Source organism: Squalius cephalus (assembly GCF_949319135.1).
Source record: "Squalius cephalus genome assembly, chromosome: 12".
In the NCBI taxonomy this organism is placed as follows: domain Eukaryota; kingdom Metazoa; phylum Chordata; class Actinopteri; order Cypriniformes; family Leuciscidae; genus Squalius; species Squalius cephalus.
In genome coordinates, this window is record NC_137133.1 from 17,111,787 (window position 1) to 17,183,875 (window position 72,089).

The 72,089-nt window shown below is 38.0% G+C and overlaps 4 protein-coding genes and 1 long non-coding RNA gene across 8 annotated transcripts; 2 read left to right on the forward strand and 3 right to left on the reverse strand.

The window, feature by feature from the left end:
* Positions 1–10,993: 10,993 nt before the first annotated feature.
* On the reverse strand, positions 10,994–17,961 carry stxbp6l (syntaxin binding protein 6 (amisyn), like). Of its 3 annotated transcripts, none has more exons than XM_079887707.1 (7): positions 17,845–17,961; positions 16,956–17,123; positions 16,705–16,835; positions 16,387–16,630; positions 16,194–16,292; positions 13,811–14,007; positions 10,994–12,599 (listed from the first exon to the last, which is right to left on the reverse strand). In XM_079887707.1, exons 2-7 carry the CDS (start codon positions 17,110–17,112, stop codon positions 12,579–12,581), a joined length of 849 nt encoding a protein of 282 aa, XP_079743833.1. In that variant the 5' UTR covers positions 17,113–17,123; positions 17,845–17,961; the 3' UTR covers positions 10,994–12,578. The 3 variants fall into 3 exon arrangements, with proteins under 3 accessions (XP_079743833.1, XP_079743835.1, XP_079743834.1); XM_079887709.1 differs by having other exon boundaries at positions 13,811–14,001; positions 17,845–17,916; XM_079887708.1 differs by having other exon boundaries at positions 13,811–14,004; positions 17,845–17,916.
* Positions 17,962–20,410: 2,449 nt separating this feature from the next.
* ddhd1b (DDHD domain containing 1b) lies at positions 20,411–39,476 on the reverse strand. The gene is made up of 13 exons (XM_079887868.1): positions 38,401–39,476; positions 36,588–36,764; positions 36,117–36,245; positions 34,275–34,422; positions 34,088–34,197; positions 33,874–33,980; positions 33,377–33,624; positions 30,062–30,137; positions 29,824–29,973; positions 28,253–28,317; positions 27,917–28,095; positions 23,998–24,246; positions 20,411–22,460 (listed from the first exon to the last, which is right to left on the reverse strand). Exons 1-13 carry the CDS (start codon positions 39,167–39,169, stop codon positions 22,279–22,281), a joined length of 2,589 nt encoding a protein of 862 aa, XP_079743994.1. The 5' UTR covers positions 39,170–39,476; the 3' UTR covers positions 20,411–22,278.
* LOC307168191 lies at positions 24,791–26,938 on the forward strand. Its single transcript, XR_013822905.1, has 3 exons — positions 24,791–24,959; positions 25,153–25,197; positions 26,497–26,938. It is a non-coding gene; the product is annotated as an uncharacterized lncRNA (long non-coding RNA).
* A 1,031-nt stretch (positions 39,477–40,507) lies between the features above and the next one.
* Positions 40,508–45,761, forward strand: cgrrf1 (cell growth regulator with ring finger domain 1; the record flags this gene model as incomplete). 2 transcript variants are annotated; one of them, XM_079888407.1, is made up of 6 exons in its annotated part: positions 40,508–40,795; positions 40,974–41,110; positions 41,198–41,375; positions 42,831–42,978; positions 44,150–44,257; positions 45,028–45,761. In XM_079888407.1, the coding sequence occupies exons 1-6, from the start codon at positions 40,692–40,694 to the stop codon at positions 45,364–45,366; spliced, it is 1,014 nt and encodes a 337-aa protein (XP_079744533.1). In that variant the 5' UTR covers positions 40,508–40,691. The 2 variants fall into 2 exon arrangements, with proteins under 2 accessions (XP_079744533.1, XP_079744534.1); XM_079888408.1 differs by having other exon boundaries at positions 40,533–40,795; positions 41,007–41,110; positions 45,028–45,366.
* Positions 45,617–52,406, reverse strand: psmc6 (proteasome 26S subunit, ATPase 6). The gene is made up of 15 exons (XM_079888406.1): positions 52,236–52,406; positions 51,861–52,064; positions 51,398–51,477; positions 51,256–51,295; positions 51,113–51,165; positions 50,104–50,171; positions 49,891–50,005; positions 49,091–49,178; positions 48,903–48,964; positions 48,669–48,792; positions 48,532–48,593; positions 48,257–48,377; positions 48,090–48,170; positions 47,916–47,987; positions 45,617–46,155 (listed from the first exon to the last, which is right to left on the reverse strand). The coding sequence occupies exons 2-15, from the start codon at positions 51,943–51,945 to the stop codon at positions 46,037–46,039; spliced, it is 1,170 nt and encodes a 389-aa protein (XP_079744532.1). The 5' UTR covers positions 51,946–52,064; positions 52,236–52,406; the 3' UTR covers positions 45,617–46,036.
* Between the last annotated feature and the right edge of the window lie 19,683 nt (positions 52,407–72,089).

Genomic DNA, 72,089 nt, shown 5'->3' on the forward strand with positions numbered 1-72,089 from the left:
GTTGTGGTCAATAGTATCAAATGCAGCACTAAGATCGAGTAACAATAATAGCGAGATACAACCACGATCGGATGATAAGAGTAAATGATTTGTAGATTAGCAACTCTAATGAGAGCAGTCTCAGTACTATGGTACGGTCTAAATCCTGACTGAAAATCCTCGCGATATCATTTCTGTCTAAAAAGGAACATAGTTGTGAGGATACCGCCTTTTCTAGTATCTTTGACAGAAAAGGTAGATTCGAGATCGGCCTGTAATTGACTAATTCTGTATGTAGAGCATCTCCAAAGTCACGCCTCCTTCAAAACACATTAACCCACATTCAGAGCAGAGCGTCACGATAAACAGTGTTAAATTAACTAATGTCCCAAAGCACATAACATTACAACAATAATGAACGTAAACAACTTACAGAGCTCTGACCTGTACCACCTGACTGCTGCAGATTCATTTCACCGTTGACAGTGTTGCCATTGAAAGGCATGAATTCAAATCTGAGGATAAACCGCTCCAAGTAGAACCATCTATTTATTGCGGTAGTTATGGCGTGAACGCAGCATAAGCTTGTTGTTTTGGTTTAGGAGGAACTGTAAAATGTGGCTGATGTTTGTTTGCGGTGCTCTGTGACTGGTGTCTGTCTACAACTCTACATAGTCGCCTACCCTGCCTTTAATATCTGCTAACACTTTATTTTGATGGTACGCCAACAGACATTGTACTGACTTTAAGTAACTTTGCAACTACATGCCAACTTATTTTGCTAACCCCAACATTCTAACCCTAACCTGTTTAACAGTCTATACTAATACTTTAATGAGAGTAAGTTGAAATGTAGTGGCAGAGTTACTTGTAGTTAGTAGAATGTCTAAAGTGGACTATCGAAATAAAGCGTGATTTTTTATCTTTATATTTTTATACTCCTTAATCTTCTCTCTCAGTCTTCTTCTGTCCTCTCTGAGAGCATCATAGCCTGATCTGATGACGTGAGGACACAGGGGGGAAAGTTATGCTGAAACAGTGGCTGTATGTTGATGCCAACCATCTGCCCAGAGCTCCAGCCGCTCCAACGATGGATTCATGCCCAGACAAACACGGGACACCAGGAACCCTCGGCACTGATTTTACTGCAGATCATATCTTGGTGTTTTAGCTCAGTAGATGGCTGTAGGCACAACTAGGCTTTCATGATTAATAAATGACAAACACTCTGTTGTGAACAGACTTGCCATAGACTCTTTTTGTAATGACAGAACTATGCCTATTCCTAGCTGATACAGTAGCTATGCAGCAAGTCTACATCTTTATATTGAGGCCACAAAACAGACAATTGGATTTTATGTGAATTTAACATTTAAAAAGATTCACAAGATATGTATGTGTGCTAAAGCTGAGCATTGTTTTTGTTTGTTTTTTTTGGCTTTAATATGTTTGTGATGGCAGTGCTTCAAACTATAGCTCACCATAGCAATAAAAGCAAAGCTTGAGTAAATACTTCAATTCAACAACACATTTCTGTCATACTTCATCTACTCTAGCAGTATTCTTACTGTTACAATAAACATAATCTGAAGGCTATAACACTTTTGCATTATATAGTTTGTAGCTTTAGTACATTTTTATATAGCCTGTTAACTGTCAGTATCTCTGAAGCTTTTGTATTGCCTTTTCCCCCGTTACATATTTTAGTAATCATGTTCCAAAAGCATTAACACTCAAAATTCATCCCCTGAAAACCGTTTTGAAATTGGACATTGTGTTACCATGGAAAAAAAGATTTTATATTAAATTTTTTGTAATATCAACTTCAAATTTAAAACATAACTTGGACACATCATTGATATTCTAGCAATTACTAGCAAATTCTAGCAAAAACATGTTGAGAAGACTCCTGAGCACTTCCAAAGGATGAGGACTTGGGCTTGACTTGATATGGTAAAACCGACGCCATTGTTACTGTCCGTATCAATGTGTATCAAGTGCTGAGAAAGAACCTGTAGCTGAAATTCAGACATGGTAATAGGCGTTTTTTGTTAATGTACATGCGCTGTAATCATAGACCAATCAAAACAGACTGGGCTGTCTGACCAATCAGAGCAGAGTAGACAAATCACAACAGACTGAGCTATCTGACCAATCAGAAGAGAGTAGGCCAATCACAACAGACTAATGCCGCATTGCAGGCAACCTGTAACCCGTGTTTTTCCAACCTTATACCCGTGAAAGTGCACTGGAATGGCAGTCAAGCCCGTGATTTCCCACCCGTGAACTCGTACTAGATCGATGTACTCCCAGTTACGAGTTGGAAAAACACGGGTTACAGGTTGCCTGGAACGCGGCATAAGCCATCTGACCAATCAGAGTAGAGTAGACCAATCACAAAAGACTAAGTCATCTGACAAATCAGAGCAGAGTAGACTAATCACAACAGACTGGGCCATCTGACCAATCAAAGTAGATCAATCAGAACAGACTGAGCTATCTGGCCAATAAGAGCAGAGTAGACAAATCACAACAGACTAAGCTATCTGACCAATCAGAACAGAGCAGACCAATCACAACAGACTAAGCCATCTGACCAATCAGAGCAAAGTAGACCAATCACAACAGACTTAGCCATCTGACCAATCTGGGCTGTGTTTCCCAAAAGCATTGTAAGCCAAGTTGATCGTAGAACAATTGCCACAAATGGTCTCTACGATCAACTTAGGTTTACAGTGATTTTGGGGAATGCAGCCGTGAGCAGAATATCAATATGTTACTTTTAATCATTCATAACTGTAGGAAAGCTAACATATTTTCACAATAGTAAAATTGAGAATATGGTGTAGCCCTGGTAATCACATACAAACAAAACCTAACCAATCAATCACCTATGGCAACAGTGGAAAAGCCACTGCACACACACTCCAATCAGTGATTAGGGGTGACATAGCCCTCAAGACCTCCTTTAGTTAATAACATTAATGATGCAATCTGACCGAGAAGCACTTCGGGAAGTAAAGGAATGCTGCTTTAATTATACAATAGATTTTTATGAAATTTACACATCATCACAAGCAAATAGCAAAACAAACACTAAGTGCCTTAGCTAAGTAACTGTGCTAAGAATAGCAAACAACCTCAAATGATTGTCCGACAAAAATTACTGACCGAAAGTTACTCTTCAGAACATTCTGAGTAAAATAACAGTTGGTGTGATGCCGAGATATAAATTAACTTTTCCATTTCCAGTAAATTGGCTCCATTGCTCAATCAATTCAATTAGAATAATAAGACACTATAGTGCTTCTACTAGTCAAATGAAATATCAACTAAATCCATCTTTGCACAGAGGCTGCATCTGAAGTGGCATTTAGATGTATCTACACAACTCAGGTGGCATAACTGTATTTACACTGCAAATATGCATTTTGAATATAAAAATATGAAATGATGGAAAAAGTTTAATGAAAATTTTACATTTGAAACTAAAACTAACAGTAGGTGGCGGCAAGTCACTTTCTTAATGAGCGAGTCATCAATTTAAGCTATTTATTCAATAATAATGATGCATTCAGTAACAAAGCAAGTGGTTCATTGAATCATTCACTCAAAGTTCAAAAAACGAATTCATTCATGAGCTAAATACCACTGAGCTGCTCGGAAATGAGTAACGGTTCTGCTGTGGAACTGTGTGTAACTACTTACTAGCTATATTTATTTATATTTACTATTTAACAACTACATTTATTAGTAAATTAGAGTTAAAATCCCCCCAAAAAATGTCTCATGTAAATGGTTTGATATAGATGTGAAACCTATTTGACTTTTCACATTCAGCTGAAAGACTCTCCGAGTTTCAGCCATGCTTTTGATGAAATCAACACTGTTGACCTCGCGGTGAAGTCTCTACCTCTCAAAATCCGTGCAGCGTCCTGACCATGAACCCATATGCGCGCGTGCACACTTACCTCTCCCTTCATAAATCACCAGCCGAGGGATTAAGGATGTGATCTTCAAAGAAGCTTAGAACTGCCTGTTATTTACCTAAACTGTCCTCTCCCTGGCTCTAGTCCCATACATAAATGCACTCATTGTTTTAACCCACATAGGAAACTGATTTCAAAACCAGACCAAGCTGTCACAAAGGATAAACAAAAAGTTTTTGATATGACTGCCAGGAGAAAAAGAGAGTAATGATTTATACACCAACGATAACATCAGAACAGGTACGCGACTCCACCAGGGTATTCCTCAGTCCGAAGAGAGAGAGAGAGAGAGAGAGAGAGACAGTGACAGGTAAGAGAGACAGTAACACAGACAGTGATCTCTCAGAGGATGGAGGCTTGGCAGCACTTGAATTTTGAAGGTTACCAGAGGTTTGGCTGGGATGGAAGGTGGAGAGAAACATATGGCCCTACTGTGAGAGATATCGCAGAGTCACTGGCGAAAGGCCTGTGAGAAATCAACTGATAGCGCAAAACCCTACCTGCTCTGTCAGCTGTTCCACACTCTTTCCATGACTCTAAAAGTGTCCTAAATAGCACTTCACTATTAGATCAGTGACATTGGGGTCATTGTCACTCCATAATTTATTCAAAAACATATTCAAGTTGAGATGTACAGGATATGTTCTATCATTTGGTTGTTGATTGGATTGAGGCAGATCTGAATACGAGCTTGCTGTTGATTGTAAGAAAAAGGTGGGGTTTAAACGGACTAAATGATTGTAGAATCCGGTGTACTTCAACAGAGAGAAGTCTGTCGTTTCACCGGAGAATGTCTGGTCTGTCTATCATTAAAAAAACAAAAACAAGACACATTGGTCAAACTCAGGCGAGTATAACCAAAGAATCCTGACCAAATATTTCACATTCACATTCTATGACTTTTGTGGATATTTCATGTGGATATTTTAAACTAATAAAGCCCATTACTAGTAAGGAAATAACAACATCTCAGCAGAAGAATAACAGCTAATTTTAATAGCTATATAAAATCCAATTGTAAATTTAAATGTTCATGCATTTTCATGCCCAATATAAATTGACACAACCAGGTGGACATGTTATGTTTTACACCATTAGACAAGTCTTCTAAGAATAACGAAAAGAGAGAACGGTTTATAACTGATACTTTGTTCTTTAAGTTTCTTTCCCTCCAATGATATTATGTCACTTCTAGCAAGTCATGTGATTTAGATCATTTGCTTAAGATTTTAAAGGGCAAGTAGCACCAATGTAAAAGGGTGGACTGGAGTTTGAGGGACATAAACTAAAAAATAATGTACCACAATAAATTGCATTTTTTGTCAAAGAGTAATTAAAATTGCTTATTTTAAAATGTATGTGTAACCTTTATTTTTAAATTAAAATTAAATGAAAATTGCTCATTTTAAAATGTATGTGTAACCTTTATTTTAAAGTGAAGTAGAGAAAACATGACTGAGGACATGGGAATTAGCCTGTCAAGTGTTTCAAAATGTTTTATAGGGACATAAAATCCATTATATTTATACATTAATAATTCATGCTATTTGTGAAAAAGTTCTTAACTTTTAATACATTTTATTATGAAAACAATGTTTGTGGAAAGGAAATATGTTACTTGTTACTTGATGGTTGCATCACATTACAGTTTCGATTTTATTTATTTATTTATTTTTTATTATTATTGTTATTTTTCTTTTAATTTTTGGGAATGGTATAAACGTTTTTCAAAACTATATGAAAACAACATGAACCAATTTGAACTTCCAACATGGCCCATGAGATTTACACTGGATATTTAAAAAGCTTTTTCCTTTTCTTTATATTCTATTGGCTCTAAACCAATCTAAACAGATTTATTATTGGAATTTTTGCCTTATATTACGTTAAGACAGTAGACAAGAAGCGAAGTGGGAGAGAGAAAGATGGGGGACAGGACTGGGAAAGGTCCTTGAGCCATGACTCGAACTCGGTCGCCCGAAGCGCAATGGTGCTGTATATTGGCGCACTGCCCACGAGGCTATCAGTGCCAACTAATTTAGAACTTTTAACCCATCCTGAGATTATGGCTACATTATTTAACTCTACTCAATAAGCCCATGTCTAATGGCCACTTTAATTAATCTGTAATGTAAATCAATCAAATGGAGATTGAATAAGTGGGTTAGTCCTTTAACACTGATATCAGATTTCTATATAATAGGCCTAGTACAGATTATGTGTGCTCCCCATCCCAACCTGTTAGATCTATGAGGGCTAAACTTGTGTAGGTACAGACTGGAGATTAGAATATGAGTATGACCTGACTACTGCAAGAAGTCTGATGAAGTACCATCTCTTCTCTCTGCATGTCTGTCCTGAATGAGACTGTTGGTGGGTCTGACATCCCCTCAGAGAGGTTGAGAATTCATCTAATCCATTGGTGTGGGACCTGATGGGCTTCTGACACAGATAGAGAGAGAGAGAGAGAGAGAGAGAGAGAGAGAGAGAGAGAGAGAGAGAGAGAGAGAGAGAGAGAGAGAGAGAGAGAGAGAGAGAGAGAGAGAGAGAGAGAGAGAGAGAGAGAGAGAGAGAGAGAGAGAGAGAGAGAGAGAGAGAGAGAGAGAGAGAGAGAGAGAGAGCAAACACTCTCCTGTCCCACTTCTTCCGTTAACTAACATCTGGCCTAAATCTCTCTCAATATCTCTCTCTCTCCTGCTCTTCTACTCTCTGTTTTCTTATGAGCAACAAATTGAATTTTATTATTCCCCCATCCCTAACACAGCATTTGTCTGGAACAGAGAGAACTCTGGGTAAGAATGATGTTGTTTGTGTACTGGGTGTATGATCTCTCCATCCACTAATCGCTTTTTCTAGGTCTTCATTTTCACCAGTGACAAATACAATTTTCATCAGGAGGTGGAATTATGGGCTGTTTATGTTTAAACATATTTAAATGATTGTTTTGAAGCTAAGACGACAATGGACAGCGCTATTTTTGGTAACACAATGTACAATACTTCTACCTGTACATAATTTATTAACAGTGTTGGGGGTAACGCATTAAGGCCCGTTCACACCAAGGACAATAACTATAAAGATGTAGTTCTAAAAAAAATTCTCAATATTAAAAAATAGCAGAGTTCACATCACAGCTATAACGATAACAGCACAGAGAAACGATATAATTGGAATCACTTTCAGAATGATTTTATCCAGCTGATGAACAATAAAAACATTGACAGCCAATCAGAATCCATCCTGCTGTAACAAGCTCAAGCATTTAAAGTGACAGACAAGCACGTGCTTAGAATAAATTGAACGATATCGTCCGCTGGTGTGGACGCTAATATAGTTATCTTTATACAGCAGTTATCGTTCTTGGTGTGAACGGGCCTTTACGAATAACTTGAAGTATGTAATCAGATTACATTTTTCAAGTAATGAGTAAAGTAACGCATTACTTTTAAATTTACACCAACATTTTTTAAGTAACGAGTTTAAGTAATTCCTCAATAGTCTGGTGAAAGAACTTTTGTTAAGCGTGTCAGAGAGGTTCTGGGTTCTAATCCACCCTTGTATATATATATTTTTTTTCTCATAAAAAACAATTACCAACGGTGTTCATCAATGATTGTAGCTTATATCAAGAGCAGGGACACGTCTGAATGCATTTTGTTTTGTGATTTCACTGTAACGAACAGAGTCTCCGCAATGGTGTTAAGCTATTGATTGAAGCGCTCGTCTGTACACGAGCGCCAAGAGATAACTGATAACATTTATGGTTCCCCAAGAACGAGCATTGCGTTAGCTCACTAACACGTATGGGGAAAACTCCTGTTTTCTCAGAATCCTGAAGCCTGATTGTTTCACGTCTGTGCTTGTCACAGACAAATTGCTTTTCAGCCTGCCGAAAGGGGCAGGGTTGGCTGCCAATATAAGCCATGTAGAAATGCCGAATCGTCAGAATCTTTCAACTGTGGAGTGGCTAGCTTGACTCGCCTGACTACATAGTACACAAGCACTTAGACTGACAACAACCGTGCTTGAAGAGCAGGAACGTCCAGGTTGTAAAATCTGAAGAAAGTGGACGGCGAGGACCAGCTGGCCGCCGCACATATATCTGCAATAGAGATTCCACTGGACCACGCTCAAGAGGAGGCCATACCCGTAGTGGAGTGGGCCCTAACCCCTAGGGGACAGGTCAAGTCTACTGCCTTGTAAGCTAGCGCTATTACATCTACAATCCATCTGGAAATCCTTTGCTTTGAAACTAGCAGCCCTTTGGTGCGGCCTCCGAAGCTGACAAACAGCTGCTCTGATTGCCGGAACCGGCTAGAGCGCTCAGTATACACTCTAATGGCCCTGATGTGCCTGCTCGTCCTCCGTAAGCAGAAGAGCTGACAGCGCTTCCACCTGCGTTCTGAACAGGGTCGAAAACACTTCTGAACTCAATATAAGAAGGTTCCACAGACAGAGCCTGCAGATCTCCAACTCTAAACCAGATCTGCAGGCTCTGTCTGTGGAACCTTCCTGTCTTGAGTTCGGTCCTAACAACTTTAAAGTGGTCCTCGGGCAGAGAAAAGGTTACGTGCCGAAAGTGCTTTCGACCCCGTTCAGAACGCAGGTGGAAGCGTTGTCAGCCCCTCTGCTTACGGAGGACGAGCAGGCACATCAGGGCCCTTAGAGCTTAAGAGGCTTCAGGCTTCAGGATTCGAAAAAAAAAGAGTGTGTTTTCCCATAAGCTTTAGTGAACCAACGCAATGCGAGTGAACTGTATCGAAAAGGAACAGCGACAACGAGCACTCGCCATGATTTAAAAAACTTTCCATTTCCATTCCAGTGATAGGTCGCCACTTATTTACCCAGACAAATAAATTGCTAATCAAATGGAGATGTTTCTTTCTGTTTCATACATCCATGTCACGAGATGTTTCAAAAAGTGAGGGATAATATCGACCCTGGCAAAAAGTGGTGGGGACAATATCGACCCTAAGTAATGCAATTTGTTCCTGTTTCAGGGAGTATTGTAATTTTGCAATTCATAACTTTTAAAAGTAACTTTCCCCAACACTATTTATTAATCTAATTTGTTAATTTCAACATTTACTAGACCTAATATAATTTTAAGATTGCAAGTTGTTTATGTTAACATTAATTAATGCACTGTAAACTAACATGAACATTTTTAACATTAACAAAGGTCATACAAGTTTGGAACATGAGGTTGAGTAAATGATGTCCGAATATACGCTTTTTTTTGGTGAACTATCTGTTTAAGAAAAATCAAGTCCATTGTATTACATGCTCTCTGAAGTACCCAATTACAAAACAGTTCTGAGGTCAATTACCATTCAAAATTCATTAAAGGCCATTTGGTTGTCATTTGAAGATCCGGTCCAACATTAAAACTCAAGAGGGACAATCCTGTGCCAGTCGATACACGATTGATGTTCAATTCCCGTCTCACCGTCAGAAAGTCACGACCTGCACCTCTGGCTTCGTGCTTCTGGAAATATATCTTCCGGGTCAATATCACACCCCCAATGCACATCGAAAATGCTAAATCATATCGATTGATCACCATGATGCTTTTCAGAGGGGCAGATTATGGTATAATCTATAGCACATCAGATTATGAAATAAGAGAGAATTAAATCGTGCAGTGTCATGCATAGTCCTACAAGTCATCAATCCTGGAGTCAAACGGTGAGTCTTGACCTTCATTTGGTCACAGCATAAGCACATAATCCTGCAGGATGCTGCATGCAGTAGATGCTGATCCAGCAATGCAGCGCTTCAACCGTGCAGGTCACCGGCTGCACACTGTGCCTGTTCATCACGCACTTCACGCGCCAGCACTTGGCCAAAATGTAAATGCCAACACAAATGCATCAGTAAACAAAAAATCAATATGTGTATGTGTACATCTGGTATTAACTAGAAATATGAAAAAGTCCAAAAGACCACAGATGAATATTCGGAATAATTGGTGTATACATTTGCACACATAAATGTATCCCAAAATAATAATAATAATAATAATAATAATAATAAAAATGCTGTTTGGATTTTAATAGTCAAATGCTTAAGAGTCTATGATTGGATGCAGTGATTATTGTTTCTAGCATGTTAAATGTTTGGCAACAGTTCTTCTCATCATAATTTATGGAGTGTGTAGCTTTTCATTTCTTAAACAACCATATAGGAAGACATATCATGGCCATATTCCAGGATGACAATGTCAAGATTCATCAGGCTCAAATTTGTGAAAGAATGGTTGGGAGGGAGCATGAAGAATCACATAAGAATCACATTTTTACACATAAATTGGCACCTCTGAGTCCTTAAATTCATTGAAAGTCTTTAGGATGTGCTAGAGGAGACTTTACAGAGTGCTGGACTCTTGCATTGCCAATACAAGATATTGACCAAACATGTATGCACTTCTTGATGGAAATAACATCACAACATTTATTTCCATCAAGAAGTGCATGCATTTTTGGTCAAGATCTTGTGTTCACATACAAACATATTATAGTTAAATAAATGTTTTTTTTTTTAAATGTATTATCTTTTAAATATATTATATGAGTTTAAGTGAAATGCTTAATTAAAACAATATACAATGAAAAAATACATTCCAGAATGGCATTTTATTACATTTGAAATGTCCCTCTTTTGCTAAAAAACAGCACACAAGCTGGAATCTGTCCGTCAGAACATTCAACTGCTTCATAAAATTGCTTATTCCATTACTGCCATAGAAATATTGAAGAATCTTTGATTTTTCTTATATATTTTCCCCCCGTTATATATGCTTTGGTTTGAAAGTTTTAGATGAGTGAAACTTAGCATTTTACTAAAATTAATTCGAGGTTTTAGACTGAATGACAGATTCTCAGAGTACACACACACACGCGCGTCCACTGGAAGATGCTTGTCTGCAGCATGTTGAACTGGTTGTGTGTGAGCGCGCTCTAGTGGTGTGAAGGCACACAGACAACCACCACATATATTTTGTGTAATAATAGGCTTTTCCGAAGTTGGTCCCATTTCATTTATTGTGCAAATGATGGGCGTTTACATATTTAACATGTTCTTAAATGCAGACAAGAGCTGTCAAAGACAAGGACAGATAGAATTCTCTGTTACACACATATTATGGAATATAAAACCGAAGACAACACGAGGAGAACAGCAGAAAGCAGGATGCATCACACATACATGAAGGGTGTCCGACTCTGTGCGGAAAACACCCTCTGGCTTCTCATGACATGCTGCTCCTGCTACTGATGATCACAATCACAAACAAGGCAGACTGACTGTTATAACATTACACAGAATCAGGAGACAAAGACAGAAGAACAAAAATGTGTTATCCACACACATTCACATTCAAATAGATGAACATTGAGTTCATAGTGAATAGCTGTAATTATAAAACAGCTTGCAGCATCTCTAATGAACTTAAACCTAAAAAGCAGATAAAAGCAGGCTCCTCATGTGATCAGAGCAGAACTGAACATCAGAGGGACGGTACCGTCATTCATGAGGATATCATCTCAATGTGTTATACACATAACTAATGTTGCACAAATATTGAAGTAACATACCTCTGTTAAGGCAACCAGTATATCATCTGTAAGAATCTGTCTGAAACCCCCTTAAATGTCAAATATTAAATAATACCATTATACTTTCAGTGCTGAAAAATAAAAAATAATCAAATAAAAAACTACAAAGTCGTTAAAGCTTCAGAAAAGAAATAAAGTGCAAAACGTGCATTCAATTAGTACACATTACCAAAAGTGAACCTCAACCTCATAAGTGGCAATCTATGTGAGAAAAAAATAAAAAATAAATCACACTGTGTAGATACAAAAAGCAGCAGTGTTACAATATGAAACAGTAATATTAGGGTACAGCTGGAAGAATAAAAATGAATCCACTTAGACGAGACTACAGAGAATTTGAAATCATTATTAGTCAACACAAGTGCAGCATTTCTCCTTTCAGTTCATGAATGAGTTTCTTTCTTCTGCTGAACAAACAAGAGGATATTTTGAAAAATCTTGGTAACCAAACAGTTTCTGGTCCCCATTGACTTCCATAGTATTTTTGTTCTAAATGATGAAAGTCAATGGGGCTAGCAACTGTTTGGTTACCAACATTCATCTTCTGTTCAACAGAAGAAGGAACTTTATGGTGAGCAAATAATGACAGAATTTTCATTTTTGGGTGAACTATCCCTTTAAGACTCCTGTCACTGAAAAAAAAAAAAAAAAAAAAGACAAATCGTCTCGCGGAATAACGCATCTCAGCAGAAGAGAATCAGCCACCTGCTACTGTAGAAAAGGTAAAAAAATGAACAGATCTGCAGGTGAGACAGAACAGCATGATAGACCACATCACAGCTGCTTGAAATGCTCAGTGGCTTGCAAAAAATATAATACATTAATAAAATAAATTAAATAAAAAGTCCAGTCTGCAAGCGAGGAGAAACAATTGCCTTGCACTCAAAATCAAAATCTGAGTTAGATGAGAAAGCGGTATTGTAAAATATCCAGAGACCAGAGGATTAAAAGCTATGTTTAAAAAAAGTTTATTGGCAGGTCATCCAGAACACGTCTAAATCTGCTTCAGAGCCAGCTGAGGGAATAAAGGAAAATGTGATGCTTAATATTATTCATATTAAATATAATTCACTGAAATGGCTACTAGTTTATACAGAATGCTGTTTTTCTTCTTCTTCAAATGGTTCAACCCACTCATAATTGTTTCTGACTTGTTCTTTACACTACTGTTCAAAAGTTTAGGATCAGTAAGTTTTTTTTTTGAAGGAAGAGCAAGGATGCATTAAAATGATAAAAAGTAACTTGTACATTGATACAAAAACTGTTCTGATACATTGTAATAGTTTAAACATTAAATATTTTAATTAAAATTATTTATATATAAGTTTATATATATATATATAAACACAACTGTGTTTCACTGACTGGTTGTTCATATGACAGTGCGCAGTTTCATGAACTTAAAGCTACACTGTGTAACTTTTTAAGTTGATTCTTAGCAAACAACACTTTGTTCTATCAAAAGTATATGTGCTCATTCATGTGTAATTACTTCCACCAACTAATAAAGTATTCTCGTAAGCGTAAAATCTGCCATTTATAATACATACGAGCGAGTCGCTCAAATGGCGGCAGCCATGTTGCGCCTCCATCTTGAAAATACTTTTGCCAAAGAGGGACATACCTGGAAATTCGCCTTTCGCATTTTACACACAGTGACACCGTGACGAATGCGAGGGGGAGATTACTCGCGACTGCCGGCAGATTTGAAAGATTGCTGAAGATGGAGGATCATGACTATTTTCGAGGACATGTAGCAGAGTCGCCAAGGAAGCGAAAGTCGCCGAAGTTGCCTGCTTTCTTCTCGACAGGTAATTCAGCCTATTTGTGTAAATTCAAAGTTTTATAGTTGCTTGTCTAACCATAGCATGGTTGTGCATAACGCCAGAACGACCTCTAGTATAACTTGCTTGCGTTACTTTTCCTCACGTCAATGGTGAAAAAGTATTGTTTACCTTGTAACATAAATCTGTGCTGCAATGGATCACAGGTGATGAATAGTTTTAAAGGCGCAATTTTTGCGAAGTCGAACTGAAAGCCATGTTAATCTCGGAATAATACGGCCAAGATAATAATAAGGAGTTAAAACGCCCTCGGAATTGAAAGGAACAGAAACTAATATTCACTGGGTAGTCATACACAATTTCACCGCTAGATGGGGGAAAATATCACACAGTGTAGCTTTAAGCAGTGAATCAGAGTGAATGGGTCTTGTGATCAGCTCACCTTCTGAGCTGCTTCTGCGAACTGCTTGGCTCCGTGGAAGAAGTGTCCGGTCTTCTCCTCCGCCCTCATCAGACGCTCCCCGCGCTCACTCAGAACCTGACTGGCCCTCCGCATTGCATTCCCCATCTTCCTCCCGGCCCGAGGGGACGGGCTACTCCTACTCCTGCTCCTGGATGCTTTAACAGCCGCTGCTGCTGCTGAGGACACAAGCACAAACACATAAGAGCATTAAGTCAAGTTCCAAAAACTTCTCTTATTTTACACACTTACTGTATTAGATACTAAATAGACTTACATTTAATGTGGAAGACTTAAGTATTAGTGGAATTCTGCTCTGGAATTGTTTTTTGTTTTTGGAAAGAAATGAATACTTTTATTCAGCAAGGACACATTAAAAGTAAATATAAAATTTAAGATATTTATAATATTACAAAAGATTCATCAAATCCATTCATCAAAGAATCCTGAATGTGAGATCATAGCCAATAACTTTAATCAGTGTTGAGGGAAGTTCATTTTAAAAGTAATGCATTACAATATTGCGTTAATCCTTAAAAAAAAGTAACTAATTGTGTTACTTAGTTATGTTTTATGGAAAGTAACGTGTTATGTTACTCTTGCGTTACTTTTTCTCACCTGGGCTGGGCTTGCTTGTTTTTTAATAACAAAAAAAAGTATTTTTGACAAATATAAAGGCCCTTTCACACCAAAGGTGAAATGAATAAGCCTCAGGCTGAAGGAAATGCAAATGCACGCCCGTACAGCAGAGGGCACAGCTCTCTACTGATTCAAAGTTAGTCAAATACTGTGCAAATTTAAAAGTAATGCGTTACTTTACTAGTTATTTGAAAAAAAGTAATCTGATTATGTAACTCGTGATTAATCTGTGTGATTGGTATGGTGTGTGAAGTTATAAATAACACACTTATTTATTCTATATATATCGGAATCATCTACACTTGGAATGTAATTCTGCAATGCCATTAACTAATCATATTAACTGCAAAAAGAAACAGACATGGCAGTATATGATTATAGCTGAGGTGTGTGGACTGGGACGTTGCATTTTGTGCCTCCAGGGCAGCTTGGCACCTCTCCCATTCATTACACACCATTCATCCATGATCCGCTGTGAAGGCTGGTGCCACTATACTCATCTCCGCTCCTCTCCCCCTCCTCAACGCCTGTCTTTGTGTCCCTGTGCATGCCTTCATCTGAACAAAGTGGCCTCTGAACTAATCGGGCCCTCTTTGCAATGGAGCCATTCTCTGTCACTGCCGAGAGATCTATCACAACACTACAAACAACCAGCCGACAAAGCGCCCTCTCTTCCTGCCTGGACTCTGACTGATCTGACCCACACAACTCCACAGACAGGAACGGATGGAAACCAATGGAACTGCCTAAAAGATGCATTTGTGATACATTGTCTACCTTAGGGGTCAATGATGTTCTTTTTTTTTCTAGTAAATGAAAATGCTATTCATATATACACACAATGACTTGAATACACCTCTTCAATAATGACCATGTTGGTTTTCATTTCTGAATTTTACATTTTTAATAATGTCAGAAATGTCAAGGTGACAGCTATCCTGATCTCATAATGGAGAAAAAAAAGCCTCATTAAAAGGATGAAATGACTGAAAAAATCCATTTAATGACGACAATATTAATAATAATAAATGATTATAATTATAAAAAATAAGCATTCTTGAAAAAAATCTTGAGAAATCTAGAAATAATAATAGTTAAAAAATAATATTTTTTGAACATATTTGAAAAGGCTTTATTATTACTATTAAAAATAAGCATTCTTGAAAATAAATAATAATAATAATAATAATTATTATTATTATTATATAAAATAAACATTCTAGAAAAAAAATCTTGAAATAATATAAATAATAATTATTATAATTATTTAGAAAAAGAAGCATTCTTGAACACTTTGAAAAGGATTTATTATTATTATTAAAAAACAAGCACTCTTTAAATAATAATAATAATAATAACATTAGTAATAATAGAAATAATAACAACAACAAATATAATAAATGTTCTTGAAAAAATAAAAATAGATATTTAAATTAAAAATAACAATAATAATAATTATTATTATAAAAGTAAATATTTATTAATGTGTACCCATATTGTCCATGATTTAATGGTATTAAAATAATCTTTTTCCTTGATGGTTGCACCACCATCATTCAATTGGATTTTTTTTTTTTTTTTTTTTTATGTATAAATTATTTTCAAAACAATAAGACACTAACGTGATCTCAATGAATTTGGAAACATACACACACACACACACACACACACACACACACACACACACACACACACACACACACACACACACACAAATCCTACTAACCTTCACGCTGAAGCCGACCCTGGTTTGCAGTCATACTGTTCTTCATTCTATTCAAAAAAATCTTGCAGCGGTAGATGACCATATTAACAGAACAAGCATCTAAAATATGGAAATATACATTTTGTTCTGTTACATATCTCAGGCTTTCCATACAAAGGTCAATACAGTGATCTGGCTTCCTGTACACACTCACCTCCCATTAGCTTTTGCTGACAGTTGACAAAGTTAGTTTGGCATGGAGCATCAGGGCTCTTCTTGTTCTCCGGAGCTCCTGGTATCTTCTGTTCTCCAGGGGTCGATGGTTTGCCAAGCTTTGCCTCCCAGTAGTTCTGACAAGCATGATAAAGAACTTGCACAAACATGCATTTCTCTGCAGCTGAGCCGGCCACCCATTGATCAGAGGTGCGATCGAACACTAGGTCGAACTCAGGAGTGTCCTAAGAAATATTCAGAGGAGTCAGAATAATGGAATGCACTGGGAATAAAAAGCTGCGTTTAGAAGAATGGTCACCTTATCAGGGTTGATGCCATTGACCTGGCGAAGCTGCTCCACAGACCACTGAGATCTTTTAGCAAACTGTCGTGTGCCCGGATACCTCTTAACTTTAGTGATGAGAACTTGAGCTGGTTGACTGTTGGTAACTACATGGAAACATGAGTCAATGATGTCTCCATTAAACTTCAAGACTTCTGATGGCTCAAACTTATTTCTCAAACTCACTCGCTGAGATACTTAAAGACACAATATAAAAGACACATTACCTGACAAGCAGAGAAAAGTTGAGTAGTCCCTCTTGCGACTTGCATTGAGGAACGACAGTCCTTTCCTCTTCATCCTTCTCCTCACCTCAATGGCTACCAGTAGCTTTTCATCTTTTGGGACAAAGATCTCACGGCTGATTGCTGACTGAATGTTCATCTTCAAAATGCCTTGAAAATATTTCCACAATGTATGAACAATAGATGTATGTTTGCACCCAACAGGAAATGTTTTATTTTGATTGTTTTTATTTTTAAATTAGATATTTGAATGTATCATTTTGTATGATGTTTTTACTTAATAGCTTTTCATTAAACTCACAAACCCCAGTCTGGGAAACCATGTTGTAAAGTAATATATAATGCACTTCATGTTGTTGAAAATAATAATGGAAAATATTTCCTTTTTCTCTGTATTTTTATCAATATGGTACAAGATTATCCTATTCAAATTAACGTGATAATTAGTTACGTCAAAAGTAATCTAAAAAGTAATCCAAAAGTAGTCCAAAAGTAGTCAGAATACATTACCTAAAATGAGTAATCTAGATTGCATTCCTAAATTTGTGTCATGTAAATTGCAATCACTAACTGACTACAATATGAAAGTAATTTACCAGCACATATAACTGCTAAGGTAGCCTATACATATTTAAAAATATTCACAACATATTCATTAAAATACGGTCAAAATGTTATCTTATTATAGGCTACATTTTAATTGAGATTTTTAAAACTATTAACGTATGAATGTTAAATGTTTTTGTTAAAAATTTAATAATTGACAGACCTCTTGTTAGCTCACCTGTTGTTCTAAAAGGTTTCCAAACACAGAACTTTATCCATTAGTAAAACCACACAAATCCTTGAATAAACTGATAAAACAACAGACCTTCTGCTTGATCTTCCTGAGGCTTTCTTCCTCCCTCGAGCCTTAAAGAGCAGTGAGAAGTTTCCAGAAGCCCAGTCTGTTTCTGCTGTTCAAGCCATCTTTATCCCGCAAGTGTTCAACTGAGAGACTGCAGGGCGTGTGGGGAGTCCCGGAGAAAACCCACAGGCTGTGTCCTCTATCCCAGTGAGCTGCCTAGTGCCTACTGAGAGAGCGCTTCAGGGCGAACTCAGAAGAGTTTGAGTCAGCTGAGCTCAAACATGCAGACTAAGGAGTAACGGCTTGGATTTGAGACAGAGCCACTCAAACACACTGGAAACTCGCTAAGGGTCACGTGCAGCCCGGTTGGTAAGGATTGATTGGACCGATATTTTTTTATTAGAAAATATTTTTAATGGAAAAATGAATTTTAGTTTGTTTATGAAGTCAATATACATGTCTATATTGACTTTATAAAAAACTGTAAAAAAAAAAAAAAAAAAAAAAAATGTTTTAAGTAAACTGAACTCTTCATAAAATCATTATGCATTTGAATGAACTGTTAACAATGAACACTGTTCAATGAACATTGAATTGATTCTATATTCTTGTTTGATCTCAGTTGGTTCCTAATATAATATAATCAAATATTACCGTTCAAAATTGGCCTCGACACGATGTTTCATGAAAGTCTCTAATGCTCACCATACTTGATAAAAAATACAGTAAAAACCTTAATATTGCAAAATGTTATTACAATTTAAAACAGCTAGTTTTATTTTTTATATATTATTTATTCCTGTGATCAAAGCTGAATTTTCAGTGTCTTCAGTGTCACATGATCCTTCAGAAATCATTCTATATGATTTGATGCTCAGGAAACATTTCTTATCTGCTTAATATTCATGTGAAATTCACTTTGTCATATTTGTCACTTTGTCAATAGAAAGTTCATAATTTATGTCATACATGTTAACTTTCACCATGCTAGCTAGCGGGACTCGTGGCGCTCTTTTTTTGTTGCCCTTTTCCCCCCACATATTTTATTAATCATCATAAATGTGGTATCATTCGAAAGCTTACAGTATCAGTATTCATCACGTGAAAACCATTTTGAAATCAAACATTGCGTTTCCATTAAATTCTGGGTCTCCTCCCCCATTAGTGGCGATGTCATGTTTCATATGACAAAATTTTATAATCAAAACCTTTCCTAACCTTGACAAAACACATCCTTGGAGAGGTCTGAGACTCAAGGTTCCATGTTTGGTGATTGTTTTGTGACAGAAGTGATATTGTGACAGAATTGTATTAATTTGTGACTGAAAGAGTGCATCAAAAAAAAAAAAAAAAAAAAAAAAAAAATCAATGGAATGTGGCTGTCACCCGGTGGCTATTTTTGGTACAACACTTAAACACAATCTCATGGGAACTTAAATTTTTGTGATATCAACTTCAAATTTGGAACACAACTTGGTTAGACATATGGCTTTGGTTTTATAGCAATTGTAGATTAAATATTGTATACAATAAAATACAAATAAAAATAATAATAAAAATCTAATACAAAAGTAAAATGTAGCAATAATCTGCTGAGTGTCTTCTTTAAAAAGAGACCAACCCGTCTGTATTCCAAAGCATTCATGAATTAAAAACATTTCAGTTCGGACAGTGTATTTTCACGTCTATGATCAACAGTTAAGGGGTTCAATTTGATCATTTTCATCATTATCATAGCCCAGCTGTAAAGGCACAACAATATCTCAAATTATTAGCATGTCATTGGTGGAATAGAAAATAGAAATTTAAAAAGTATAAGCAATTTAGGCTACTATCTTAACACATATAACAAACACTGGCCCAAAATATTGTTAGCTGAAAAAACAAAAAACAAAAAAAAAAGACATGGATTTACATTAAAATACAGTTGAGTTTTATATTATGCACAGCATTTGACATTAACAAGATATATGTGAAGCATTGGTGATATGCTACTGGTGACCTGTGACACAACCCACCAGCTCTAGTGTCCATTGTGTATTGCTAAAACTAAATGACCCCTCAGAGATGAATACAGTTCTATTGCTTTCCATTTACTTCAAGGTCCACAGCAACACTAGTTGATCCTATATATTAACTATAGAGTCAGGATTTAAAAGTAATTCACAGAATGAGACAGAGCAGGCGGTCGATATCAACTTTAATGAAAATCACGAGGTTCGTAAAAGAGGAACAGCTCGGCGTTCACTGAAGCTAAACATGAACAGACACGCTGGAGTCCAGTTCTAATATATATGCACATAATGCAGACCGTACCCTCTGACCACAGACCTAATGAAGATCTCACAGTTCAGTTTATTGGCACATTCAAGGGTGAGGTAAGGAGAAATGTTAAGTGCTTTTCTCTTGTCATCGTAAAGGCATGGGGGTGTCAATTTTCAGGACTACTGTAAAACAAATCATACAAAATGAATACATAAAACATGAACTTAACACACACACAAAAAAAAAGATAGTCGTTTCAAAATGGCAATGTCTTTGTGACTGTGTGGTTCTTTAGTGCAGTAATACATTAGAAAACAGTAATGTGTTTGATATGCCGATTGCACATTGTTGGCATAAAAGAGTATGCTAAATATGAAAAAAGTGTTTCAACCTGGACAGAACTAAGAGGAGATCCAGTTTTAAGGATTTTTTTTTTCGTTTAAGCCTCTGTGGACTTTCTCTTTCATGCATGCCAAAGAATAAACTATAATTCGGTGGAGATAATCATAGCAAAGGGTGCAGTTCAAATATGCAGTAGATTTCAGTGTCTATCATGCGATTGTAGATGAGAAACTAATGTCTCGGTGTTTTAGAAAAAAGGTAGAGGGAACAAGACCGGAAATGTCTTTAAAGGAATAGTTCACCCAAAAATACCAATTCTGTCATAATCCTCCCCAATGAGATTCCAAACCCACGTGACTTCCTTTCTTCAATGTAAGACTAATGGATCATTTCTTAAAGGGATTGTTCACCCCCCAATTTTTTTTTTTTTTATTCTGTCATCATTTACTCACCCTTATGTTGTTCCAAACATGTACAAGTTTCTTTCTTCTGTTGAAATAAAAATAATACATTTTGAAGAATTTTGGTAACCAGACAGTTGATGGTAACCATTGACTTCCATAGTAGGAAAAAAAAAAAAAAAAAAAACTATGAAATTCAATGGTTATCATCAACTGTCTGGTTACCAACATTCTTCAAAATATATTTTTTTTGTGTTCAAAAGAAGAAAGAAACTCATACAGGTTTGTAACAACATAAGGGTGAGTGAATGATGACAGAATTGTCATTTGTGGGTGAACTATCCCTTTAAGAATGTACTGGATTAAGAATATACAGCATGTTTGGGGAATACCGAATTCAATTTTAGTCTGTTCACATTAAATTCAAAGGAATGGGAATATTTTCCCTTTTATGAAACTTCATGGTGCTTTTTGAAACATAAAAGCTTCAGTCTTCAAAGTTATTATCGTTAGCTAAAACTAAAACCATTAAATACTTAATAAAATAGGAGGCAACAGAAATAAAATAAAAAGGCAACATTTCTCATTTTCACTTTAAAAAAGCACTAAATTAACTAAAATGAACTGAAGTTTTAGTTTTAGTAAATTTGAAACGAAACAAAACCTGTATAGACATTAAAAAAATAAATAAAAGAAACTAATAAAAATGACAAAAACAAACAACAAAATTAAGTTTAACTAAAATTTAAATGAAACCAGAAAATATTACAAAAGTATATAATTTATGCCAAAATAACACTGGTCTCCATTCACTGTAATAGCATGAAAAAAAAGCGACTAGTAAAATTCTTCAAAATATCTCCTTTTGTAGTCACATGGATTTGGAACCACATGAGGGTGAATATATAATAATGTGGTTATATGCACTGCTTCCATCAACTATCAACTCAATATTTGGCCACTTTTAGGAGAGATGCAGATTATTTTTTATCATCTAAATAAAGTAAACATACAAGTAATGCTTAATTTATAAAAAAATCTTAAAAAGTATAATTGTTAGGCCAATAAATAGATCACATAAGATGCATTCCTCAAACCCTTCTGATTGTGAACCTCCAATTCAGCAGATTCTTGTCAGTCATACTATCCAACCACAAGTTAAGTTAATACACATCAGTCAATATGAAGAGTTTGCAACTTTGGGAAGATTCAAGGTGTGAATTGTCCAAGCTGAAACAAGTAGGATCATAGTCATCATTTCATCGATCGATGTTAAGAACAATCCTAGTTTGCGGATGTAGGGGAGAGAGTAAGTCTCTTCCATGGGTGTGCTTCTAAAATTAAGGAGAAACAAGGCAAGGATCCCTGACGCACAGTGAACAAGGTCTGCTAAACTAAATTAAGGGAGTGATCAAGGGTGCGAGAGTTCATATGTGTGTGTGTGTGTGTGTTATGATTCAGGGTTGTCCTCTGTCATGTCATTCGCTTCATTTGGCCTGTACATGAACGTTAGCAGAAACAGAGCCACATCGTGTGAGCACCAATAAGCCGTGTGTGACGTCACCGCTGACCAATAGCGGCTCTCCACCAGGCCCTCCCTCAGCTCAAAGTCGATGCGTTGCTCAAGCTCCACTGAAAAACAGTAAAAAGAAGGACAGGTGTTCGTGGTCTGATGAATTTCTCTGCACAAGCGAATTTACAAATCATCAAAGATCTTTATGGAAGCCGTTTCCGCCTCAGAGTAAAAAACTATTTCGTGCGACTGTGACTTTGTCGTAACTTTATATCAAACAATTTGACTTTATACCACAAATTGTAACTTTATAGTTAGCAAATTATAACTGTATCTCTTCAAATTGGAACTATGGGCCCTATCATACACCCGGTGCAATGCGACGCAAGTGTTTTTTGCTAGTTTCAGCCCGACATCGTTATCATTTTTTATCATTACGTCCATTGCCACGTTGTTTAAATAGCAAATGCATTTGCGCTCATTTGCGCGTCCACGGGCGTGCTGGTCTGAAAACGAGGAGTGTTCAGGTGCATTGTTGGCGTGTTGCTATTTTGAGGCAGCTGAAATAGATCTAGACTAGATCTTTTATGCCAACAATAGACTGGTCCATTGACCAACTGAAACCTGGTCTAAAGTCAATGGCGCAATTTTATTTATTTTTGTCATTTAAAGAGTGCGTTAGTAATGTACGCCTATAGGCGGGTCCACAACGCGCGTTCACTTTGTCCCGTAGATGGTCTACTCGCGCGCTTTAACCTCGTGCACAAGCTGATCTGTTTCCTTGCTAGAGAAGCGTTCAGTTTTTTTGCATACAAATTCCACCGTGTAAATAGCGAATCCGCCATGGTGCGATTGCAACTGGCTTTTAAAGGGAATGGGAGATGACACTCTGATTGGTTTATTGCACGTTACGCCCAAAACACACCCATTACTCAATAAGAGAATAGGAACAACCCTTTTAGACCATGCGTTGGGCGCGCCGACCATTTTTAAACTAGCAAACGTGGATTCGGACAAGCCCTAAGTGCATTTGCGCCGTACGCATTAGACAATGCGCTTAGATCGTTATAATAGGGCCCTATATCTTCCAGTGTGATGTTATAGCTAACAATTGCGATTTGGAAGTGCAACTTGCAATGTGACAGTAACTCCATAATGTACATTTTTGAACATGATTTGATATCTAGCAATTGTGATTTTGTTTTTGGCAACTGTGACTTTATATCCGCAACATAATTTCACATCTCGCAATTTTTCATAATTGCGACTTTATATCTCTCACTGTGTCTTTATATCTGCCAATTTGAATATATTTCATGACTTTGTTTCTTATGATTGCAACTTTATTTCTTGAAATTGTGAGTTTATTTTATAAAATGGGGCTATATATTTAAATTGACTTTATATCTCAATTTAGACTTTGTATCTTGCAACGAGATTTTAAATCTCGCAATGCACCTTTGTGTTACGTGATTGCAACTTTTTATCTGACAATTTGACTTTACTTCTTATTTTAAACTATCTCACAATTAGCCTTTTTTATTTTTTTATTTAGAGGCAGAAACAGGCTTCCATTATTATAAAAAGGTTATCAATAAAAACTATCGTTATCAGAAAGCTGTTAAATCAGCAGTGCACAATTTCGGAGCCACTTACAGGAGGAGTTATCCATAATGACAGAGGCTGATTGTGACATGCTGGTGTCTCCTGCCTTCTCCTCGATTTTCTCCTCAATCTTCTCCTCCGGTTTATCGTCTAACTCCACAGATCTGCCCTCTTCCCCTTTCTCACATGCCCCACCTTCTGAGTCTGATGGCTCCTCCTCCACACCCCCCACCTGTCCACTCGAGCGGGAAAATCTGGAGAACAGGATACCTCCGATGCCTTTACCTATACTTGCCGCTCCTGTGGAAAAATACACATGTATGTAGTTACTGTTACATTTTAAAGGCCTGTTCACACCAAAAGTGATAACTATAATTGAATTGAATATCTTTTTTGTCATCGTATACTATACAAAATTAATAATGATACTTTACTGTTGCATTGCCATCCAACTGCAAAAAACAAGTATGGAGTTTTTTTGGATGACAGAAAATGATTTCTTAGACACCCCATTCTGCAGGACTCGCTGATCAACTGTGAGCACAAAAGGGGGCAATACCAGCAACCTGTTCACCCACATCCTGCAGATTTCACCACTATACAGAGAGTAAGTTGCAATTATTTTGCTAGTCCAGAAACGGAAAATGTTACATTAACCTGTTAACTGATGACGCCTCTCTGTGTTTTGTTATATTTACATCCCTTGAGGCTTTTAGTCCAAAAGTGTGCTAATTCGGATAAAAACATACGGATTATCATATGTTTACTTCAAATAGCTTTAGAGAGGAATATTTTTATTGTATTTTTACCCAAAATGTCATGTGACATACAAAATGTGATGTCAGCATTATGGAATGCTAAACTCTCACATGTAATTTGTTTCATTCATACTCAACACTGGAGGGCACATTTGCGCAGAAAGTCCACAAGTGAGAAACACACTTTTGATGTTCCAGGAAATCTCTAATATGGACAAAGGCATCCAGCCATCGCTTTAGCTGAATAAAATGCAGGTAGAGACATTTTGACTGATTAAACATGAAGAGAATTAACACACCATTGTGACTATGGAATATGGTTTATCTGTGTTCTTCATGCCATCTTGGTTATTGTCATCAGAATAATCTATAATGCAATGCTAATAGACGGTTTTTATCACTGTATAAATACTATAAAATAATAATTTCTGCCTCATTCTGTGATAAGAAGCCACATCAGTTCAATGTGAAGGAAGAAGAAGAAACAACAGAAGTAAGTTATTTCAATCACTTGGCTGACGCTATAAAGTGATTTTGGAGTATAATATGCTGTTATTCTAATGAATTGTATTTTGATGCTGTGCTAAGCTGAAACGCTTAACATTTTAGTCTCCTCTGAATTAAATCATATAGCATTGTCTTAAAAATGTTCCATAAATCTCCGAATTGTATCAATTATTTAATTAATTCTGACGAAATGACAACAAGCTGCCAAATGTTTTCTTTCAAATGAGTTTACAATATTTGAAGTCCGAAGGCTTCATAAACTATGTATTTTAATTTGGGTATGCCATTTATTGGATTTGGGTTCCAAATGGAGACTCAAGTTAACAGGTTAAGGTATTAGTTGTGTTTAAAAACTATTAATAATGAACTTGTCTCTCTCCTGGTTATTTCTTAGGCAGCGTCAAAGAAGCCAGAGAAAGCCAGAGTCTCCATTGTTGTAAGTGTTGTATGCAATGGGCAATGCAACAGTAGAGTGTTGTATTCATTGGCTACAAAAAGAAAGCAAAACAAAAAATAAACAAAGTAAAGATTTGACTAATAACATAGTTTTTTTTTCTTTCTTTCTTTTTTTCTAAGGTTTCTATAGATATTGTTACCGTGAATTAGTTTGGCCTCTATAACCGTGGTGTGAAAAATCTGATAACGTGATAGCCCTAATTTCACTTAATGGATATTTCCCATTTGTAAATTCAAGACTTACTTTAAAGCTTTGCAGCATTTAGTGCAACTGTGGCTCTGGGGTAAAAACTATTTTTAAGTCTGTTTGTCCGTGATTTTACTGTCCTGTGGAGACCAGGGTTGGAGGAGTCCCTAAGGATGTTATAGGCTTTCCTGAGGCAGCGGGAACTGTACATATGTTCCAACGAGGGGAGAGGGCAGCCCATGATATTCTGGGCAGAGGTGACGACCCTCTGAATTGCTTTCCTCTCCGCTACAGTCCAGCTACTAAACCACTACTAAGCAGATTTTCAGTCAGATGGTTCTTCCAGAGTATCCTCAGGAGGTCAAATCTCTGCTGTGCCTTCTTTATTAGTGCTGTGGTATTGGCACTCCAATCAATGTGGACGCCCAGAAACGAGTAAGGGCTGAATGATTGTTTTATTCCTCCTGTAGTCTACGATCAGCTCTTTGGTCTTGGTGGTGTTAAGGACTCTAAAGTCAGTCGATCACGTGCAGAACTTTCCACTCCCATCTGTGCTGTTTTGGAATTGCGCTCTCACGCTCAATTTGCCCTGTTTAGTAAATCTGCCCATGGGCTTTTAACGGTAGGGTTTTTTTTTTGCAGTGGGTCTATAAGTGAGGACTTCAGACAGGGTGGAATGGTGGACCAGAACAGAGACTGGTTGAAGATCTTAGTAAAAAACCCTGCAAGCTGGTTTGCATAGTCCTTCAGAGCCCATCCAGTGATGCCATCGGGTCCTGCAGCCTTCTTTGGATTCACCGCCCTCAGTGTGCGCCTCACCTCTTGCTCCTCCACAATGAAGATGTGGCTACTGTGACCTGTTGGATGTAATGTGGCTGCCTAAGCAGACTCAAACTCAAAACAGGCAAATAAATGGTTCAACTCCTCCGCCATTGATGCATCACTGTAAGCAACTGAGAGGTTGCTGGATCTGTGGTCAACGTTAACACGTTAACTCGTGCAATTAATTCAAAATTGTTAACATGTTAAAATAATTTAACGCAAATAAATGACTGAAGCTCATGAAATTGCGTCATTTATGTAATTTACGCCACACAGTTAGATGATCTTAGAAGTCGGGGGTTTATCACACTCAGCGGAACCCTGGTAAGTGGAAATTTCTATCCTTACCTATTAATTCCGATTTCGCTTCTATGTTTGTGATCAGATCCTTTTAAGCCACTAAACTAGGGGAAAGTTTTCAGTCCAATGATCCAGTAAGCAAATTAATTCAAACAATCAGTCCAAAACATTTGGATGCCTGAAATGTATGAATTATATGTACTCCTTATATCACTTGGTTATTTGGTGTCCTTTTGGAGTCTCCAAAAAAACTTTTTTGGAAAGACTCCTAAACTTACCATGAAACAAAGCTTGAAGAAAACCCACTTTTGTAAGAATCACCCTTCAATCTGATAGTTTGCTTTGCTGGATATAACAAATGATGATAAAATGTATGTGTTAAACAAGATAAATGGTGTATGCTTAACTTTATAATAAGTGAACGCTAATCTTTATCAACATTCATTTTAGAGTGAACTATATTTGGAAATTATAAAGACATACTTTTTTATAAGAGAAGTTACAAAGAACTTTGCTTTTATGGTATCTACAAACAATAATCTACGGTCATAAAACTGAACACCATTCAATGATTATATATATATATATATATATATATATATATATATATATATATATATATATGTATATATATATATATATATATATATATATATATATATATATATATATATATAAAATATTTATAAGATTTATTATATTGACACTTCCTAATTGCTTTCTATTGATCCGATGCTTTGCTGAGTTGTTTCTGTTTATCGCTTTTACATTAAAATCAGATGCTTTAAACTGCAAATGCTCAGTAATTGAAGGCAGAACGCCATTATCTCGAAATTTGGGAACCATAATTCTACTCCTACATCACACACTATACATCCTGCACTCCCTGCAAGTGTTTTACACTTCCAGTCGTCTTTAACAATCTTCCTCTCCATCTCACCCATGATGCTGGCCTTGCCCAGGTTGGTGATAGACTCGCCATAGTGTCTGCGGGGCTGTGGAGGGGAGGTGCATGGGCTCGGGAGGCTCTCTGTATCGGACACATAAGCACTTTCCTTTGACGGATTCAGTAAAGTGGGACGGATCTGGTCATACGGTGTGGGGCTGGTGGTGTTGTACCTAAAAAATAAAATTGTAAAAAAAATTTTTTTTAAATTCACACTTACGTACTTTTTATTGATAAAAAAAAACATTTCTTATTGATTACTTTATCCTTTATGATTATTAGTGAAAAAAAGGAAGAATTTCAATTTAGCTAAAGCATCGCTTTACTCACCAGTGAATCTGGACAGGTGATATATTGCTGTAATGCTTCAGGATGAGAGGCTCCAATCTGTATGCCTGCAGGAAACCATTTGTTTTTATTTAGATGTTATTCATATTTTCATATTTAGAAGATATTCATATTTTCTGACTGATATTTGGATATTATACAACTTTAATTACAAAAAATAATAAACTGTTTATTCAAAATTATTTTCTCTTTTTTCTCTCTCCTTTATTTGTACTTGTGTGTGTGTATACAGTATATATATATATATATATATATATATATATTTATATTTATATATTTATATATATGCAATTCATTGGTCTCTTACTTAGTATAAAGCACCTATGTCTTGTTAATAAAAAATAAATAAATACACTAACATTTAAAAATCGTATAATTTCATACATAAACAATTATGAATAAAACAGCATCATGTATGTACAGAATAGTTTAATACAAAGAGCCGCACAAAGTCTCGAATCTCAAGACATGTTTTTTTTTATTTGAACTTCTTTTAGTTTTGAACATTACATGATAGCTTCATATGCTGAACAGATTTAGGCTTTTATTCACATTCATCACATTCACATTATAAACATTCATCGACTCAAGACATAAGTTATGATAAATGGAAGCCCAAGCATGTTCGCTTGACGTGCAAGAACCAATGAAGTTCATTCTTGTGTGTAACGCAGCACGTTTGAGCTTCAGCAAGAATCAATGAGGTTAATTTTCGTGTTACGTAGCGCATTTGAGCTTCAGCAAGGACTAATGAGGCTCATTATCGTGTGTTACGCAGCACGTTTGAGCTTCAGCAAGAACCAGTGACGCTCATTCTCGTGTGTAACGCAGTACGTTTGAGCTTCAGCAAGAACCAATGAGGTTCATTCTTGTGTTACGCAGTACGTTTGAGCTTCAGCAAGAACCAATGAGGTTCATTCTCATGTTACGCAGCACGTTTGAGCTTCCTCAAGAACCAATAAAGTTCATTCTCGTGTTACGCAGCACATTTGAGCTTCAGCAAGAACCAATGAGGTTCATGCTTGTGTTACGCAGCATGTTTGAGCTTCAGCAAGAACCAATGAGGTTCATTCTCGTGTTACGCAGCACGTTTGAGCTTCAACAAGAACCAATGAGGTTCATTCTTGTGTTACGCAGCACGTTTGAGCTTCAGCAAGAACCACTGAGGTTTGTTCTCAAGCAGGTTCAGTTTATCTTCTATTTATGTTTTATGCTGATCAATGTTTAAATGTGAATAAAAGCCTAAATTAAATCTATTCATCATATAAAGTGAATGAGTCTCTTCAGGATATTTTGACTTCTTGACAAAATCTCTTTTTGGGTGAACTAACCCTTTTGCATTAACCAAGATTAATAAATGCTGTAGAAGTATTGTTCATTGTTAGTTCACATTAACTAATGTTAAGAAATGAAACCTTATTGTAAAGTGTTACCAATCATTTTACTTCTAAGACTATTTTTTTATTTTTTTTAAATGGGCTCATAATTTATATGGACCTGTACTGAGAAATCTGATCCTAGGCTATCTTTATACTCCAAAAACCATCACTCACTACAGGATCAGTGGGATGGAAGATGTTGAAAAGCCGCTGGCAGATATATTTAGGTAGGATGTTGTCCTGCGTTCCGTCGGTTCCAGGACGGACACCTCGCAAAGCCAAGAACACAGCCAGAGGAGATCCCATGCAGAAGAAGTTCTCCACCTACAACCCCAAATCACATGGTTTATTTATGAAACTTACACAAACAGATGGTGGGAAGGAGAAGAGAAGGTTATTTATACTAACGTACCTTGAATTTCAGGGCTGGAGAGGGTCTTGAGGATGAGGTTTGGACATGCTGAAGCTTATCTTCCAAATCCCTCATTCTGCAAATTAATATTAAATTTGATTTTTGGAGAGGAAAAGTACACACACCAGATTAACAGAGGGATGGTCATTATGGAGTAGAGTGCACACAAAACTAAAAACCTTTAAATAATACATAACCCATTGATTGCATCGGAAACAACATGAGAACAGTAAAATCAATGCAACTGGCAACTGAACAAATGGATAATACATTAAGAACTAACAGATTGTAAAAGATAATCTTTAGAAATGTTAGTGTATCATAAAACCGAAATTAAAATAACAATAACAACGACTTTTACATTTTCTGAAGAAAACAAGAGTGGTCTTAGCCTGTGCAAAACCGACGGCCACAATGCAAGAGTGGATGGTTATTATACATTGTTAAACAGATCCTGAGGCAGGGCTGGGAAACTCTGGCCTATAACATTTACTTTCCAGTAGAGTTTAGCTCTAACCAACAAACACACCTGAACAAGCTAATCAAGGGCTTAAAAGCCTTCGGAGGATGCATCAAGGCACGTCCGAATCCAACGTTAGCTTCACTTCCTGTCTCCTGAGATACAATCATCTGATTGATTTTTAAGGCTGCCTTTGATATCCCAAAATCATGTGCGTTCCATTTCGTGACAGTTAAGCTAAAAAACAAAGATGGTGTCTGAACGTTGCATTTGCTTGTCAGTTTGTGTGTAAATGTACGTTTTTGATCAACATTTTGATCAATATCACTTTTGATGTTATTTCTAAGCAAAAAAATATTTGCTTAGTAATCATCAAAGCTCTCTCTGTTTAGCTCTAGATCATTAAACCATAAAGCTGTCTCAGAAGCCTGTCCGAAATCACTTTCGTGAGGTAGCTTCGTGTGCAAACGCTGCCTGCGAAGTCAGTGCCTGATAGGACAGAGAGGCAACAAGTCAGCTGCCTAAGCTTTCGGATGCAGCCAGGATCTTCAGAATTACTAGAAAGCTACAGGCAGGTGGGTTTGATCAGGGTTGGAGCAAAAACTGGATCTTGAGGGTCAGAGTTGCCCAGCCTTGTGCTCTGAATGGATGTTAGCATGTTGCTATGTAGTCGCTACAATGTTGGTAGTGATTGTTAGTGTGTTGCTAGTGTGTTCTGGGTGGATGTTAGCATATTGATACTGTGTTCTGAGTGGATATTGGGTTACTTGCTGGAGTGTTCTGGGTGAATGTTAGCATGTTGCTACTGTGTTCTGAGTGGTTGTTGGGTTACTTGCTAGAGCGTTCTGGGTGAATGTTAGCATGCTGATACTGTGTTCTGAGTGGTTGTTGGTTACTTGCTAGCATGTTGATAAGGTGTTATGAGTGGTTATTGGGTTACTTGCTAGTGTGTTCTGGGTGCATGTTAGCATGCTGATACTGTGTTCTGAGTGGTTGTTGGGTTACTTGCTAGTCTATTTTGGGTGGATGTAAGCATGTTGATACGATGTTCTGAATGGTTACTGGGTTACTTGCTAGTCTATTTTGGGTGGATGTAAGCACGTTGATACTTTGTTCTGAGTGATTGTTGGTTACTTGCTAGTGTGTTCTGGGTGGATGTTAGCATGTTGATACTGTTCTGAGTGGTTGTTGGGTTACTTGCTAGTGTATTTTGGGTGGATGTTAGCATGTTGATACGGTGTTCTGAGTGGTTATTGGGTTACTTGCTAGTGTGTTCTGGGTGCATGTTGATACTGTGTTCTGAGTGGTTGTTGGGTTACTTGCTAGTCTATTTTGGGTGGATGTTAGCATGTCGATACGATGTTCTGAGTGGTTATTGGGTTACTTGCTAGTGTGTTCTGGGTGGATGTTAGCATGTTGATACTGTTCTGAGTAATTGTTGGTTACTTGCTAGTGTGTTCTGGGTGGATGTTAGCATGTTGATACTGTTTTGAGTGGTTGTTGGGTTACTTGCTAGTGTGTTCTGGGTGGATGTTAGCATGTTGATGCTGTGTTTTGAGTGGTTGTTGGTTACTTGCTAGTGTGTTCTAGGTGGATGTTAGCATGTTGATAATGTCACGGTTCATGGATCCGTATGCTCATTTCTGTGTGTGTGTGTGTATGTCTGTGTGTAGGTCCACTCGTTGGGCTTGTTAGTGTTAACAACACTGCGCACCTGATGAGTTAATCAGATTGGGCACAGGTGTAACTCATCTGAACTGTCTTTATCTGGCTGGCGTTCTGTGTGTGTGTTATCGGATCGTTGTTGCTCATGTCTTGTCTTGCTCTCTGTCAGCTCTTCTAGTGACTCGAGTCTGTATTCATCTGCTTGCTATTCTCTGGATGGTGAGGACTGGATGAAGTTATTCCTTGTCTTTGCTGAAGACTTTACACGGCCGGATTTATTCTGCACTTCTACTGAGACTGTGTGTTTGGAGTTGTCTAATAAAGACTGTTAATTTGACTCGCAATTGGATCTTGAGTTTCTGTTTTGTGACAGATACTGTTCTGAGTGGTTGTTGGGTTACTTGCTAGTGTGTTCTGGGTGGATGTTAGCATGTTACTAGAGTGTTCTGGCTGATTGTGAACGTGTTGCTAGAGTGTTGTGAGAGGTGGTTAGCATGTCATCTGAATGGTTATTGTTAAACTGTTGCTTTGCGATTGCTGAGAGGTTGTTAGTGTCTTATAAGGGTGTTCTGAGTGCATTTTGCTATAATGCTACAGGCACCTACAGCTGTACATACTGTGAATACCAGAGAACTTTCTCCTTGCAGATTTTTCAGTATTTACATATGACGTATTTCTGGTGACTGACCAACCCAGCGATGCTAAACATTTGTGAATTAATCATTCATCTGAGTCGGTTCTCTCTTTCCAATAAGTTGGCCAAACAGGTTTGCAAAACAGTCTGAATTGATTCGCATCCACTGTCTCACTGAATCATCTAAAGTGGTTTCTCAGTCAGTAAAACCGACAGTATTGAGAACACAGAAAGCAAACAGCAATTGATAAAGTGGATGTTCACCTACAAAAAATTAATCTAAAGGCAACTTTTCACACCGAAAGTGTTTTTGTGTCCGCCCCGCACTGTTATTCTGAACATATGAACATGTACTAGATGGATGTCTGGGACCATTTTGTTGCTTTTTCCATTTCAAAATATTTAAAATGTGTCATTGATAATTTAGTCTGAAGAGTCTCAAGTCTTATAAAAGTGCACAATAGTTACATAAATACTAGACATTAGCAGAGTTGCATTTTTAATGAGCATATATTAAATTTTTGAACTTTTAAGTGTTTTTAGTGTAGTTGTAAACCTTAAGCATGTCATACGAAGATCCTCCAGTAGCTGACGCTCTTGTCTGCTTACATCAGCCTCCACAGCATCTGCCACGTCTTTGTGAACAAAGCGCACAGGGTCCCACCCTGTCATGATGTCAAAGGTGATGACACAGCCGAGTGAGTGGGAGACGATGGACACCTTTCCATTCTCTGCAAATTCTGGGTTGCGCTCGCAGAAGAGCATGTAGAGTCGGTTCAACTCTTTGGTCAGACCCCGGGTGATCTGAGGATGCAAGTGCAGAGAGCGTGAAACGAACAAGTGTGACACTTTATTTGTGCACTAGAAAAGAGTGGGACAGAGTGTGCGTCTGTGTATGAGTGGGACGTCTTTTGAGCTTTAAAGTATACTTTTTTTGATGTGCTTTCACATCAGGAGCCCAAATATGATGCTTTAAAAATCTTGTATGTGGGTTAGAGAGCTGAAAAAAGAGCAAAATGAATGAAAGAGTAGAGAACTATAGATGTAAATCACCTCATCCCTGTACAAAGGGCTTGTGTAGTACATAATGTCCATTGCACTGCTGTTCAGCATGTCTCTCAGACCTCGCACTTTGTCTGGAGTAATGGAGTCCACGGTGTCTGAAAAAGTAGACTTTATCAAAAATAGACCATAATCATGTCTATCACTGATAATAGTTTTCAAACATAATGCACTTTATATTTTTAGCATGATCCATAGGCAATACCTCCATCAAGGGCGAGTTTAGAACGCCATTCCACGGGAAGGAACTCAACGTGTTCATTTGTTCGGTCAGAAAAGTGCTTCTCCTCCATCTTGCGGGCAGCATCACGCATCCTAAACCGGCAATGAAATGCATCAGTTTCAGGACTAGATGTTTTTTGCAGACTCAGCTGTGTGATTTGTGGACTTACATGCTTGTATTTCTAATGATCCGCCCCTGATCCATCTTTTGGCCAATCCCATGTACCACAAAGACTATGTGCGTTGTTTCAGGGGGCGTGTCCTCTAGAGCCGCCTCCTCCACGTAACCTCGGTGGAGACGCGTCCCACTACTGGAGGCTAACCAGACATGCTAAATTGATACCATGCACTTTATTTTATCTTTAGTTTTAACAGTGACTTCCCTTGTGAAAAAGATGCGCACTTAACTGTATTGAATGTACAATCTTAAAAGTTTTTTTTTTTTTTAAACTATACTTAGAGATAATATAATATTAATTAATTCAAATAAAAGGCCGCTTAAGTGTACTTTAAAGAGATTTTTAAAATGTGCACTTTGTAATAATATTGAATTAAAAGTTTTGAAGTGTACTTCTTTTTCACAAGGGTTAGTTCACTCAAAATTGAAAATGCTGTCATCATTTACCTCATGTCGTTCCAAAACCGTTAAGGTGATGATACACAGGGCAACTTTTTGAGCAATGTTGCTGGGCAATGTTGCTGTCAACGGGCAACCAGATGAGACACAGGGCCCACGACCCATCTAAATTATCCAGATAGAAATGTATTGCCCATTTTCAACGTGAAAGTGCCCAAGGAACAATCGCTCGGCAAGATTGCCCATCAACGTTGCTCAAAAAGTTGCCCTGTGTATCATCACCTTTAGACTTTCGTTAATGTTCAGAACACACAAAAATAAGGATTTTTTAATGAAAGAGATTTCTGTCCCTCATTGACAGTCTATGCAACTACCACTTTGACGCTTCAGAAATTTCATAAAGAGATTGTAAAACTAATCCATATGAATCGTGAGGTTTAGTCCAAATTTTCTGAGGAGACAAGCTTTATATGATGAACAGATTTAATTTAGGCTTTTATTCACATATAAACATTGATCAGTGAACATAAAGAGAGGCTTAACCGAACCTGCTTGATGCGCAAAAACAAACCTCTTGCTGAAGCTCAAACGTGCTGCGTAACACGAGAATGAACCTCATTGGTTCTCGCTGAAGTTTAAACGTGCTGCGTAACACAAGAATGAACCTCATTGGTTCTTGCTGAAGCTCAAATGTGCTGCGTAACACGAGAATTAATCTGGTCATCACATAAAGTGATTGTGTCTCTTCAGAAAATTTGGACTAAACCGCTCAATTCATGTGGATTAGTTTTATAATCTCTTTATGAACTTTTTGAAGGGTCAAACTGCTAGTTGCGTAGCTATCAATGGAGGGACAGAAAGCTCTCAGATTTCATTAAAACGTCTTCGAAGAAGAACGAAAGTCTTACGGGTTTGGAAGGACATGAGGGTGAGTAATTAATGACATAATTTTCATTTTTGGGTGAACTAAACCTTTAAAGACCACATAAAATTTTAAATGTTTTTATTTTGGCTTTTAGTCCATGTCTATTTGTTTTGAAATCATGTGTATGCTAGTGTACTCCAATAATGTACTTTAAGCAGATCCATGAATTAAAAAGTTAATGTCTTTCTCTTCATTTCATGTGAGAAAAAAAGACTCAAAATATTGATGACTCATCTTGCACACAAATTTTGTGTCCAATCGAACTAGCAAGTAGTGAATCGCGCTGAATCTACACTTTTATATGGCAGAAATAGTAAGAGTAAATAGTATGCCAGTATGTTATTTCGAGTTTAGCCATTTGGCCTATTTAATAAATTGGGCCTTCAGTATGTCCTGCCCAAGAAAATACAAAACATAACATAGAACACTGAACTCATCAAGCCATTTCATGTGGTCTACAAGTAAACAACACCACTGAGAAAGTACTTACTAATCAAGGGTGTTACAAACCTTTTGAGAACCCCAGTTTCTGAGTGACTGTTCGTGCAATCTTAGAGGTGGTGGCATCGCTGTAAAGGTACACTTCATCCACGCTGTGCCAGTCCACATGGCTACGGCTCAGTTTCAAACTGTGAATGGCTGAGTGAATTAAGAGCAGAAGTCAAACAGGTCTGTTTCAAATTACCTGAGTGTTAAGTAATCTTAAGTGGTCTAACTAGATCAGTTCATTTCAATTAAGGGTCATTTTAAGTATTTGCAAACACAACTGAAAATCGATACCAGTATATACAAGTCAGTTTAACTTAGTTCAAATGTGTTATGGGACAAACATGTGTCTGGGTTTGGGATGTAGCACATTCATGACGGTGCCTCTGGGTCAGCTGAACTAAGCTTCAATGTTAAGTCGATCTTTTTTGTGTGCTTGACCCCTAGTACAAAGCCTCCCTAACCCTGAGTCCTATTGGTTCCATGGTCTGTTACCATCTTTGCTGTCCACCGTGATGGCCACCGCTTCCGTATCAAAGGTGTCTTTCATCTGCTGGCCTCGGAAACGGGCCAGGTGATCCAGTTCAATGAGGTCACTGTCCTCTTCCTCCAGAGGCAACCAGGTACCGTCCGTAAACCACTGGCCTCTCATGACCGGGATGTGGTCCTGTTCTGTAAAGACAAGCAGTCCGAATTGTTGTCCTAAAGCAACAATTCATCTGACTTAAGCACACTGTACGGTTTTGGTTTACAATTGTTTTTCCTAAAGAATTTCTGTTGTCGTGAGGTAAAATCACGAGTCTTTGCTCACCTAGCATGTCATGTTCACAGACGGCAATTTTAATGGTCTTTGGGATGAAGCTTAGCCTCAGACAAATTTCGGGCAGTGTCAGAAAATTTGGGTCACACTCCTACAGCTGTTTTACGGCTCATGTCCACTGAAGAACCAATATAAAGGTGTCTTTCACGGGTCGAGACGAGAAGCGAAGCGCCATGCTACGCCTGTCATATGGTTTAGGAATCATTTGGTAATTCCTATAGTAATTCCTGTTTATATAGAAGTGAGGTTTATTGTATTTGGTCTGTCTATAGTCTGTGGAGTAGCATTCAAGTAAGTTTATCATTTTACTTGGTAACTTGTAATGACAATAATAAATGACTTGACTTGACTTGAAGGTGCGGTCACATTTACCGGTACCCTTGTTCGGCGAATTTTACCTTTGTTTGAGGATTAGGATACATAACACATTTTTGCGTTTCACGGTTTCGCGTTTTTAGAATGTCGTGTCATGCGCTAGACGCTGCAAAAGACGCGAAAGCGAGCGCCTCGGATAAAGACGTCCGTCTAGTGCGTATTTACATTGAAAAACAATGGAAGAGTAACGCACTGGAATGTAAAAAACGCGTTCTGTGTGAACAGGACGTTAGATAATACCCGTAATGTGTTATTTGCTGAAAGCCACATTTGAACATTGACGTAAAATCTGGCACAATTCATCTTCCAGGGTCAAGTTTGGATATGGAGCTTATGCTTAAATATGATTTGAGAGCTACTGCAAAGATTTTTGGCAAAAAAAAAACAAAAAAACGTAAATTTCAGTTTTTGTTTCTCACCAGTGTTGGGTGTAATAAATTACTAATTAATCTAATTACTGTAAATTACTTTTCCCTTGAAAAGGTAAAGTAAGGAATTACTTTTTCAGTAATTTAATTACAGTTAGCCTACTTCTGTTCTGATGTAATCGCATTAAAAATACGGTGTTGACTAGAACAAGTCTATATAAAACAATAGTGGATTTAACATCAAAACGTAAGGTTAAAATTTATGTTTTTATGTAACCTTCTCCCTTTACACACTCTGGTCAGTTTAAGAATAATTTATGCAGTTGAATATTGTTTATTAGAAATAATCAAAAGTGCAGTTTCATGTCTATCCTTGCATTGTTTAACTAAAGTAGGCTAATTAGTGATACAATCCAATAGGCTACTTTATAGATAGAGTAATAAAACTGTTGATGATGTATAGCTATAGTATCAATTACTTTTTTAGAGTAACTTGCCCAACACTGTTTCTTATCGTATGGCTTCAGAGAAGATTTGGAATACAGTATTTACATTACTTTTAGGATACTTGTATGGCGCTTTGTCAGCCATACAACTTGTAACTTTGTATGTATGTATGTATAAGAAGAACTAGCCTCCATGAACATTCGGCAAAACCTCTCTTTGTTTTCCAAACACCACATAACAAATATGTTTGAATTAGGGTTTGTTTTCTTTAATGCAATAAGATTGTAAAAACACTCACGGTTCCAGTATACAGGATAACAGTCTTTCCCTTTAATGTCCACCTCGTAGAGTCCTCCACGGACACACACTGCCTCCACATTGATGCTGTCCGACTCCAACTCCGTCTCGTCCGTTGAGCAGCATCCCGCATCCGAGCTCTCGTGTCCCGGCGCCGATGCTGCTGCCGCCGCCGCGGACTGTCTCCGGACCGCCGGCTCTTCACATTCTGACGGAGACTCGAATAAATCCTCTGCTTCTTCACTGGCATCCCTCCGTTTGACCTCGTTCGGGTTAAGCTCGCAGAATTTGCGATAAGCCAACTCGATTTTCAGAGAATCGTGTCCAACAAACGGTTTCCAGGTCCTCTTGTCCTCTTTGTAGAACCAGCGCACCTCTTCGGGTCCGAGTTCCGTTACAACTTCCCCGCGGTGCCGCGAGCTGTTGGAGCGGTTGCGCTTTTTCGTGGTGACGTTCCCGTCGCTCTCGCTGTAGTTCGGGTCGCTGGGGATGTCGAGATAATCCGAGTCCGGATCAGAACCGAGACGGCCATGATAGACGGGGAAACCCTCTTCCACCAGGCCTAGCATCAGTTCGCGTTGGCCTAGGGGAAGCGGCAGATGCACTTCTATGCCCGACTGCACCGCATTCATCCCGTCGTGTATCACGTCGCCCGTGGGCTCGTCAAAGCAAGACGTATACGAATCATCCATCCTTCCCCATTCATTCCCGCTGACATTTTCCCTGCTTTCCGAAAAACTCAAAGACGTGTTGTCCTGACAAGCGCTCATCGCTGTCAACGCTTTCTGGAAAACAGCAAACGGAGCGATTTCAGCCGCGGTCAGCTGATTATGATAACAAATCTAACGATGTCAAAACCTCTCCTTCCTCCGGCGCGACCAAAGCGGCCAGCATCTGTACAGATGCGTCAATCACAGACGCCGAACCTGAAACGCCATTGATTAAAAGCGAATTCACGCTTACAGTCCTAAACTTATAGGGCGGACACGCCAACCTGTTCACTTTCCATTAATATGCCGCCTGTATTTCTCCCTGTAGTGGTGGAGCCCCTCTGCTCTGTAGCGACGTCCGATGAGTGAACGGATCTTTCTGTTGAGTCGGATCTTGCTGTTCACAGAATCAGTCTGAACGAGTCGTCAAACGATTCATCTAGTCCGAGCGGTTCTCGAATCCATCAACTGTTCAACCGTGAATGTTTTCGAAAAAAATAAATCATAGCTGAATGGAATATGCCTTGTGTTATATGGCTGATGAAATATGAGTATTATTAGGATGCTACTTAATGCAAACTGCATTCTAAATAACTGTTTTTATGTGCATGATACAAATTAAAACCTTATTAAACCTTAAGCGTAATATGCAATTTGTGTTTAAGTGTACAAATGTTAATTTAGAACACGTAAATGTACTTTCTGTAATAACTATCATGAAACCTTGTGTTTATTTTGCCATTATTCAGTTATACTGAGGTGTCAGATACAGACATATTTATTTATCAATGAAAATGTTCAATTTCAGTTTTATGGAAAAAAACACACTTTTTTCGGCTTCACCGAATATTTTAAGGGAATGAAAAGTGTTCTATTTAATTGTTTTACTGAAATATTTCTGAACAATTTTCACATTCATAAATGTAATTAGCATATACTAATATAAAGCCCAACTTATTGTTTTGTGGAATGTAAGGCTGTCCATAGACATTAGAGACTGTTGGATAAAGCTTTGTGAGTTTGTGAACTTTACTATTAAGTATTTATTTGAATATTGAATAAGTATTTACTTTGAATATATATATTTGAATAAAATTATTTGAATTGTATTTTATATACACCTTTATTCTGATTTTTAAATCACTGTTGTATATTTATTTTTATACAATTGTATGATGTTCAATATTTGAAGCTGTATATATAAAGTTAATGTACTGTTAATGTTTATTTAAAAAAACCATTTCCAGATGACGCCGCAATTACGCGATGACCTAAAAACGGAATCTGTTTTGAACCGATTCCATGCAACGATTTGTTTGAAAGAGCCGATTCACAGAATGAATCTGACTTCCCCTCACTATCTTGCTGTAACGCTCCTCCCTATGCGTGACGGTATTTGAGTCATGTGCGGATTTGGTCCTCTGGGCCACCGTAGTAGCGGCTGTCACAACCGGAAGTTTACGTTTATGAGTCTTGCAGGGTGACAGCCTGAACAGGACAACCGCATTATTATTATTATTTTTTATGATTTTATTATACGTGCAGGCATTTAATCGCATTGTATTAATGTAACACTTTGAGCATGGCCGCGGAGTTTTTAGTGATGTTGTATGAGTATTCTCCTCTCTTTTACATTAGTGTTATATCAGTATGTTTCATCATCACTGTGGCTGCCGTGTTGGGCTGGTAAGTCAATGTTGATAAGGATAAATGAGCATTTAAGGCCAGTGTTAAAGTGGTGAACAATGTGTGGTGTTGATTTCTCTTAGTCTGAATTGTGCATCTCCAGTGAGTTAGTTCCTCTTTCAAAGCAGAAGTTGCACTCTTAATCTTTGTCTCACTAACTTTAGTATCTCCTGTCAAGGTTTGGATTTGATGTTCCCGTCATTTTACGCAGTTCGGATGAGACCGACTCTTTAATTCCTGTGCCTGAGAGGAAGATGGTGCAGGTGACCAATCCCTTCGCTTTGGAGATGGACTCTCCGGCTGGGACAGTAACTGGTGAGAATCAACTCACCCAATGTTGAATCCATTTTAAATGAGTCAAGCGTAGTCTATAAGTGTGTGTGTGTGTGTGTGTTGTGTCAGACGGTGTGAGCTTGCGGCCGTATTGTCTTGAAGACTGTGTCCTCAGCTGTTTCTGGGGCTGTGGGGTCCCGGCGCTCCAGGCGGCCCTTCAGAGTCACCAGCGTGGGCTCCGGCTCGACACACCGGAGCGGTTTCAAGAGGCTCTGCAGTTAAGCTATCTTCACCACCAAAGCTTCAAGTATCCTTTTAATTGAACTCTTATAGTAGTAATAGCTCTGTAATAACATTCCACATCGTCCTTCCACCAGATCCATATGTAATTGAGGTAAGCTGTGCCACTTTTTACTTGAGCTGTACAGAAAATATCTAAATCTATTTCAGGATGCGTGTGCCATCAACTAAAAATGAACAAATTGCATCAAAGGGCTATAAAAATGACTTTTAGAGACAGAACTTGCCTCACATTAAGGGCAGACTTATGTCATCATGATCAATGCACATAACTGCATATAATATACAAAAATGAGTTAGCCTAAATGTGTATCATCATCATGATGATTTACTTAAAGATTAGCTCAATTATTTCCGTAGCAATATTATGGACTTGTTAAATATCACTGTAGAAAGATATGCCTGTATCATGAAACATATGTTGCCTTAGTAAAAAATGGTGTATTTTAAGTGGATTCATCAATGTTCCATTTAAAGGGATCGTTCACCCAAAAATGAATATTCTGTCATCATTTACTCACCCTAATGTTGCTCCAAACATGTATAAATGAACACAAGAGAAGATATTTTGAAGAATGTCGGTAATCAAACAGTTGATGGTAGCCATTGACTTCCATAGTATTTTGTCCTACTGTGGAAGTCAATGGGTGCCGTCAACTGTTTGATTACCGACATTCTTCAAAATGTCTTATTTTGTGTTCAGCAGAAGAAAGAAACTCATACAGGTTTAGAACAACATGAGGGTGAGTAAATGAAGACAAAATTGTAATTTTGGGGTGAACTATCCCTTTAAGTGGAACATTGAGTGATGATATTTCAAAGTGATTTCCATTATTTTCACAGACAATAATAATATTCTATTTACCTGCTTTAAAAAACGTTCCAGTAAACACTGCTATGGGTTAGAAGTGAAAAGGGATGCATTCTTACTGCATTCCAGTGATTATTCATGGAAAATATCAGGAATAAATCAGCATAGCATACCACAAATGTACAGTAGCCTATATGTTGTCTTTTTTCATACTGATTCAGCGAATATAAAGGGGAAAAAATTAATAGTCGGGAGGAAAATAATCCATTGACTGAAAAGTGTTATACCGTGTCACATTAAAATACCAAGCTTTACGCTATTCTCCTGACGTCTGAAAATAGAACATGAAGGAAATTTTACTGCTCATTGAGTCAAATTGATGGATAATTATTATTTGTAGAGCAGCAGTATGATTTGAAATGTGAATGAAGTGTTTTAGAATTTGTAGTAAGACCCTGTCCCAAATGGCACACTTCCACAGAAGACCAAGTGTTTAGGGTGCCATTTGGGACAGGGCCTAATAATGCATCTGTATAGTGTGCCTTCCTGAAGAAGAGTCATGTGACGTGACGAACAGATCTTACACCACTCCCACTTTTTAAATTCATAGATGGAACACAATGGCACGTTTTGTCCTTAACATAATACAAGTATACAGAAAGAAGAAAAAGTTGAATACTTCACCCAGATGCCACCAGATCTCGGAGTAACCGATTTTGGGTTGCTTCCCCGGGACCGATACCCCTTGGTAGCTGTGCTGACACTGGCCAATACGGAAACCAGGGACGACTACAATATCGTAAGCAGCTGAGAGTCTTTCATTATCAGATTTGTTTGATGGGAACAAGTGAAGTCTGTTAAAGGTCCCGTATTATGCCCCTTTTCACAAGATGTAAAATAAGTCTCTGATGTCCCCAGAGTGTGTATGTGAAGTTTCAGCTCAAAATACCCAACAGATCATTTTTTACAGCATGTTTAAATTGTCATTTTTTGGCAGTAGCACCTCAATGCAGTACACAAGATCCGAGGGGAGGAGTCGGATCTTATATAAGGGGTGGAGATTGGTAGGTTTAGGGGTGGAGATGGGTAGGTTTAGGGGTGGGTTTAGGGATCAGGGGGTGGAGATTGGTAGGTTTAGGTATGTAAGGTGGGAGGAGTTGGATTTTATCTGACTCCTCCCCCCGGATTTTATGCTCTGCAGTGAGGACCATCTCTTTTTTGGGGCTCAGAAAAACGAGCTGTTTTAGTGTGTGCCCTTTAAATGCAAATAAGCTGCTGCTGCACGGCACAGGGGGCGGAGCTTCATGAGCTCGTGCTCAGTCTCTCAGGACAATTTCATCTCACGGAATGATGATAATATCAGAAACTCTCAGTAACGGTGTTCATTTCGAGTCGGACAATAATGCCTACAGAGTCAGAGTGCTGTATAGAGATGAAACAGGTATGGTTTAGTAGTTTAATTATGGTTATTATAGCGTATTTGTCATCTGCTTGTATGTATCCATTATTTATTAATAGCCTACAAGTCTGCTGTTTCGGACCAGGTCCGAATGATGATCAAACATATACTGATGAGTTTAATAAAGTTTATTGTACATAACACAAAAGATGAAGCGTCAGTTTTACTTCAGAAAATCACCGTAAGAGCTGAGTAAACACAGTAAGTTATAAGAAGTGCGCAAGTACATAAACGAATTTCGGTAGAGTTGAGGGAGCATTCCTGTGGGCGGAGGTTAGTCAAAAAACGGTTCTAGTGACGTCATTAAAGAAGGAAGTAGAGGGATGTAGTCCAAACGAGCCGTTCGATGTAGGCGACTTCTGTTAAATAAAATATCTCGCTTGGCATTGAACTTTGAGCTTTATAATTTTACAGATATTATTTATGCTCTAACAGCAACATTACACACTAACTAAAGTTTGAAACATGGGATCACGAAGAACGGGACCTTTAATAGCCTGTTGTTTTCTAGGTGGCCAGTGTGACAGTCCTCCATGTTCCTGATGTCAAATACAGACTCTCTGCCAGAATCTTGTTCCAGTATCTTCTCACGGCGCATGGAAACTTTTACGATCTGAAGGTATCAAAATGTGCACTACCAGTCAAAAGTTATGGATAGGTAAGATTTTGAATGTTTTTAAAAGAGGTCTCTTCTGCTCACCAAGGCTACATTTATTTGATAATAATAATAATAATATTGTTAAATATTTTACCAATTTAAAATAACTGTTTTCTATTTTAATATATTTTAAAATGTAATTTATCCCTCAGATCAAAGCTGAATTTTCAGCATCATTACTCCAGTCTTCAGTGTCACATGATCCTTCAGAAATCATTCTAAAATGTGGATTTGATGCTCAAAAAACATTATTATTATCAATGTTGAAAACAGCTGTGATGAATAGAAAGTTTAAAAGAAAAGCATTTTTTTAAAATAGAATCTTTTGATCACAGGAATAAATTACATTTGACAATATATTCACATAGAAAACAGCTATTTTAAATTGGAATAATATTTCACAATATTACTATTGTTGTTTTTTTTTTTGTTTTTTTTTTTTAATCAAATAAATGTAGCCCTGGAGAACAGAAGAGACTTATTTTAAAAACATAAAAAATCTTACCCATCCAAAATTTTTGACTGGTAGTGTATATACAACATTTTGTCATTTTTTTTTTTTTTTTTTTTTTTTTACTGTTCTTGGTGCAGTCATGTTTTGTATGCTCATTTTGATCACATTTAACCTTCATCACCTAGTGTCCCTGAAGCAAAATGGCACAGTGCCTTTAATTAAGTTAGCGAGCGTTAATTTTGTCTCGTGTGGTTAAAACTTGTTCCTTTCTTCACAGCCTCTCTTCATGTCAGCAGACAACAGCAACATGTCTGGATCCACAGAGCCTTCGACTAGCACTCAAGATGCGGAGCCGCAACCTGAAACGCCATGTCCAAAGGGGGAGGAGTCTGATTCAGAGGGGGAGTGGCCTGATACTCAAGGCAAGGACTGTGTGGTGTGTCAAAATGCACCGACAAACAGAGTGCTTCTGCCATGCCGACATGCGTGCGTATGTGACGGCTGCGTGTGCCGCTTCCAGCACTGTCCGATCTGCAGAGCTTTTGTCCTTGAATCCTTTGCGCTGTCAAACCGGCCAGCTCATGATATTGAAGAGGAGGACTTAATGGAAGACTAAACCTATTTAAAGTCAGTATTAAAGGCAAGCCTTTGCTGGAAAGGCTAAACCTGAAAAGGAAACATTGTAGCATCTTCAAGGTTAAGAGATGCAGGCAGCTGACCTTTAACCCCACATATGGACACTTCTAGAATTATTTCAATTTTAGGCTTTTGAAGTTGGATGTGCTTGTAAAATGTGTTTAATATAGAGATTTTAAGTTGAATAGGATATTTATTTATTTTTCCAATATATTGGTTGAACTAACAAATACATGATTCAGAATGACTCATTGTGGAGTTTTTCTTGTGGAGATTGAGGTACAGCGATACTGTGGAAAAACCATGGGAGTATATTTTATTATTTCTTTCTTTTATCATGGACTTTAATGATGTTGAAGGAAGCAGGCCAGGCACACATTTTATATAACTGGTCACACAGAATTATAAAGAGCCGTATCATTTTTCAGGTCTACATACTCGGCCAACAGGTAAAGATTTGTATTAAATTGGGGTTAAACAATGCAATAACTGAACAACTGAAGTCACTTGATGGTAGCAATGGAAATGTTTTCAAATGTTGACACAAAATCTATTGCAGTAACTTTAACAAAAAAAAAAGTGTTGTGTCCATGGACAGTGTTGATATCCCACTAACCCCTCACGTTTACACTTTGCACAAAAATGTGGTTTTATACAGGTTTGTAGTCCAGTTTGGACTCCAGCTTCTTGGAGTCTGCCACCTTCCTCACAGCTTTCATGAAATCCTCCTGAGTCACATAATCATGGTCGGCACGAATGGCAAACATACCTGTGGGACAAAACGGAGGAGGAGGTCATACACTGGAGAGATTTAATCAAAAGTTCACCTCTCCACTAACAGCTGTTAAAAAACAAAAGTTGACAAGCAACATAAAATTCAAAATGGTCAAATTTTTTTTGGTCCACATTTCTATGGACAAAAGAATCTGAAAAGTATTGGAGGGCACAGACTGAGCTGCTGCTGCAGAAGTGCATGACCCAAGTTGTCATAAACATAAGATTGCTTCAAACTCATAAGCATTTAACACAGCTTGCCCAATCAGGTGCTCTAGCGTTTGACACATTTTCCCCAGCGCATAACTTGCATTAAACAGTTTCTCTGTGAATGCTAGAAAGTCAAGAAAGCTAATGTTAAAGGTGCTGTATGTAACTTTTTCACTCGCAGATATTTAGGAAACATGCTATTTTTACATACTCGTTTATCTGAAAAACACTTCTACAGCCAGTTATTTTACTTTGAAATGTGCGTTTCCAGGCTGGAATGTTTGTTATTATTTTGGTCTGTGATGCTGCACGTTGCCAATTTTCATTGTGCTCGTTCCTGTTGTGTGTGCTCAAACTGGCAACCCGAGTGAGTGACGTCGAGTCTGTGGAGCAGGTGGAGGGAGAAACAACGATCTCCGATATTTTGAATTTGACTGCCGATTTCGACCACTAGTTGTCATTCTTACATACTGCACCTTTAAACTTCACAGACTTCAGGCATTTAGTTGGTGCTTTTGTTTTTCTTTATTACGGTGGGCTTTAGAATGTAATGTTTATATTTTAACCTATTTCGCCCATAAATTACAGTCTACATATACATACAACCCTTTTTTATAGCCTTCGATTTAGACATTAGGGATTTTCACATTTATAATGGTTAATATGTAATAAATAGTTAACCCTGGGTCATTCTATAACCGGGTAAACAGAATCCTGGGTTACCTTGCTTCACATTGCTCATGATTTACCCGGAGTTAAATAATTCTGTGTTCATAAGATGACGTTTCACAATGTACATATTTGCGTTGTCACTGATTGGACAACGGCCACACGCAAATTGTTTTCATAAAGGCTCTAGCATTTGGCATCCTTGAATTATATATTGCAGACTGTCCTGTAAAGTTTATCCAGAATAGACTTTTCTGACTATCAAAGGTAATAATTAAACTGTCTTCTCTTCAATCTATTAATCACACTTTCGATCACCATTTGATGGTTTTTTTGGGGGTTTTTTTTTGTGGTACTGACCCTGGGTTTCATAACCCCGGGTAAAAGCGATGCAAACCCACTATTAAATTACAACGGTTAAAAGTGGGGTTTAGAATGACGATAACCCTGGGTTAAGCACAGGGTTAAGCTGTTTGGAGGGCAACTTTGGGCAGGATGTAGAAAAACATTTTAAAATTGAAAAAAAAATTAAATATAGAGGCATTTACACGACTCTAAAAAAACAGAAAACTTGTGCATTTTGGCCATTCATTTACACAACAAACGGCATTTAAACAGGTTTCAAAGTACAAGATTTTGAATGTGATACCATTATCGTCTCCGTGTAAACTACAAAAATAATTGTTCATTGCAGCTCTAATTATATTAGCATGGTGCACATTTTTTTTTAAATCACCAGATCTTTCCTGTTCCCAAATATGACTGGATTTTGTCTCCTCCTTAGTTTGTATATACATTCTAGAGCATGGCAAATAGAGTTCATTTTTCTTTAAAACAAAATCTTTGGTTTGCACTTTTCAATGTGATGTTTCCTACCAGCTTCAGTGCACACATTCCTCAGATCTGCTCCATTGAAACCGTCTGAAAGCTTGACAATGGCTTCATAATCTGAAGACAAAAGGAAATGTGATGAGAGGGGATAAGTAAATAGTCCCAAAGAAAAAGAGTCACAGCTGTAAAAATAGAGACCGGAAAGTCATGGAGGCGCACCTATATCTCCATGCTTGGTGATGGGCCCAGAGTGGATCTTCAGAATGTCCAGTCGAGCCTGTTCATTGGGCAACTCAATGTCTGTACGGTGGGGAAAGAAAAGTTACAAGTTTCCAAGTACAATCAATGAATGTGTAAAGTGGGAGGATACTGAAACACAAACGTACGGATCTTTCTGTCCAGTCGGCCAGGACGCAGTAGCGCAGGGTCTAAAGTGTCCGGCCGGTTAGTGGCCATGATCATCTTGACTCTATGCAGAGTATCAAATCCATCCATCTGATTCAACAGCTGATATAGAGACAAAAACATTTAATCATGCGATTAACATGGTTTTTGTCATGTACATTTTGATATGCAGGATGTCTTCAATTAAATTAGCCATTAATAGACAAGATAAATGTTAATTAAAAAAAGAAAAATTCAAATTGACAAATTTTGAAACCTCCATAAGTGTCCTTTGGATCTCTCTATCTGCAGACGTTCCTTCAGAAAACCGACGTCCACCTTCAAAAACAAAGCGTGTGTCAGAACAACTGCACAAATCCCATGGCTTGAATACAATGTGGAGAAGAGCATTACCAATAGCGTCGATCTCGTCCATGAAGATAATGCAGGGCTGATGGTCTCTGGCATAGTTGAACATCTCTCTGATGAGTCTGGCACTCTCACCAATGTACTTGTCAACAATAGAGCTGGACACGACCTGATAAACAACATGTTTTATTCAACACTATGACCTCAACCATAACAGTTGACTTGTGCCAAGTTAAACTCCAGCTAAATAGTTAATTTACTGCATCTAAACCAACATACCTTCAGGAAGTTGCAGTCCAGCTGACTGGCCACAGCTCTGGCAAGAAGGGTCTTTCCAGTGCCTTTAAAAAAATTTCAAATAAATAAAATATTTTTGTGAAAACAACACATTGGTTTCATATTTGCACATCACAACAACTAACTCAATAGCAAGTAAGTGTCCACCAAACCATAACAGGGTGACTGACCTGGAGGTCCGTACAGGAGGCAGCCCTTGGGAGGGATGATGCCCACTCTCTGGAACAGCTCAGGATTGGTCAGAGGAAGCTCTATTACCTACAACAGAGAATCCATTATTAAAACTGTTCAGCAAGTTCAGTATAGTCCAAAGCTGCATTTACGCTGCAATGCACAGATCCAGCCTTTAAACACTGTTTTACATTCAGGCATACGAGTGTTTAAACTCAGGTCAGATGACTGGGTATCAGATTTATACCTGATTTTGATGCATATGAAAATGGTCTAACAAAATTATTTGATATGTTCCTAAGAATATAAATGCTTAGTTCAAATGTTTGGTTTTGTTTTTAAAGAAATTATTACTTTTGTTCAGCAACGATCAAAATTGACAGTGAAAACTTTAGTAAAAAGAAATCTAATTCAAATAACTGTTCTTTTGAACTCTATTCAAAGAATATGTATAACACAGTATGATATAAAAATATATTTTTTGTGATGTCAATTGAAACATCACAACTGTTAAGATAATAATAATGTTTCTCGAGCACAAATCAGCATATAATATTATTTGAATGATCTCTGAAGGAGAATGTGACACTGAAGACTAGAATAATGATGCTGAAAATTCAGATTTGCCATCACAGGAATAAATTCTAAAAATTAAAATAGAAACAGTTATTTTAAAATGTACTAATATTTCACATTACCACTGTTTTTACTGTTTTGTTGATCAAATAAATGCAGCCTTGGTGAACATTTCATCAGATGACATTGATATACTGATATACAGACACAGTGTCTTTCTGACCTCTCTCAGCTCACGGATCTGCTCTGACAATCCACCGATCTCAGAGTAAGAAACGCTGCCAGGATCTTCATGGGACATGTTGTACACTAGAGGATCCACCTCCCGAGGCAAATACCTTTATAAAAAATGTATATTAAATATACCATTTTATATATGCACAAATGAAACTAGACTGGCAGCTAAGAGCACAAGCAGAGAGACTGAACCTCTTACCTCATGATAGTGAGAGTCGTCATGTCCAGAGCCACTCTAGTGCCTGGTTTAAGCTTGCTTTTATCCAGCTAAAACAACAACATATGACCAGATAACATAAAGGACATGAGTTTTGACCATTTAAATATCATCTTTCCTAAGACCTATTATTGGGAGATATAGATTGAAAACTATGCAAGTAGTCTGCTATACTGTTATAAGAGCTCATCATTTCAACTTTCTTTTTGGCTATATAAATGTTATCAATTGCAGTAAATTGCATATTTTTGGGACAGGAGTTTTTTCCTCCTTGAGTGTAAACTTCATATAGAGAACGAGAATGTGAAGTCAGCCACGCAATGCAGTCTGGGATTTTAAGACACAGACAAGAAGAGATATGAGGCATAGTGCAGGAAGATGTTAAAATTTACACTATACAGTTAAAACATTATAATGGTGAATGCTTGCTGTCTTATGAACTGCCATAGCATAATAGTTAATTGGCTTTATAATTTGTACTTATATATTTACTATGAATTACAGATTCATTAGAGAATGCCATGTGATTAAAGAGATTAGAGAAATTAATTTGATCTTGTCTGTGGCAGCCATATGACTTCTGTATGAAATGCGATGAATATGGGCAGTGTCTTGGCCGCACGACTGAGTGCTCGAATGTACGTAAGAGATTAAAATATTAGTCAGTTTATTTTGCGTTTAAAAAGTATTAACAGAAGTACAGTTGTTTTTCTATGGTGATTTGTAAGTTGTCCTCATTGTATGCCGCTAAATGGTTCCTAAAATATGACATACACTACCCAGAATGCAATGCAATGCACAATGACATAGACATAAATGTACTTGTGTGCATGTCCATATGTGTGTGTGTGTGTGTGTGTGTGTGTGTGTATATATATATATATATATATATATATACACACACACACACAAACACACCAAGGTTCAATTCTGTTTCATTTAAATAAAAAATAAAAATAAAAAATTGATTCATTAATGTCAATACAATCACCTGTCTGCGACATCCAACAACATAGCGTGGGCCATTGGTTGCTTTGACAATAACTGCAAAAAAAGAAGAAATTAAGGAATAGAGCAACATTAGACTGACTATCAACTAACAGTTACACCAGAATAAAGGTGTTCTGCACTTACATTTCTCCTCGGTCAGTTGTTTCAGTACCTCACCAACAATCTACAAAGACAATGAACTGATCAGACCATCAGAAAAGCAGATCTCCGGCTCATTTCATGTTGGTATAATAAAACACTGCAGCAGATTTAGCTTCGACCTTACCTGTCCCACACTCTGTAAAGCTTTCAGATCATTCTCAGACTTCTCATACTGTTTAGTGAGTTCCTTCAGCTGCTCTCTCACTGAAACGGGCCAATGAAGCGACATTATTTACATGGAAAAACATGTGATAAAAGTTTCATCTTCTTCATGTATCAGAGACGCTAAACGTCCATTGGTGAGTGTTTCCTCAAGGAGAATAACTGAGTGAGAAATGACTATTTTTCACTGTACAGGTTATTAAATATAGAAAGAACGCTTAAAAACATGCTGTGTACATTAATTTAATAATGTGAATGATATCTGTCGGTAATCTTAGCTGTTACCATTAGCCGCTAATTCATTTCAGCACTGCATGACAAAGCGACTTACAGCACAGACTGTCGAATTCAAACAAACAACAGCCGGAGACGGTGTCAAACTGGTAAATAACAGTCTGGCGTGGACAGAAAGACATCTTACTCACACTCTTTTAGGCGCCCGTCAATCTCTTTATGCTCCAGTAATTTTTTCCTGTAGTCTTGTAAACCTTTCTCCCTGGTATCCGCCATGTTCACTGCCGCTCCGCTCTGTCACTTCTTCTTCTTCTGGTGTTTAATGGCGGATTGGCAGACCAACATAAATGGTGCATTCCCGCCACCTACTGATCTGGAGTGTGGAGTATACTTGGCTTTGGAAGAAATGAGAAGAATAAATAAATAAATAAATAAAATAAAATAATAATAATTAAATTATATTTATTATTCCTGTTTTATTTAGATATTTAAATATTAATTCATGAATTCTTGATTGCCTTGACCCATTTCCTAACAATACTTTTATTGAAATTGTATCAACTCACATCCATCGTAACTCTTGACTTAACTGTTGTCTCTCCCTTTCATATGCAACACATTCTAAAAGAATATGCTGCACTGTTTCTAAATCCCCGCAATTATCACAGTTTCCTGTATCATGCTTCCCTATTTTAATTTCGCTCTGTCACTTCTTCTTCGTGCTATTTAATATCAGCGGTTGGCAAAAGCATGTGGCGCGCATTACCGTCCCCTACTGGAGGAACAGAGCGCTCGCACACGGACAAACACAAACAAACACGTTTGTTGTTGTTTTTTTTGTAAGGTCATTGGCGTCTATTATCGGCGTCTGTTGGTGTTGGTTGGGGTTTGTTTTGACCCGACTGACCATGTCCTCTTTTGGCAGTGTCTGTTGAGGACAGTGTGAACATGGCAGTTGTTTTTCATAAAATTCTAAATCCAACAGCCAACTTGTTTGACTGTGCGGTGTGAATTTATGGCCTTTAACCCTTTCATGCATAGAGGTCACTATAGGCAGCTTTTCAAAAAGCATTTTCTTGCAGTTGCATGGGTTTTGATGGCATAGTTGCACATCAACATCTACAGTGAACCCTGGTGCACCATCCTATTGCCATCAAGTTGCAAGCCTACTTGTGTAGCCTACATTTTTCCCCTTCAAACCAAGATGGCCAATGGCAGGTCAGAAATGCCAAGTTGCTCCAGAATATCCATCCATTCCTTCTAGGATACTCTTGTAGGTAAAAAATAATCAAGCAATATCTAATGAGTCATATCACAGTAAAATTTTCCAAGTATTGATTTTCGATTGGGAGAAAATTCTGATTAATCATCTGTCTACTATAGTGGACCTCATGCATCATTTCAGCTACAATTCATATTATTACTGTGACTGTTGTTTTTGAAAATATAATCTGCAGTAACTTTGTTTGACTGTAAATAAACATATTTTTTATTAGAATGTAATTTGCATTGACATCAAAAAAGTAATGTGATTACATAATGTTTGAGACTTGTAATGCATTACTTTACTCATTACATCAAAAAAGTAATCTGATTACGTAATGCACATTACTTTTAAAGGTGAACTAAGTAACTTTTTTACCTTAACCGAACAGCTTCGGAGTCATTGGAATGGTTATATGACATTTTTCGGGTTGAATGGTGGTCGTCTCGCACCCCCCGAGCGCCTGTGAGCGGAAAAACCACCCTTGCAACTTTGGGCCGTGGGCCGCCGGCCTCAGCATCAGGAAGTATCGCGTGATATCAGGTCTCGCGATGTAACGAATTGCTTTACGGCACTGCACACATACACTATCTAAACATTTATTTGCTAGCCTTCTGTGTATCATACATACCTCAGTGGACATGGCTCCGTGCGTTCGCCGGGTTCTTTGAAAACAAATGCACTTGGCCAGCGGGAGAAGATGGGAGGGGGGAGAGTCGCCAACGAGTTTTGAAGACAGTGTTGTCAAATATCTATTCCGAAGCTGTAGGGGGAGCTCTATAGATAAACCCGCGAGCAAAAAGCAAGAAAACAGCGAAGAAATCTGCAAAGCTGCATAGTGCTGCTTTAATGCATTACTTTACTCGTAACATCAAAAGTAATCTGATTACGTAATGCATGTTGCTTGTAGTGCATTACTTTACTCGTTAGATCAAAAAGTAATCTGATTACAAAATGCACATTACTTGTAATGAATTGCTTGTTGAATCAAAAAGTAATCTGATTATGTAATGCGTGTTACTTGTAATACATTACTCAAACATTAAAAAATATGATTACGTAATGCACGTTACTTGTAACGCATTACTTTACTCTTAACATCAAAAAAGTAATCTGATTGTGTTATGCATGTTACTTGTAATGTGTTACCCCCAACACTGTTAATTTCAGATGAGATTGAAAACACCTGATCCCTAGGTTTTCTAGTTATGTTAGAAATGTGTCCATCTTGAACATAATCAGAATTATCAGCTAATAAGGGTAAATTGACATACTCTGGTACACTGGAAGGAGCATCTGAGTTGGGTTTACACAGATGTACCTTGACAGGCTGTAGAGATCTCTGATGGAATCTCATCCTCATGTTCTGATATCAAAGATACGCGAAGTTCAACTTGCCTTTGCAATATTTCGCATTTATATTTTTTTGTAGCCTATATATGTTATAGTTTTCACATGATTTAAATCACTGTATTGATTGGTTTGAATCTTGTTTTTCATGCCCTAAGTATAACAACAACACATAGGGAAAAAATCCTGACTGAGTTTATCATAATTCATGAAAAGGTTAAAAGTGACCATGAAATCAATATTCACAATTCTCATTTTTATGGAATATTGCAGTAGGGCTATTTATTATAAATAAATAAATAATTCTTACACATCTTTTTTTTTTTTTTTTATTCATGTGCCCTCATGGTATTTAATCAAAATAGCCTAATTCCCCTCCCTTTTGCAGTGTCCACTTTTTTCTTCTCTGATGATGTGTTTACTGGCATGAGGGCGGGACAACCTGTCACTCACATGAGATCAACCAATAGCAAACCACAACCATCCAATCAATTCTCGACTGACAAAAATCAAGTCCCGCCCTTTACTCCAAACCGCAATCGATAAATTGTTGTGATCTAATTTTTGGAACCATTAAATGAGAAAATAATATAAAAATGAAAATATATAACTGTTTTACCCTATATGTTTTGTTACTTGAACCTTTATAAAGAACAGATTTGGCATTGGGACTGTGGCAATCTATTATCAGTCACATGCAATACTGAAAGTAAAAGCTATCTTAAGAACATTTTTTCCTTTTACATCTTCTCTTTTTTGGAGTTTGAGGAATAAGCATGAATGCTGTCAATTTCATCTGTTTTCATGAGTTATTATCCTCCACAAATCACATGGCATAACCATACATAATCATGTATAATCTGGTTGGTCTTCTCTGATGGATATATTGTTATAGTCCATAGGACTTTTAAAATTATTATTTTATTCTGTAACAAAGGACTTGATCAAGTCAAATCAATTGTTTTTGTATAGTGTTTTTCACAATACACACTGTTTCAAAGCTGCTTCACAGAAATGTATAACATAACTCATAGTCCACTTGTAACAGATGATAGTTTATTACATATGACAATATAATGATCAACAGACAAACTAATGATCAAATTTCCTATTTTATAGTTAGCAGGCATATGTAAAGTTGAATAATAGTTTTTTGGTGAACCCAAAGTGCAGATGTTTTATAAAGAAATCAAGAAAAAAAGTCTTTAAATTTGAATTCATGACCAAACAACGATAAAGGCTTCAATTGGAGCAAATACACTGATTAATGGGCAAAAAAGAACAGACCTTGACGTGCTTCATTTGTCTATAACTCATAATAGATGTATGTCCTTTTGTCCAGGGCGTACAGGCATTTAGTGCAACCAAAAAAAAATACATAAAATAAAATAAAAATGTGAATACCGACATCAACTCCTCTTTGTTCCTGTTAACGACAAATCTATCTGTCTGTCTGTCTGTCTGTCAGATGTATTACCATGCTCTCTCAGATCCGGTGCTGGTTTACTTTGTTCATCGTCACCATCCTCCTCATCATAATCAGTATTATCACCATCATCACCATCAGAATTATCATCTTTATCCAATTTTGGTTCACTTGGAGATAAGGAACTGAAAAAAATTTCATGAAAAATAAATTGAAATACTACTACTAAATAATAATAATAATAATAAACATTTAAAAGGTGCACAGATAGATTGACAATAAACAATAAAATAACACAAAAATAATAGTGCAAAATTAAGAAATTATACTTGTATGGACCTGACAAAAGTTAATGTGACTGAATGTATGGTTTACAAAGGGGTTCACAACATATGCTGAACATTTTTGTAAACGATGTGTTATTTGTAACACACACACAATGTGGGAAAAGGGATAAAAATGCCCCAGGCATCTCATCCACCACCAGAGGGAGCATTTGATCATCTGATGATTGATTTTATAGAACTAAATCCATGTGAAGGGAAGAAATATTTCTTGGTTATGGTGGACATGTGGTCTAAATGGGTGGAGGTTTTCCCAACATCAAAACAAGATGCAGCAGCAGTAGCAAAAGCACTGTGAAATAGTGCCGAGATGGGGAATCCCGAGAAAAATTTTAGGTATTGATATGAGACGACACTGTGCCTACAAACCAGCATCAGCAGGCGCTGTGGAACGTCAGAACGTGACAATAAAAAACAAATTTGCAAAATGCTGTGAGGAAGCTGGGCTCAATTGGGTAAAAGCCCTACCAATAGTCCTGATGTATATGAGGATGAGACAAAGGCCTATATCAAATCTAAGCCCTTATGAGATAATGTTTGGGAAGCCTCCACTTATGGGTATGGAAGGGGTTAAACAGTGAGTGCCATCAACTGAATTGTGTGAACATAACATGTTGAACTATTGTAAAGAAATGTCTTGTTTGTTATCAAACATTTGTGTGCAGGTAAAAGCAGCTCAAGGAAAAGCAGCTGATAGACAACTGCATGACCTCAAACCAGGAGACTTTGTGGTGATAAAGGATCTGAGGAGAAAGAGCTGGAAGGCAAAGAGGTGGCTTGGTCCGTTCCAAGTGCTGCTAACAACGCACACAGCGGTGAAAGTAGCAGAGAGTGCGACGTGGGTCCACGCCAGCCATTGCAGAAAGGTTCCAGCTACAGAGCCAGGAGAAGGATCGAAGGAGTGACAACCAACTGTTTCTGACGACGACTATCGTTATCTGAACGAGCGCAAAGATAACAACGAGAAACAATTCTGAAGTAACCAGTGTGCAAGAACAGGCACAAGTGGAGCGTGAAGCAGCATCGATTTATCAATGGAGAAAAGGAACTTCTAGGTACAGCTGGACAACAGTGGTTGATGTGCCTACCATGTGTAATGTAATGTATTTCTGCTTTGGTAATGAGACTGGTGACAAAAACAATCTCATACCAAATGCTTCGAATGTCTAATGGATCAATTTAATGATGTATGTCCAAAACAAACGAAATTTGATGATGACACAGACAGCGGAAGTTACAGTGAAATGTATTAATTGATTTAAGATGTTGTTTTTCTTTTTTATGTTGTTTTTCTTTTTTTTCTTTCCCTACTATGAAAATCTATACTATTTCTTGTTTATACTGAGGTGACTGAGGGTCTGATCTAGGTCAGGAGTGTAATAACAGTGCTTATTCATTTAGCCCGGCTTCAAATAAAGTTTTTACTTGCTTGCCAAATACTTAAGGGACTATCCCTATTTAAAAAAACAAAAAAAACAAAAAACAGCCTAAGCTTTCTTATTTTAAAAACCTTATTTCACAAGTTTAAGAGAATGATCATGTATACAAAAATCAGAGATGAAGAGTATAAGTGTGATGTAATGACTTACATTTGCTATATTATTATTTTGTTTATCAATGAATGATAAAAAGAGGGGAATTGTGGAAGAAATGTAATGTTCTATTTTGTTTGCATTTAATTATATTCATAGAATCTTAGAAATATGATGGTAATTAGATTAATGTGGTGACGTATTCTTAATATATGTATGTGCATGTTAATATATGTAAAGTTAATGTGACTGAATGTATGACCGAGACAGAGAGTCTCCATTCAAGGGTGTAATATGATTAAATATGATAGACAAATCTAAACAATGTGTTAGTTATGGCTAAGATGCATCTTGATTTAGCCTCGGGAAAACAATCTTGGGGGAGGGACGACTATAAAGAATGAAGGATACACCTCACTCGTTGTCACACTCTGCAGGCACTTTGTAATGACTGTATGACTGCTGACCTTTCCTTGCAAGGGAATAAATCATTGTTAAAGACAATTGATACATGTTTGTCTCTTATTCAGTATTAGAAAATTGTTTGCCACCACACCCTACCTTCAGAACGCTTCGAAAATACTGCACAAGTCGCATATTTACGATTACTTTTATTTTAGTCCCAATATAGGCTACACGTAAGCTAAATCAGCATCTTCACAGCAAGGGACATGTTTGGAATAACAGCAAATAGGTGATGACTGACCGGCACAGCCTTTATATTGTACAACATACAAATTAAATTAAGCAGAATAATTTTGTATATGTTTGGTTGACTGTGTTTTATTTTGATAATGAACAGGCTGTGATGTCAAGTTAGCAATGCAAGAAGTGAACTGATAATTTGTGAGCCCGCTATGCGCCGACGCATAGTTCCTCAGCAGGTAAATAACTTGATACTCAGTCATTTATAGTCATACAGATAATATGACATCATTCGAAACAGTAAAATGTATATTTTTATTTGTGTACATTCAAAATGACTACAAAATGTCATGCCTTTGAAAAATAAAGAAAACAACATGATGCACTGCTTTAGAACGTCTGCTTTAGCGCGTCTTAGGAAGCGAATAGCCTTCTTTGCACGCCTACTTGTTTTTAAAGTTATATATGGATTATACAGGCCTAGCTTAAGTCTCTTTGGAATAAATCACAGCGTGTTTTATGATAAAAAAAACGTCTAGGTTACGACTGTAACCTCTGTCCCCTGAGAACAGGGAACGAGACACTGCGTCGGTGACGCTTTAGGGAACGCCTCAGGAGTGACAGGTGTCTGAAATCACTATCAAATCACAGCAATTATATTGACCGGCGACAGGCGCTGACTTCATTAATATGCAACCCGGAAGTATAAAAGGGCGCCTTGCAAACATGATAATCACCTTTTCGTCTGAAGGGACTGTTTGGCAGGCAGGCCCCGAGGCATGGCGAAAAGACACAGTGTCTCATTCCCTTTTCTCAGGGAACAGAGGTTACAGTAGTAACCTAGACGTTCCCTTTCGAAAGGGAACTCGCACGGCGTCGATGGCGCTTTGGGGAACGATATACCAACGCCACCATGCTAAGGGGAGTGCATGTCCATTGACAGTGACAACTGTCAGAACCAGCAAAATTCAAATGAAATGCCAGAACCACTCACCCTCAGGTCACACTGGGCTGTCAGTGACAGCATTCCCTACGGTCATAGCCCAAGCTATATGTTTTACAGGAAAACCTCCATAAACTTTGTTTAATGAAAGGCCTCCCTGGGCCTGCTCAAGGGCCTAGGACTACAGCTTCAAATTAGAAGGGGTCCCTTCTAGGGAATGTGGCTAGGGAACCCGAAGGAGCCCCAGCCAATCACTATTCAGGGGAACATACTGATCCCGAAATGCCACCAGGAAGGCCTGACCTGGCGTCACTTACATTGGACACTTTAGTCTGGCCAACTTCCTGTCTGTCCAAAAAAGAAAGAGCCTCTGGACACGGGCGTTTAGATAGGGCATCCGACTCGAGGGACTGCGGGACTGCGAAGCTGACGGTGAACCACTCGGCCCGGATCTCAGAGACGGGGTATCCAGGAGAGCATCACTCAGCATATCACTTACAAACCTTGCCAGCGAGGGGAGTTTCTGTGCTCGATCCGCAGATCTACCCAGCACTTGTGTTTCAAAGCACCGAGGAGGCCTGAAAAGGCCAACCACCTGACAGTGGTCTTACTAGCTGGCAAAAATTACCCACACTGTTGGGGGGGTTGTCTTCTTGGAGGCCTAAACAGCCAACCATACAGTGGCAAATCTTATTTGGCTGATCATGATCGGGGCTTGCCTCCAGAGAGGCCCACTGAAGCCAATTGTCTGATTGGCCAGTGAATTTAACAGCCAAACACCCTATCTGCTGGTTGTGTACCCCGTCACTCGAAAACTCATGGGAAGCCTACTCGGCCTGAGGCACGCCAGTGCTGTCAGCCAACTACCCATACTGCTGGGGATTCGCTTTCAGGGAGGCATGGTAGGGCCTACTAGCTGATAGCAAGTCTATCCTGCTACGAACATAACACCGTTGGGAACCATATTACACCAACTCAAATACTGGGGCCACCCACAGGATACCTGGTCGCAGCTTTAATGTATGGCCCACAACGTTGGTACTCTCTTCCGAGGAGGCCTGTTAAGGCCTACTACCCGTCAGTGAGTCTACTGCCCGAACTACTAAGGCCAACCACCTGAGGCAAGCTGGCCTAAAGAGCCCTTTTTGGGGGCTGCCTGTCAAGGAGGCCTGCTGAGGCCTACTACTTGACAGTGCAGCCTTCGTTGGCAGATAAGCTGTTTACACAGCGCCCACAGTATCCAGGTACCTAACCACATTGCCCATGGCAGTTTACTCAGCAAAAACGCAACACCCTTTAAGCAAGGTAAGTACAACATACACCATCCTGCCTCAATGGAGGCCCCAGATTGAGGGGCCTATCATCTATACGCATTGGCGTCAGCTCATGGCAATGATCTGGCTTCAAGGGAGCGTACTTAAAGTGAAGGTTAGAACTTTCCGCTCAACCCGAGCCTTAGTGGTGTGAGGTAGAATGATACTCACCTCCCCCTGAGAATTTAACAGGGTGCGAGCCTGCCAGTGGCTCTAGAGATGACAGAATTTTTTCTGCACCCAGCCTAGGGGAGTGGGGCTTGCTTGCAAACCAACCACCTTCAACCCATCGCTTGAGCAGTGGCTCAGCGAGCTGAGTGGAGCCTACTCTGGAGGCCCAAATCCATATGCTAGCTCTGCACGACAGGGTCCGGCAAACCAAAAACAATCTCTTCGCAGAGCGAAAGATGGTCTAACCCTGCCCAGAAAGACCCATTGTACTAGGGAGGCATTATTGGAGGCCTAATCCTAGGTCTTTATCAATCATGCCTCTGCACCAACCTGCATTACTCTTCTCACCCTTCTCATTACTCTTTAGCATCTAGGGATGCTAAAACAGCCTAAACTCACATAGTGAAAGGCCAGAGGCAGAAATGCTTCAGCAGACCGCCTCCACTATCCCTAGTATAGCCTAGACCAGCTATTGAGGCGGCCCTGGTGAAGGCCAGCCTATAAGCATAGATCTACCTGAGGCTTGGAGGAGCAACAGCCTCAAGGGAAAGATTTATCCTATGAGAGGCTGTAAAAACCTCTAAGCCTGTATGAAAAACCCAAATAGAGCTCAAGGGAGCGATGTACTCAGGAAAATGTCAGACGGCCCCGTGGGCGGGACATAAGATCTATCTGAAGCTCCAGCATCAGTCTCTAGAAAGAAATCTATATACTCTCTTATACATTTTTTTATTATTATTTAAGAGAGGAGACAAACTACTCTACTCTGCGGTAGCTAATAGCCTGAGGGCTAAAAAAGATTTATTTAGACAATAAACCAAGCGGCAGCATTCAACGTTTCCATTCTTTTTTTAAATAGTGTTCTGCTATAGTGCTCCGCTAAAATTCCAGTAGAAATGAGCGGCAGCCTCAAAATGCTCTCATAATGAGAGGAAGCCTAGCTGTTAACATAGTTTACATCTAGAATGAGCGGTGGCACACCCTGTGAATTCACAAAAAGGGAAGGCCATCATATACTCACACATGAAGCCCATATAACTGGTGCTTCTCTCTATCATTCTAGTCACCTAACAGGGAGACTTCAGGACCCTAATAACTAGGGGTGCAACGGTACAGATAGCCCACGGTACGGTCCGTACCTCGGTTTTTGGGCCACGGTCTCGGTTCGGTTTCGGTACATGTTTTGTGCAGAAAGAGACTGCTATTTCATCCCAAAAATATGTTTTATTTTTCTTATGAGCATAAACAGAATGTCACAGTAGGAAGAACATCACTGTATGGAATAAATTAACACTCTAGTCTGTACTGAACAACACTAAGTAATACAAGCTCTTCAACTATCACTTATATGAAATACAAAATGTAAACAAACACACTTCAAAATATTCAAGTGGATCCCAATTCCAAACCTTGATAACTGGTATATGAAGTGATCAATGTGAAAGAAAAAGTGCACTTTTACCTTTAACAAACATAAATTAGCTTGTGCTTTGAATAAAAAAAAAAAAACAGAGCAAAATAATATAATAAAAAAATACTGCATTCAGGATACAAAGTGCAATGTTATTTACTCATCCACTATTGAGAGATTATTGTGCAAAAAGATGAGTCTATCAACACAGTCTGGTGCAAGGCAAGACCGGTTGGCACGATGTCCCCAGCAGAAAATTCTCAACTTTTCAGAATGCCGCAAGCGCACCGTAGGTCACGTGACAAGAACCAACCAGAGCGCAGCTGATGGTTGCTTTAGCAACGACAGACGCCTCCGGACTCCGGAGCGCAACCGCCCTAGCGCTTTGGAAAAAGGAGAACGCGCCGCGCCTAGCGTTTTCTACGCGTTTTTAGGCGCGATGTGTGAACGGCGCCTAAAGCAAAAACTAAAAGGATCAGCGCGAACTCAATGGCAAAACCGAAGTACCGCGGGACACGAGGGTAGATTGTCCCGTGCAGGGCTGACCGAACGGTCCGGTATTTTACCGTGTACCGTTGCATCCCTACTAATAACAGAACTGTCCCTAAAGATGAAAAAGGTGATTGTCATGTTTGCAAGGCTCCCTTTTATCCTTCCGGGTTGCACGTTAATGAAGTCAGCGGACAGCGGCTGTCGCCGGTCAATATGATTGCCGTGATTTGATAGTGAATTCAGACATCTGTCACACCTGAGGCGTTCCCCAAAGTGTCATCGCCGCAGTGCAAGTTCCCTTTCTAAAGGAAACGTGACTTTAATTACAGTCCGGAAAATACGGTAGGTTATAGCAAATTATTTCACGGAACCTCTGGCACTTGAGGACTGCTGGTCTACACAGAAGAAAGCCCTGTCTAGGCTTTTCCCCGGTACGGATTGTGTGAGTGAAATGTAGTTGCAATGAACGCTTTGAGAATCTGAATCCGTACAACTGCAGCAGCAGCCAGGACTATTATTCTGCTGTGTGAATCTGAGAAAGAACTGATGAGGGAACAGTTTGATCTTCGGCTGACAAATCAGAGGAAAGGGGTGTTACATTCCCATCAAGAGCTGAATTCTTGTTTTTCGTTTTTGTTTTTTGTTTTAATGAAAAAAAAAAGTGGGTTCTGTGTACTCTCTGCAGTCACACATTTTCCAGTAAAGGGCAATATTGGCCCCTTAAATCGATTTTTCCAGTGCATTTTTTATCTTTACAAATACCTTTTTAAATAAATAATGCTTTAAATAAAAATAAATAAATTGAGAAATATGCAATGATGGTAAAAAGTGATTCTTTTAAATATTAAAGCTGCCGTCGGCAACCTTTTTTTGATCATATTCAGTGAAATCGACACTATAATCTGACAGAACAACATAAATAAGTTGGTTTTAGAAAAAAAAAAACAGCGTGTTATTTGTTTTGCAAAAATCCACCGCTCCCGGATCATCCGGTCCAATCAGCGCAGGGCTGTGTGAGATCTGACTGTCAATCACAGGTCGTGCACACGCCACAGATCCCCCCTCCCTCGCGCACGTTACAATATCACATGCACACGACATGCCTGAAGTTCACCTGAAGATTGTATGAAGCATGATGGCGGAGAGAAAATCTACTAACAAGCTTCCAATTCCTCGGTTATTGCTATCTATGGATAGATTAGCCAGGGCAGCCTACCTCCGAGTCCATGGTGTTGATCAATGCTGAAGAGACAGACGCCTTCACAGAAAATCTGGTGCACACGCACTGACGAGCACGACCTCGATGGGAGGGTGCTCGCTGGTAGTGGGGGAGGGGCACGAGAGTTGTAAACATTCAAAATTTTGGCTAAGTCGACCCAATCTGCCAGACTTGTCGACTGCAGCTTTAAATTAAAACCGCCACTAGGTGGCAGTAAGTATCTGTCTTTATGAGTAAGACATTGAGTCATTCATTCATTCATTCATACAGCACCGAAGTGGCTGTCTTTATGAATGAATCGTTGACTATCACGATTCGTTCAAAGCTGCAGATTCGTTCATCAACACTGCGTGCTGCAGTTCTGCTGTGGCTTTCGTTGGAGCTATTATTTTGTTGCAAAAAATACTGACAATACTGTGTTAAAAGTGTACAACTGTGTACACACTGCTTGTGTTAATGCAGTACATTTTGACTGTAAAAGATGAGGTAATTTGATCGGATGTCAGGCATTTACGCCATTTTACCTGATAGAAATACATAGGCTACTCAGTATTAATGTTATTTTAAGGTGGGGTCAGTGTTCGAATTGAGGGGGGGCTGGGGGGGTCCGGGACCCCCCATAAGCATCAAGGGACCCCCCATAAGGCCCAAAAAAATTACCTCGGGGGGTCCCCTGGTTTTTCATTAAAACTAAAATAATAGAAACATAATTTATTAGGTAATATATTTATTTTTAATCAAAGTATTGCGCTGCCGCTCCCATTAGAAAGTAATTCAAATTAGATTTGCGTCTGAAAAGACGCTCAAATTTATAAACAGATACATTTTATTGATCGTGCCATTTATACGCCAAAAACAGTTTTTTTTTTTTTTGCGTGTAAATGATACGCACTGCAAACCCCTTGGGTAGGATTAGGGGTGTGTAGTACGTGTGTATTACACGCCATAAAGTGCGTATCATATGCACGCAAAAACTATTTTTTTGCGAATAAATGGTACGAGAAATAAATTTCGTGCTATAGATAAGCACTTTCACGAGAGTCTGGCAGAGTGAATCCTCATTTTCACCTCACGATGACAGTAAGATAATATTCTTTCTTTTATGATTGTTTGGTAATTTACAGATCTGAATAGAATTTCAGCATTAACGCTTGTCCGGGACACGTGTGTGTACGTGTTTTTTAAGGGACAAGTGAAAGAGAATTGTACTTGCCCAACCGGACAAATGCCCTGATTAAAACAATTTTCAATATCAAAAAAATAAAATAAGAAATAACGTAGGCCTACTCGGTTACTAACGTAACCTCAGTTCCCTGAGAGTAGGGAAAGAGTAGGCTATAGACATAGAGAGTAAAAATTAGGGAAAGAAATGCCCTTTATAAAGATAAAAAAAATATTCTGATAAGAGTGTTTTCCAACAGTGATGTAATGAAACATTGACAATTTAAGTTTGAAGGGAGTAAAGTCTCTGTTTAGACTGGAAATGTAATTTTGACAAAAGAAGAACTTTTATTTTAAATAAATCTTAATTTTAAATCAGCCTACTTCAGTGTGATATTTTATCATATCATCATGCTTAATACTGAGAATTTGAATAATTGAAATGTGATGATCAGATGCAGATATCTAAATCAGAGAATATCATATAGGTTCGGGAGGTTGGCGGGTGGATTATTTATTTTTAACAGCAGATTCGGGGGACTCAAAGTGCACCAGATTAATGAATTTATCTTTAAAATGTACAAAATTTTCAACTAGAAGCACTTTTGGCACTGTGAGTTTATGTAAAATTCACTTTCTTAAAACACTCTTAAAACAATCTTCCTAGCTTCATTCATTTGACTTCCAACACAATATAACAGTGGGCAGTTTTAGAATTCCATGGATTATTATTATTTTTAACAGTTTTTCTGAAGAGCCATGTCATTTCCACCACTTTTCAATTTATGTATTTTATTACAATATAATATTGTAAAACTGTTATATAAGATTATGTATCCGTCAACAACATCAGTGGCTACCTAATCATGTAACAAAATAAATCTTAATACTTCATGAACTTAATGCATTTTCATTTAAAGTTGCTAAAATGCCACGAGTTGCCACGAGTTGGGATTTTTGCCTACAGCATCTCATTTTTGCTCAGGTCTATGTTTATTATAAGTCACTCACACATATATTGTGAGTAATTAACTATTACTACTTATTTTAAAATACATTAAGATCCTCATCATTGGTTATTCTTATTTTTTTCTTAAAAACTGTAGTGGTGGAAAGTGGTGGAAATGACGGTTTATGGTGGAAAGATTGTTTCTGTTTATTTTTACTTAAATTGCCAGTGTAAAATATTTTTAACCATGTATTTTATTATTTAACATATATGAGTTGAACAGAATACCTAATAGTTTTAAAAATAATGATTACAAATGATATGCAAATTATATAAACCTGCTCAAAACATTCATATAAATATAGATAAATAAAAATACATTTAGTGTACTGGAATGGTGATATATAAAGTTTTCAGTCCAAGAGCACAAATATGTCATGAGAACATGCCAATAGCGCACAAAAACAGCAAATATCATGTCCAAATCTACGCCTCAAATTTCTCAGAGGTGGAAATTACATTTTAGCAGTTTTTCTGCAATATTAGCACACCCTCATGTCAGGCTTAGCCACTTTTGGACTTATTATGTTGTTTACTCGTAATAAACATAAATACATTATTTTCATATTTGTTGTACATAATTCAACCGAACTACAGACAAGGTGGAAATGACGCTGAATAAAAATATTCTGTATAAAAGCTTGACTTACCTTGATTTATTTTCTTGTGCTGAAGAGCACATGTGCCTGAAGTTTCATCTTCAACTAATACATCCTTTTCACAGTTATTTCCATGATTATCAAGTAAATAAAATATTTAAGGTGGGTCTATTAAAGTGGATTTTGTTGAGGGAGGTGGAAATGACGGAAAACCAGGGGACAGACGTATTTCATTCCAAAAATAGTTTAAAATTATGACATACATATGGAATTTCGATGGTATGACATTATTTTATTTGTCCTTAAGACAAACATGTTAAAAAATATTTTTAAATCGATCCTTTAATATAATTTTCTAACATTCAAAGAGGGCCAGTCTGGGTTGGGGACAAGCATAAAACTGCAAAACCTGCTAATAAACAGCCATGCAAAAGCATTTTTAAAAGAAAAAAGGGGCAAGATTTGGTGGTTACTAGAATGTTGGAGCATGAACTTCATAATGACAGTGTATTTGTGCACTTGTTTGTTTATTTATTCACAAAAAAAGGCCAGGGACAACAAAAGTGCCTGTAGTTGGAGAATCACCCAGTTATATGATGGTCTACAAAAAATACACATTTAATTATCTATGATCGGGATTTTAGCACCAATGCCTCATTTTGAGCCAGGAAAAATCCGGATTATTACAATAGAAAAGTCTTTGTTAATGCTCAGCTGCAAAAACATGTTCTGAAACACTAAAAGTTAAGTAAATTAAATTATGGTATTATATGGAAAAAATAAATGAAAATATGTATATTATTCGTTTTTTTGTTTGTTTGTTTGTTTGTTTTTTTGGGAGGGGGGGGGGGACCCCCAAGAGCTTTGACACAATTCGAACACTGGGTGGGGTAGAATTAACAGTTTGAGAACCACTAACCTATCTTTGTAAAGCGACCTTGGGTATTGGAAAGGCGCTAAATAAATACAAATTATTATTATTATTATCATGAATAACCACCCAAACACAGTTTAACACAAACTGCAGGATACAAGTGCTCTGTGAAAAAGTCAGTAATTATTTAATGCCAAAGCTATTAAAAGGTTGAGGTATTCTTACACAAAAACAATACTGCACAAACTTTACATTTGCTTTTGAAATTGAACTCAAACTGTTTCGTTACATTCTTCATATATACTAAGTACATTTAATATTTCATGGGGGGTGCCCTAGCACCCTCTATTGGCCAGCCGCACCTGCACCTGACAAACCACCTTGATTGAGCAGTAGGTCCTGTGAGGATAACCAAACCTTCTGCCCACACATACTGTAAAGAGGAGGCTTCGAATGATTGTGATCCGCCGAATCCTTGTTCCGATCGTCAATCCTTAATAAGGCTTCCCTGGTGACCCTTCAGGTGCTGTGGTATCTCTTGAAAAAGGCGTGCATGGATGGAAAAAAGCATAGAGTTCTTGGGAGGAAAACAGAAGGTGCCGGTAGCCTAAACAACACTGGAGGGGCGATAGGCCCATAGATGACACCAACACGTTCTCACACATATTGACGCTTGGTCAGCACCCACGCGGCATTACTTTTTAACACACAGGGGTACCCCTTTAGCGTAATGTTTCGACACAGGCAAAGAGTTATAAGCATACTCAACCCAAACAAGCTTGGAACTCATTTACCATTCTTGGAATATTTTAATTTCCAAATTCCAACACTTTATTTTTGCCCAGGGGGCACCAAGATCACGTAGAGTAACATGACACAATATACATAGGAAGCACCATACATTAACTAAAAACATAGTGTGCACAAAAATAATCTGCTACAGACAGATTCCTAAAAAACTGTCCAAAACAGTCACCATGTAAAAGAACGAATAATATACTATACTATAATAACTGAGGGCAATTAAAAATATAAGTTGGGGGAAAAGTAACAGTATGGTAAACATGGGGTCAGAGGAACTTAAAAGCTACATCACTTTAACAAAGGTTGGCTTCCTCCTTTGTGTCCTACAGCTGGACAGCTGTCACCTTGAGGGGAGCCACTCAGAAAACGTGACATCTGAAGGGTCTTGTAAAATCCTTCCAGCCAACCTAAGCATTTGCAGTTCGACCTATTATAGGGTATTGAATAAGAAAAATCAGCAAACAAAAGTCTGGCTGTGGAGTTAGTAGACTCAAGATTCTCATGAACAATGTCTGTGATAAAAACCTTTGCGTCATCGACCCCTCTGCCTGTGCTATATATGCAAACTGAAGTGGGTCTAACTGTGGGTCAATTACTTTAGTGATAAAAGTTTTATTAATCCTCTCCATTGCCTTTATCACAAGAGAGGTGGGAGCAGCAGGCCTGAGATCGTTTAGGGCTTTGATGGAGCTCTTTTTTTGGTATTGGAATAACTGTGGAATGTGGAACTGTTTCCACAGCTGAGGGACTACAACACTGGCCAAAGAGTTCTGAAACAGAGCCTGACACCCGCTTACTGCTCCGCACAGTGTTTTAAAATTCAGCCACAGACATTATCAAGCCCAGGTGCAGTATTAGCTTTGGTCTTCTTGAGAGCTCACACCACCTTCTCTGGTGAGGGCAGAGTCAGAAATGATTGTAGAAATAATTTGTGTTTACAAGAAGTGGGAGCAATATTACAGTTTTTCTCGATTGCTTAAACACTATAACCAGGATTTGAACTAAAATTTCAAAACCATAATGCCATTTATCAAAAAGCACACCCATTTCACTAAACTATAAACACTATTCCCTGTTTTGACACATGAGTCAGATTTGTTGAACTGTCACTGCAAAACTCTACACACAAATCCCTTCATTTATCATTGCCTAGACCATGTTGTCATTTAGAAAGCACTAGCATTCAATATTGTTCATTCAAGTCAGCACAGCTTCAGCTCAGTTAGCACACAATTACCCAAGTGGAAACACTAAGAGTCAAAATTTAACACACATCAATCAGATCCTTCAAAAGAGAGATAAAAGGGCCCAAATCAGTTTACTGAGTTTTGGAACAATGGATCCAGAAAGACATGAAGGAAGAGATCGAGAAGGGATAAGGAGGAGGAGGAGGAAGGGCAAGGGCAAGAAGACAAGCAGTCTCAGATGAAATTCAAGCCACTCTAGTTGCCCATGTCTTTATCAATGGTATGACTATGAGGGAGGCTGGGCTACCAGTGGTTGATCCAAAATGAGCGGGTGCCTGCGGTCACCCGCGGTTACCCGCGGTTCCAAAAATATTTTTACAGTTTTTACCAATTGCTTACACACGTTTTCAAAACTAAGTCTCCCGGGGGGTCCCAGGAATCCATTACTATACTACAGTATAGCAGTGATTGGTTAGTGATCAGTTAAGCAAATAGTGTTTGCACGTGTGAGGAGTGTGTCTGTGTGACCTGGTGAATAAGTGTAGCATTTTGATTGGTTGTGTTTGGAAAAGGAAAGCAAGTCACTTCCTGATAGATCTTTGTGTTTTAGGTAGAGAATTGTGTGTAGTGTTTTGCAAAAAGTGTTTTATGCAATTGAAAACTGAGTCAAAGGCTGAGAAATAGCTTATGGTTTTGAAGATTTGGCATGTAGTTTTGCACTTTGAGTGAGAGGTTTCAAAAATCGTGTGACATGAAAAGATTTTGTGTATAAGCAGTTGGTAAAAACTGTAATGATATTTGGGTCGCGGTCAGTCGGGTCGTTTGAAATAAAGATGCCAATTAAACCTTTGCAATTTATATAGTACTAGACACAATTTTCTATGAATACCTCATACCTGTATTTACATCCTGTTTTCTGTCAAAGTCCATAGTAATCGATTGTCGAGTTCACGCGCATTGGTTTAGTACCTATGACCATGCGCGTCAACTCGACAATCGATTACTATGGACTTCGACCGAAAACAGGATGTAAATACAGGTATGTGCGCTGGCTGAATAAACATCATTTTTATCCATTTCTTTCACATCTACTGCAGTCAGATTCACCCGTGTTCACTCTGAAGGAATCACTCACATGACCTGTGCACTTGTAATGACACATCAAGGATGTTAAGAGGCTAAAAGCAGGTTTAAAACTTGCCCCATTGAAGTCAACAGGGTGCAAATTTTAAAAAGAGGATAACACGGTGTAGGCAACACCGATTTTTGTCGTTGTTCTCTGTATTGACAGCACTCCAAATGTACAAAAAAATGAGCTCAATGTTAAAATTGACCAGAGTTCTCCTTTAACTAAAGGTATACTACCACTAAAGGTATATCATTGCTAGGCGTCTTCAGGGCTATCATCCACTCACGAGGCAGAGGCGCTGAAAGGCAGAGGCGCTGGCGCCCTCCTAGCAATGGCGCTGTTTTTGGTAAAACATGATTTTGACGACTTCATTAAGTTTTGTTTTATAGAAAACTCTTTTTAAAAGATTTTCGTTTTGTATAAATTGTATCTTAATTTTGATCAATGTTTTATCAATCAATTGCCCGTTTTTAATAAATAAGAAGCAAATATATAGCAGACAATGTAATAAGGCGCCGACACGATCACTTGCATTGCATGTGAACTGGAGGGCGCCGAAACTCAGCTTGTGCCTCAGATTTGAGAAATATAGGCTATATATTACAGAAAGCTTGAAATGTCTACTTTTAAACGAAAATATTCAAGCCAAAATAAATAGGCTAGCCTACTCTCTGATTATGTAATCCATATGAAATGTGCATTTCTCTCTGGCGTTCATGGCGAGTCCGCAATCTCTGCATCGTCAACTTCATCTTTGCAGTGATACAGAAAACACCAGTTTATTACTAAACAATTAAATGTCTCCTTGCTAATTTAGACACATTCATAATCATTACTTTAACCGGTTCTTTGTGGCAAGCCTTATGCGTGCGGTCATAACGCTTATTATCCTGTAGGCTAATAGCCTATTTAAGTAATTAAATTAATATAAAGGGGCGATTTGTCCACGAATGGCTTAAATGAACAACTACTAGTCGACTAGAAAAAAAAATTGTCGGAGGCAGCCCTTATTCCACATATTTTTGAACCAGCAGGCCATTCTGAGTTGGGCGAGCGACCCTGAATGAGTGAGCGGAGTGGAATATTCAGAAATGCGTTCTCCGCTCACGAGCTCTGATCGGAACAAACCCGAACCTCACTGTCTGCTGAACTTGCGCAGAAACATCAAAATAGACATAGCCAGCTTTTTGAAAATTGTTTTTAAAACTAAACATTTAGACTATTTTAGTACAAATGATGAGCTTATTGACGATTTTGTATAATTCTTGACAAAATTTTAATATATTAAGTTATATTAAGACGCTACGATGAGCATTTAGGCCTACTACTTTTAAAAAATGCGGGTCAGGAAGCGGGTTGGGTACAATATTTTATTTTTATTTTTTTGCGGTCCGAGTTGCGGGTGGGTTAGTTGAAAATGTCGGTCGGTGCGGTTTGTTTATACATTGACCCGCGCATCACTGATTGACACTTAGGAGGACCAATAGTTTTGATGATCCACCCGGAAAAAGAAAATCCTCCGCTATACCTTTAAGCAATCGAGAAAA

What these genes read in the sequence shown, in the direction of transcription:
- stxbp6l (XM_079887707.1), bottom strand. Translation starts at nt 17,112, where the DNA reads ATGAACATTCAGTCAGCAATCAGCCGTGAGATCTTTGTCCCAAAAGAT. An exon ending in ATGGCATCAACCCTGATAAG is followed by an intron (nt 16,631 to 16,704) that starts GTGACCATTCTT and finishes AATATTTCTTAG; the next exon opens with GACACTCCTGAGTTCGACCT. An exon ending in TCAGCAAAAGCTAATGGGAG is followed by an intron (nt 16,293 to 16,386) that starts GTGAGTGTGTAC and finishes TCCATATTTTAG; the next exon opens with ATGCTTGTTCTGTTAATATG.
- ddhd1b (XM_079887868.1), bottom strand. Translation starts at nt 39,169, where the DNA reads ATGAGCGCTTGTCAGGACAACACGTCTTTGAGTTTTTCGGAAAGCAGG. An exon ending in ATCATTAGAAATACAAGCAT is followed by an intron (nt 34,198 to 34,274) that starts GTAAGTCCACAA and finishes TTGCCGGTTTAG; the next exon opens with GATGCGTGATGCTGCCCGCA. An exon ending in TAAACTCGCCCTTGATGGAG is followed by an intron (nt 33,981 to 34,087) that starts GTATTGCCTATG and finishes CTACTTTTTCAG; the next exon opens with ACACCGTGGACTCCATTACT.
- psmc6 (XM_079888406.1), bottom strand. Translation starts at nt 51,945, where the DNA reads ATGGCGGATACCAGGGAGAAAGGTTTACAAGACTACAGGAAAAAATTA. An exon ending in CTTTACAGAGTGTGGGACAG is followed by an intron (nt 51,296 to 51,397) that starts GTAAGGTCGAAG and finishes TTGTCTTTGTAG; the next exon opens with ATTGTTGGTGAGGTACTGAA. An exon ending in AGATCCGTGAGCTGAGAGAG is followed by an intron (nt 49,179 to 49,890) that starts GTCAGAAAGACA and finishes TCTCTGTTGTAG; the next exon opens with GTAATAGAGCTTCCTCTGAC.